The sequence below is a fragment of the Magallana gigas genome, chromosome 1, assembly GCF_963853765.1.
Source record: "Magallana gigas chromosome 1, xbMagGiga1.1, whole genome shotgun sequence".
Lineage (NCBI taxonomy): Eukaryota > Metazoa > Mollusca > Bivalvia > Ostreida > Ostreidae > Magallana > Magallana gigas.
In genome coordinates, this window is record NC_088853.1 from 62,679,874 (window position 1) to 62,751,962 (window position 72,089).

General features: G+C 36.0%; 3 protein-coding genes across 3 annotated transcripts; 2 read left to right on the forward strand and 1 right to left on the reverse strand.

Annotated features, from left to right (window-relative positions):
- The first annotated feature begins 26,946 nt into the window (after positions 1 to 26,946).
- Positions 26,947 to 29,795, forward strand: LOC117680343 (uncharacterized). Its single transcript, XM_066081402.1, has 7 exons — positions 26,947 to 27,125; positions 27,422 to 27,621; positions 27,756 to 27,858; positions 27,999 to 28,210; positions 28,304 to 28,521; positions 28,675 to 28,834; positions 29,459 to 29,795. Exons 2-7 carry the CDS (start codon positions 27,546 to 27,548, stop codon positions 29,611 to 29,613), a joined length of 924 nt encoding a protein of 307 aa, XP_065937474.1. The 5' UTR covers positions 26,947 to 27,125; positions 27,422 to 27,545; the 3' UTR covers positions 29,614 to 29,795.
- Positions 29,796 to 33,094: 3,299 nt separating this feature from the next.
- LOC136276160 (DNA ligase 1-like) lies at positions 33,095 to 34,937 on the reverse strand. Its single transcript, XM_066087271.1, has 2 exons — positions 34,333 to 34,937; positions 33,095 to 34,166 (listed from the first exon to the last, which is right to left on the reverse strand). Exons 1-2 carry the CDS (start codon positions 34,935 to 34,937, stop codon positions 33,095 to 33,097), a joined length of 1,677 nt encoding a protein of 558 aa, XP_065943343.1.
- Positions 34,938 to 37,146: 2,209 nt separating this feature from the next.
- On the forward strand, positions 37,147 to 38,358 carry LOC136276161 (uncharacterized). The gene has a single exon (XM_066087276.1). The coding sequence runs from the start codon at positions 37,147 to 37,149 to the stop codon at positions 38,356 to 38,358; it is 1,212 nt and encodes a 403-aa protein (XP_065943348.1).
- Positions 38,359 to 72,089: the final 33,731 nt, after the last annotated feature.

A 72,089-nucleotide genomic window follows, 5' to 3' on the forward strand; every position in this document is an offset into this window, starting at 1 on the left:
ATATCCCATTAATTGAAAAAAAGGTAGATGCAACTTGATAAATATAGAAAATATATATGTGTGTAAAATACGGTAATATATGAAAAGAAAACACAAAAATCTTCAGTTAAGATTTAGCGCCATCATTTTCAATCTTCAAAAGCTTGAAACAGTAATATTGATGATTTTGTGTTTTCTTTTCATATATTTTCAATATTGTTTTCCGATTACTGAGACATTATTGAACTATTGGATAGATAAATATACAGAGGTGAAACTTAGAGTCGTGAAGTCATTCTTCAACTTTGAGAATGTCAGCAGTTCAAATATATACATAGTTCTTTAATAAATAAAAAAAATTAAATTTTTCTAATGTGTGTGAAATGGTGTTTTTGTAAATTGATGGTTACACCTCCGATAAAAGAATAATAAGGAAACAAGAACTTAATAACTCTTAAGATCCATCAATACCTGGAACAATTGATGATTAAAAATACTACACACAGTAAGTTATGCAGAAAAAGTTTGTGTTCTTGCCAAATTTAAAACACATTTATGTTTAAACAGTATTAATAGATCTTGACACAATATAACACATGACATTAGATGATAAAAATTATGTAAAGTCACATTTAAATTCACATCTTTAAAAATTTAAATTCCTGGTGTTCATAAAACGCTTGATGTCATTCACGCGAGCCATAATGATCTCAATTTGCCGCTTGTCCGTTTTGATTTCTTCCAACCTTTTATCGATTCTCTCCATAAGCGTAGTTGTTAACAATAAAAGTTTCAACATTTCTTTCTTCACTTGGAATCTTGTTAAAAATAATAAAGAAAATGGTGATGGTAGGGTTGTTCCACTTCACACGTACAAGTTGCGAACGTTCTTGATTAATATATTTTTCTTGATTATACAAATAACTATATCTACATGTATATTTAAAGTTGATGCCTCTTTGTTTAAAAAAAATTCCCCATCGTTGTCATCATCCACGATAGTCACCTTTCGTTTTTAGGAGGAGTAATTCTGAGCTATAAAGAGTAAAATAATAATTCTGAGTTTAAAAAAAAATGGGGAACAATTGTAGAATTTTTTTAACCAATATAATCATCTAGAATTAAAATACATCGCTAGCTGAACAGAATATGTAAAAAGAACACAAGTATCTACCCTTTGTGACAAAAAACCCAAAACTAAACTCGCCATCGGGGGACTTGGTGGCTGCAAGTTTTTCAATACATCTCTCGCCGCCGATAGCTCTTCATTCATGTCTGCTATAGCCATCATAACTTCCTCCGGCAGGGAGGTTGAAGTTCCCCTCACATTGTCTGTCAAAGGAAAATGAACACATTAATACGGTGGAGAAAAAACACTAGACAAGTTTACCGCTCTACAATTTACAAGGGTTTAAAATATTTAAGCAAAAATTATTCGTTGTTAAACAATTCGGCTTAGATAATTTTTTTTCACTTGTGTATAGTTAAATGCTTTGACATTTAATAATTAGTTTTAAAAATTCTTAAAGTCTTTTGTAAATAATTTAAAATTTACGGACAAAAATATAAAATTAAATAAAGGCATAACCTACTTTGGATGTGAAAATAAACTTTCCGATTAAAAAACGACATTTTGATGGAATATTGAGCCTTCCTTATTTTGTAATCATCATTTCTTTCAACGACGAACATAGGCGTTTCAACGTCGTCCTCAAACGACTGAGTAAAGTGGGGTTGCGCAGATTTGTATGCCATAGTGCTGTTTGAGTTGAGTTGTATTCCCAATCAGTTATATATACCCCTCACAAAGTAATAAATTATAATCGAAACAAGTTGAACAGTTCAAATATAGCAAACTATTGTCTTGTAAAGAAGTAAACAACCATCGTCTTGATTTTGGACTCTTGATATTGATTACTCAGCATATGTAAGCAAGTGCCAAACAAATTTCTTGATGTTCGTTACGTTTTCTTCTTTTCTTTCATTAAATATTATGTAAACGTGAACCACTTTCTTTTTTGCAATGTCCTAACCAATGTATATAGTTCATAGGTTAGTGAATCTTTATGTTAATATCAGACTCCCAACTTTTTTATATTTATAAATTACAACTGATATAAATTTGATATCATAGATATTTTTACAAATTCACATTTTAATGTGTACAATAACTTCTTGGGCAATGACTCGTCCTTGTAAACGCAATACTGTTTAAAACTTGTTTTGACTGAATAATATTGATTTTGATGACTTAGCATATCGAGAAATTTCCTCATTGATTGTGACGTTTATTTGTATTTTTACATTAAATGATGTAATTCAAGCTAATCATAATAATTAAAGCTTATCGCAGTAATTAAAAGATCATGAATTTAGTTCTGTATGTGTGCAATAATAATAATATTCAAACAAAGCATATAAGGTCTAAATAGTGAAAATCAAAATAAATGTTTTTTTTTAATTTTGAAACAATAGAATCGGGCTCGAAATTCAACACATATCCGTTGATGAAAGAGCGCGATCTTAGCAATGGCTGGTCTGGTCTTTGTCACTCTCGGGTTATCATGGTTATTGTGTTGCTGTACACAAGCACAACCTCCACCCTTGGACGCTATCTGCGACTCCAACGGCCGATGTACATGGCATGGAAGTGGGTGGTATAGGGGCTGTGTGAGCGACATTCCTGTGCTCACATTCAATCAGTTCAACGATGGCGGTCTTTTGGACCTACGATGTAGTGAAGTACAGGTGCTATCAATCGAGAGCAGCACACTCACATGCGCAGATATGAAGGCACATGTCATCACACATACTGCTGTCACCATTTATCTTGGAGAATCGCAAACTGAATGTGTAAGATTAGTTATAAATATCGTTCTGCAATAATGTTGCGGGAGGGGGGGGGGATATAGCATTTCTTTTCTTTGTGGTAACTATAATAAAGATGATAGAGGTTGACTAATCCCGAATAACGATTTTACAGCACATCTCACCACCCTCACCTGAGACATCAAGGACCCCTCATCCGACTTCCGGCCTACTGACCACAGAGAGTAGTAAGAAGGTAATTAATATGAAAAGAACATTGTTGGGGTAACTAATAAATATAGAAACAGTTAGACAAATTTTTTAATAACATTTTTGCAGCATGTCTCTTTTTAAGTGTTTCCCACAATATAAGCATTATTGGATAAAATAGACAATGATCTTGTGAAAGATTTTGGGTGAATTTAAATTTCAAAGCTTTGACTTTCTGTCTAGTTTGCACTTTTCATTGCAGAATGCTGATGAAAAATTGACATCCTTCAAAATGACCTCTCCAAGTGCTAAAAGCGAAGAAGTAAGTACACTAATAAAGTAATTAACTGATTTTATTAACTCATTATTTAACTTATGATTTTCCCACATATGAGTGAAGATCTTAAGTAAAAGAAAATTCTCCAATAAGCACACTAGCAATTTTATAGGTGCATCCCACGTCTGTGTCAAGTAATCCCAGTGAAACAGACAATGTCGAGTTTGATGGAAACACGCTCACCATTCTCGTTAGTAAGTACATTAATATTATATCATTTGATTTCATTTCAAGGCTTTATTATCATTGTTTGAAATATCATGTTCACATTAATAAGTAAACCATATCAAATCATGCATTCTGTTTAACATATCATCTTTCTACTTTATTTCAGTATTTTCATTTATATTCTCATTCATCACTCTGTCAGTAGTAACTTTCTGCTGCACACGCGCATTTAATGCAAGAAGGAAAAGACTAAGAGTCTCAAGAAATTAAGCAATAAGATTAGCATGAAAGAACAATTTGCCGAAGCACAAAGAATTCTAGATAGAATCCATGCGATTCATGATGAGGTGGATGAATTATAGATTTTTTTTTTCACTTTCAGTCATCTCCCTCATTCTATCCTCCGGAAGTATTGTATGCTTAATTTTTTGCAGTGTATATGCCACCTGCTGGAGAAGGTGTAATCAGAGAAGACTGTCCACCGAACATGATTGTTAAAATTGTTTTTTATACCCCCGCTCCGAAGGAGAGGGGGTATACTGTTTTACCCTTGTGTGTCTGTCTGTCCGTCCGTAACAAAAATTTCTGTCGCATTTATCTCAGCAACTATTTATCGCAGATGCTTGAAATTTTAACACAGTGTTTGTTAAGGCATGCCATATCGTGGGATATATTTTTGTACCAATCGGACGTCAACTTCCTGTTAAATGACGACTTTGCTTATTTTTTAACCAAAATTTTCAAACAAATTTTCGTCAAAGATTTCTCTGCAACTATTTATTGCAGATGCTTGAAATTTTAGCACAGTGTTTGTTAAGGCATGCCATATCGTGGGATATATTTTTGTACCAATCAGACGTCAACTTCCTGTTAAATGACGACTTTGTTTATTTTTTAGCCAAAATTTTCAAACAAATTTTCGTCAAAGATTTCTCAGCAACTGTTTATTGCAGATGCTTAAAATTTTTACACAGTATTTGTATAGGCATGCCATATTGTGGGATATATTTTTGTACAAATCAGACGTCAACTTCCTGTTAAATGACGACTTTGTTTATTTTTAGCAAAACTTTTCAAACAAATTTCCGTCAAAGAATTCTCAGCAACTGTTTATTGCAGATGCTTGAAATTTTTACACAGTGTTTTTTAAGGCATGCCATATCGTGGGATGTATTTTTGTACCAATCAAACGTCAACTTCCTGTTAAATGACGACTTTGTTTATTTTTTGCCAAAATTTCAAACAAATTTCCGTCAAAGAATTCTCAGCAACTATTTATTGCAGATGCTTGAAATTTTAACACACTATTTCTTTAGGCTTGCCATATTGTGGGATATATTTTTGTACCAATCGGACGTCAACTTCCTGTTAAATGACGACTTTGCTTATTTTTTAACCAAATTTTCAAACAAATTTTCGTCAAAGATTTCTCAGCAACTATTTATCGCAGATGCTTGAAATTTTAACACAATATTTGTATAGGCATGCCATATCGTGGGATATATTTCTGTACCAATCGGGTGTCAACTTCCTGTTAAATGACGACTTTGCTTATTTTTAGCCAACATTTTCAGACAAATTTTCGTCAAAGATTTCTCAGCAGCTATTTATCGCAGATGCTTGAAATTTAAACACACTATTTGTTTTGGCATGCCATATTGTGGGATATATTTTTGTATCAATCGGACGTCAACTTTCTGTTAAATAATGACTTTGTTTATTTTTTGCCAAAATTTTCAAACAAATTTTCGTCAAAGATTTCTCAGCAGCTATTTATCAGAGATGCTTTTTTTACACAGTGTTTGTTTAGGCATGCTATATTGTGGGATATATTTCTGTACCAATCGGATGCCAGCTTTCTGTTAAATGTCGACTTTGCTTATTTTGCATATTCACATCAGAGCGGGGGTATCACTAGTGAGCATTGGCTCACAGATATCTTGTTTAATCTTTTACAGGTTTGGTCGGGATAATATCTGTTTTGTGTCAACTTGTAGATAAACTTATAAGAACTTTAGAGAATGCTGTTCATTTTTGTAAAGACATTTATCAACATATTAAGCATCTTTGGCTAACAAAAAACAAAATTCAGAAAAGAAAGGTACTTTCAAAGCCTCAAATTATTAAAAAACGAGAATTGCCACCTAGACAAAGGAGGCCCCCCAAAATGTATGGCTATGACGAATATGTATAATGTTCTACAATTTAATACAATTTTGAATTCTGAATTTGTTTTGATGTAAGGGTTAAGATTTTTTTAAGAGTGTTTGCTTTTCTTTGAATATTAGATATTATTTCAACTACATTCTGTAAAATTTAATCTTTGTACTACCTCATCATTTAAATCATAATGTAGTGATTTTTGCATTTTCATTATCATTCATTTATTCTAAATATTTTCATCTTGATGGCATGTTTACATGGGTGGATTTTTAATATAAACGTTCATATTTTTATCTTCTTGGTCATTCTTTCATTCCTAATGATAGTGCTAGCTGATTATACTTGTGATAATGTTAGCCGAGTGAGCAAAGTGATTTCAGGGCCTCTTGTTTACAAATGTATGTGTGTGATGAGTGGTTAAGCTAATATTTTCCTTAGGTATCTATCTTTAATAAATGTCATAAAAACATGTCAGTAAAGGTTTATTGAAACTTTTTTTTATGATGAAAACTTTATTTGATTCTATTGAGTACAATACAGTCTTATTTTTCCTTGTAGAACTAGTGCAATCTTTTTTGGTTAATTATGAAGGTTAATACATTTACAAAGAACTTCATGGATTATGATTATTTAATGTTTAAGAAAAAGTTACTGAGGCAAGAAGGATATCTCAATTTGAGAAATAATTCAAATATATTTAGATTTTGTGTGATGTAATAGGCAATCATTTGATGTACAATTGTAATTGTTGATGTTTTGTTTTTATATATGCATGAGATATGTGCCAAAAGGAATTGGGATTTTATATGCAATCATTTGATGTAAATTGATAATTATCTATTACTTTTGATTTTTTGATTTTTACATGAGATACATACATGTGCCAAAAAAAGTTTGAACGAACATGATAATAATCATTTGATGTAAATTGTAATTGTTATTGATTATTTATTGTTAATGTTTTGTTTTTTATAAATATACATGAAGTATGTGCCAAAAAGAATTTGGATTTTATATACTCTATCATTTGATGTAAATTACTTTTTAATTTTTTATTTTACATGTGTCAAAAATGTATGGCCAAGCATGATAACAATCATTTGATGTAAATTGTAATTGTTATTGATTATTATATTTTTTTCTTAATATACATAAGGTACGTATCAAAAAGATTCATACATGTTCTTGATTTTTAGGGTCTTCCGTTTCCAACGGAAGACCCTCTTGTTATTCTACGGTTTCTTTTTCTTTATTCTTATTAAGGTCTTCCGTCTTCAGCGGAAGACCTTACTGTTTTTCTACGCGTTCTCATTCTTCTATATTATTATTTTTTTTCTTGGTAGTCACCCTTAATTTCTCAGCCATTTCTCAATCGATTTTAATGATTTTTACAGGGATGATGTCTTAGGTGAATATCTCTTTGCATCTTACTTCCTGTCTGAAAATTCACTTCTGTTTCTGAATTATCTCCCTTTTTCATGTATTTTGGAACATCAAGATATTGTCCACGCATCTCCTCAAAAACTGTTATAGTTAGGGACTTGAAATTTATATGCAAGATAGAGTGGTTATGGTAGATTTGCTTGCTTGTTTTAGATTTGACCAGAAGTCATCATCCTTGAAGCTCGCCCGGAACTGAAAATGTTGATGTTAAATTTTTTTGACAATTTTTACGAAATTTGAGATTTGATCACGAATATCTTTTTTCTAATCAATATTTTGCTAACACATGTAGAGCATCAAAAATTAATCTATAAAAGATCTTTCAACTGACACCAAGCAAAAGGGGCTGACCCCTCATATTAGGGGCCAAAAGGGGTCTAAAGTCCTTTATCTATATTTCTTTAATGAAACATATTTTGTAATGTATTATAGAAGCAAAAATGTTTATCTTCCAGTTATCTACCTATATTTGTTAAAAGTTTTCTGATATGTTACATAATTTGGATTTTAAAGGGGCTAGAAGTCCAATATTTTGATCATTTATTTCTTAAAAAGGAGAAATATTTTGAAATGCATTATAGAAGAGAAGATACTCAGAATAATATTCGTAATAATATTTAACCACCAAAGTTTCGTTTAATGGTCCTTATAAGGAGATAAAGGGTCGGCCCCTAAACCATTAAAGTTTCGTTTAATGGTCCTTATAAGGAGATAAAGGGTCGGCCCCTAAAACAATCTTTCCCTAATATCTCAAAAACAGTAACAAATTTCTAAACACTTGTTGAACAAAATGTGTTTAATATTAAGGGACCCTTTATTGATATCAAGAAAAAGGGGCTAGCCCCTCAAATTACACGATAAGAGGGATCTAAATGTTTCAATCAAAGCTCTTATACATATATCAGAAACAAAACAAGGGCGAGAAGTCCAATACATTTATGATTAATTTGAAAAAGAAAAGGAGGATATAGATATTGAAGAAAATATTCTGTTTAAAATCAAAGGATTTTTCATTCTATTTCCAAATCATGTTTAGCTGGTAATTAGCAAAATAAAGGTCAAGCATGTATCTCAAACTCTAGTGATATTGGGAATTTAGTATTTTCCGTTTAATATAGAAGTCACCGACCACCGACCCCCCCCCCCCCCCCCCCACCCTTCATAAAATCATTTAGTTTTTCTGGCCCGATTTTACTTGATCTTTGATCTCGGACCTTTAATTTCAACTTAGTACCATTCTAGATTACCGTACTAATTACCAGACCAATTCGTTCATTATTAACAGAGTTATGAACTTTTTGGCATTTGAGTTTTAATTTTCGTGTTTGACATGTACTGTAGAAAAAAATTCTAACTCCCGAGCCCTTCACTCAATCCTCATGAAATTTTGTGTAAATGTACCTCGGACCTCATTCTGTTTTTCTGCCAAATTTGCAGCGGGTTGAACAATTAAGAAGAAATTTCCGATATCAAGCCGCGAGTATAGCCTGTATGGGGACTTAAAATTTACACAGTGCAAGGGATGTAAGCAGCCGCGTAATATTTCTGTTGCATGTATATTTCTTGTTTTCCGTTTAGTCTGTATCTACGATAGCGTGTGAACTACTTATGAATGTTAGAACTGTGGAAATTACTGTCATCAATTTTTTTATGAATAAATTTACGTGTTACTGATTTCGTTATTTCTACATTCATAAGAATTTTATCAATCCTGTTGATATAAAACAGTCAAACATAATAGTAAACGACACAAAAAAATCTCTACTCTGAAATACATGTGTAAAATGCATCAGTCATTGTTTTAGGACTTCCCCTAATTGTCGTTAACCGAATCCGAGATCCACACCTCAAAATTCTACTTTCGATTTATTTACGACGAAAATCAAGCTCGGTCCTTTTCATCCCCCTCCAGACACAAACACGCATTAATATTTCAAATAACCTCGCACTGTTACCAAACCTGAGTAGTGAGACATCTTACACGTTGTTTTTCATCTCATACAAAAATTCAGCTCCTGTCCCGGGCGGAAACGCCCCAAATTCAAAGAGAAAATCGGGAATTATTTCGCGTCAGCCATGTTTTGACGCGAACCTTTGATGAAATACTGTTATGACACCTACAAAGGCTGTGTGGAGCCAAGATTTGTTCTTTCTCTCTATTTCCTTCTCTCCATTTTTTTTTTGACTTTCTAACTAAGATATTCAAAATAAAGGGGTTGTTGGACTGAAGTACAAGTTGAAAAACACTCTTCCTTTAAGATTTAGACAAAAACAGTCCTTTATTATTAAGGTCTTCCGTCTTCAGCGGAAGACCTTACTGTTTTTCTACGCGTTCTCATTCTTCTATATTATTATTTTTTTTCTTGGTAGTCACCCTTAATTTCTCAGCCATTTCTCAATCGATTTTAATGATTTTTACAGGGATGATGTCTTAGGTGAATATCTCTTTGCATCTTACTTCCTGTCTGAAAATTCACTTCTGTTTCTGAATTATCTCCCTTTTTCATGTATTTTGGAACATGATATTGTCCACGCATCTCCTCAAAAACTGTTATAGTTAGGGACTTGAAATTTATATGCAAGATAGAGTGGTTATGGTAGATTTGCTTGCTTGTTTTAGATTTGACCAGAAGTCATCATCCTTGAAGCTCGCCCGGAACTGAAAATGTTGATGTTAAATTTTTTTGACAATTTTTACGAAATTTGAGATTTGATCACGAATATCTTTTTTCTAATCAATATTTTGCTAACACATGTAGAGCATCAAAAATTAATCTATAAAAGATCTTTCAACTGACACCAAGCAAAAGGGGCTGACCCCTCATATTAGGGGCCAAAAGGGGTCTAAAGTCCTTTATCTATATTTCTTTAATGAAACATATTTTGTAATGTATTATAGAAGCAAAAATGTTTATCTTCCAGTTATCTACCTATATTTGTTAAAAGTTTTCTGATATGTTACATAATTTGGATTTTAAAGGGGCTAGAAGTCCAATATTTTGATCATTTATTTCTTAAAAAGGAGAAATATTTTGAAATGCATTATAGAAGAGAAGATACTCAGAATAATATTCGTAATAATATTTAACCACCAAAGTTTCGTTTAATGGTCCTTATAAGGAGATAAAGGGTCGGCCCCTAAACCATTAAAGTTTCGTTTAATGGTCCTTATAAGGAGATAAAGGGTCGGCCCCTAAAACAATCTTTCCCTAATATCTCAAAAACAGTAACAAATTTCTAAACACTTGTTGAACAAAATGTGTTTAATATTAAGGGACCCTTTATTGATATCAAGAAAAAGGGGCTAGCCCCTCAAATTACACGATAAGAGGGATCTAAATGTTTCAATCAAAGCTCTTATACATATATCAGAAACAAAACAAGGGCGAGAAGTCCAATACATTTATGATTAATTTGAAAAAGAAAAGGAGGATATAGATATTGAAGAAAATATTCTGTTTAAAATCAAAGGATTTTTCATTCTATTTCCAAATCATGTTTAGCTGGTAATTAGCAAAATAAAGGTCAAGCATGTATCTCAAACTCTAGTGATATTGGGAATTTAGTATTTTCCGTTTAATATAGAAGTCACCGACCACCGACCCCCCCCCCCCCCACCCTTCATAAAATCATTTAGTTTTTCTGGCCCGATTTTACTTGATCTTTGATCTCGGACCTTTAATTTCAACTTAGTACCATTCTAGATTACCGTACTAATTACCAGACCAATTCGTTCATTATTAACAGAGTTATGAACTTTTTGGCATTTGAGTTTTAATTTTCGTGTTTGACATGTACTGTAGAAAAAAATTCTAACTCCCGAGCCCTTCACTCAATCCTCATGAAATTTTGTGTAAATGTACCTCGGACCTCATTCTGTTTTTCTGCCAAATTTGCAGCGGGTTGAACAATTAAGAAGAAATTTCCGATATCAAGCCGCGAGTATAGCCTGTATGGGGACTTAAAATTTACACAGTGCAAGGGATGTAAGCAGCCGCGTAATATTTCTGTTGCATGTATATTTCTTGTTTTCCGTTTAGTCTGTATCTACGATAGCGTGTGAACTACTTATGAATGTTAGAACTGTGGAAATTACTGTCATCAATTTTTTTATGAATAAATTTACGTGTTACTGATTTCGTTATTTCTACATTCATAAGAATTTTATCAATCCTGTTGATATAAAACAGTCAAACATAATAGTAAACGACACAAAAAAATCTCTACTCTGAAATACATGTGTAAAATGCATCAGTCATTGTTTTAGGACTTCCCCTAATTGTCGTTAACCGAATCCGAGATCCACACCTCAAAATTCTACTTTCGATTTATTTACGACGAAAATCAAGCTCGGTCCTTTTCATCCCCCTCCAGACACAAACACGCATTAATATTTCAAATAACCTCGCACTGTTACCAAACCTGAGTAGTGAGACATCTTACACGTTGTTTTTCATCTCATACAAAAATTCAGCTCCTGTCCCGGGCGGAAACGCCCCAAATTCAAAGAGAAAATCGGGAATTATTTCGCGTCAGCCATGTTTTGACGCGAACCTTTGATGAAATACTGTTATGACACCTACAAAGGCTGTGTGGAGCCAAGATTTGTTCTTTCTCTCTATTTCCTTCTCTCCATTTTTTTTTTGACTTTCTAACTAAGATATTCAAAATAAAGGGGTTGTTGGACTGAAGTACAAGTTGAAAAACACTCTTCCTTTAAGATTTAGACAAAAACAGTCCTTTATTATTAAGGTCTTCCGTCTTCAGCGGAAGACCTTACTGTTTTTCTACGCGTTCTCATTCTTCTATATTATTATTTTTTTTCTTGGTAGTCACCCTTAATTTCTCAGCCATTTCTCAATCGATTTTAATGATTTTTACAGGGATGATGTCTTAGGTGAATATCTCTTTGCATCTTACTTCCTGTCTGAAAATTCACTTCTGTTTCTGAATTATCTCCCTTTTTCATGTATTTTGGAACATGATATTGTCCACGCATCTCCTCAAAAACTGTTATAGTTAGGGACTTGAAATTTATATGCAAGATAGAGTGGTTATGGTAGATTTGCTTGCTTGTTTTAGATTTGACCAGAAGTCATCATCCTTGAAGCTCGCCCGGAACTGAAAATGTTGATGTTAAATTTTTTTGACAATTTTTACGAAATTTGAGATTTGATCACGAATATCTTTTTTCTAATCAATATTTTGCTAACACATGTAGAGCATCAAAAATTAATCTATAAAAGATCTTTCAACTGACACCAAGCAAAAGGGGCTGACCCCTCATATTAGGGGCCAAAAGGGGTCTAAAGTCCTTTATCTATATTTCTTTAATGAAACATATTTTGTAATGTATTATAGAAGCAAAAATGTTTATCTTCCAGTTATCTACCTATATTTGTTAAAAGTTTTCTGATATGTTACATAATTTGGATTTTAAAGGGGCTAGAAGTCCAATATTTTGATCATTTATTTCTTAAAAAGGAGAAATATTTTGAAATGCATTATAGAAGAGAAGATACTCAGAATAATATTCGTAATAATATTTAACCACCAAAGTTTCGTTTAATGGTCCTTATAAGGAGATAAAGGGTCGGCCCCTAAACCATTAAAGTTTCGTTTAATGGTCCTTATAAGGAGATAAAGGGTCGGCCCCTAAAACAATCTTTCCCTAATATCTCAAAAACAGTAACAAATTTCTAAACACTTGTTGAACAAAATGTGTTTAATATTAAGGGACCCTTTATTGATATCAAGAAAAAGGGGCTAGCCCCTCAAATTACACGATAAGAGGGATCTAAATGTTTCAATCAAAGCTCTTATACATATATCAGAAACAAAACAAGGGCGAGAAGTCCAATACATTTATGATTAATTTGAAAAAGAAAAGGAGGATATAGATATTGAAGAAAATATTCTGTTTAAAATCAAAGGATTTTTCATTCTATTTCCAAATCATGTTTAGCTGGTAATTAGCAAAATAAAGGTCAAGCATGTATCTCAAACTCTAGTGATATTGGGAATTTAGTATTTTCCGTTTAATATAGAAGTCACCGACCACCGACCCCCCCCCCCCCCCCCCACCCTTCATAAAATCATTTAGTTTTTCTGGCCCGATTTTACTTGATCTTTGATCTCGGACCTTTAATTTCAACTTAGTACCATTCTAGATTACCGTACTAATTACCAGACCAATTCGTTCATTATTAACAGAGTTATGAACTTTTTGGCATTTGAGTTTTAATTTTCGTGTTTGACATGTACTGTAGAAAAAAATTCTAACTCCCGAGCCCTTCACTCAATCCTCATGAAATTTTGTGTAAATGTACCTCGGACCTCATTCTGTTTTTCTGCCAAATTTGCAGCGGGTTGAACAATTAAGAAGAAATTTCCGATATCAAGCCGCGAGTATAGCCTGTATGGGGACTTAAAATTTACACAGTGCAAGGGATGTAAGCAGCCGCGTAATATTTCTGTTGCATGTATATTTCTTGTTTTCCGTTTAGTCTGTATCTACGATAGCGTGTGAACTACTTATGAATGTTAGAACTGTGGAAATTACTGTCATCAATTTTTTTATGAATAAATTTACGTGTTACTGATTTCGTTATTTCTACATTCATAAGAATTTTATCAATCCAGTTGATATAAAACAGTCAAACATAATAGTAAACGACACAAAAAAATCTCTACTCTGAAATACATGTGTAAAATGCATCAGTCATTGTTTTAGGACTTCCCCTAATTGTCGTTAACCGAATCCGAGATCCACACCTCAAAATTCTACTTTCGATTTATTTACGACGAAAATCAAGCTCGGTCCTTTTCATCCCCCTCCAGACACAAACACGCATTAATATTTCAAATAACCTCGCACTGTTACCAAACCTGAGTAGTGAGACATCTTACACGTTGTTTTTCATCTCATACAAAAATTCAGCTCCTGTCCCGGGCGGAAACGCCCCAAATTCAAAGAGAAAATCGGGAATTATTTCGCGTCAGCCATGTTTTGACGCGAACCTTTGATGAAATACTGTTATGACACCTGCAAAGGCTGTGTGGAGCCAAGATTTGTTCTTTCTCTCTATTTCCTTCTCTCCATTTTTTTTTTGACTTTCTAACTAAGATATTCAAAATAAAGGGGTTGTTGGACTGAAGTACAAGTTGAAAAACACTCTTCCTTTAAGATTTAGACAAAAACAGTCCTTTTTTATTAAGGTCTTCCGTCTTCAGCGGAAGACCTTACTGTTTTTCTACGCGTTCTCATTCTTCTATATTATTATTTTTTTTCTTGGTAGTCACCCTTAATTTCTCAGCCATTTCTCAATCGATTTTAATGATTTTTACAGGGATGATGTCTTAGGTGAATATCTCTTTGCATCTTACTTCCTGTCTGAAAATTCACTTCTGTTTCTGAATTATCTCCCTTTTTCATGTATTTTGGAACATGATATTGTCCACGCATCTCCTCAAAAACTGTTATAGTTAGGGACTTGAAATTTATATGCAAGATAGAGTGGTTATGGTAGATTTGCTTGCTTGTTTTAGATTTGACCAGAAGTCATCATCCTTGAAGCTCGCCCGGAACTGAAAATGTTGATGTTAAATTTTTTTGACAATTTTTACGAAATTTGAGATTTGATCACGAATATCTTTTTTCTAATCAATATTTTGCTAACACATGTAGAGCATCAAAAATTAATCTATAAAAGATCTTTCAACTGACACCAAGCAAAAGGGGCTGACCCCTCATATTAGGGGCCAAAAGGGGTCTAAAGTCCTTTATCTATATTTCTTTAATGAAAAATATTTTGTAATGTATTATAGAAGCAAAAATGTTTATCTTCCAGTTATCTACCTATATTTGTTAAAAGTTTTCTGATATGTTACATAATTTGGATTTTAAAGGGGCTAGAAGTCCAATATTTTGATCATTTATTTCTTAAAAAGGAGAAATATTTTGAAATGCATTATAGAAGAGAAGATACTCAGAATAATATTCGTAATAATATTTAACCACCAAAGTTTCGTTTAATGGTCCTTATAAGGAGATAAAGGGTCGGCCCCTAAACCATTAAAGTTTCGTTTAATGGTCCTTATAAGGAGATAAAGGGTCGGCCCCTAAAACAATCTTTCCCTAATATCTCAAAAACAGTAACAAATTTCTAAACACTTGTTGAACAAAATGTGTTTAATATTAAGGGACCCTTTATTGATATCAAGAAAAAGGGGCTAGCCCCTCAAATTACACGATAAGAGGGATCTAAATGTTTCAATCAAAGCTCTTTTACATATATCAGAAACAAAACAAGGGCGAGAAGTCCAATACATTTATGATTAATTTGAAAAAGAAAAGGAGGATATAGAAATTGAAGAAAATATTCTGTTTAAAATCAAAGGATTTTTCATTCTATTTCCAAATCATGTTTAGCTGGTAATTAGCAAAATAAAGGTCAAGCATGTATCTCAAACTCTAGTGATATTGGGAATTTAGTATTTTCCGTTTAATATAGAAGTCACCGACCACCGACCCCCCCCCCCCCCCACCCTTCATAAAATCATTTAGTTTTTCTGGCCCAATTTTACTTGATCTTTGATCTCGGACCTTTAATTTCAACTTAGTACCATTCTGGATTACCGTACTAATTACCAGACCAATTCGTTCATTATTAACAGAGTTATGAACTTTTTGGCATTTGAGTTTTAATTTTCGTGTTTGACATGTACTGTAGAAAAAAATTCTAACTCCCGAGCCCTTCACTCAATCCTCATGAAATTTTGTGTAAATGTACCTCGGACCTCATTCTGTTTTTCTGCCAAATTTGCAGCGGGTTGAACAATTAAGAAGAAATTTCCGATATCAAGCCGCGAGTATAGCCTGTATGGGGACTTAAAATTTACACAGTGCAAGGGATGTAAGCAGCCGCGTAATATTTCTGTTGCATGTATATTTCTTGTTTTCCGTTTAGTCTGTATCTACGATAGCGTGTGAACTACTTATGAATGTTAGAACTGTGGAAATTACTGTCATCAATTTTTTTATGAAAAAATTTACGTGTTACTGATTTCGTTATTTCTACATTCATAAGAATTTTATCAATCCTGTTGATATAAAACAGTCAAACATAATAGTAAACGACACAAAAAAATCTCTACTCTGAAATACATGTGTAAAATGCATCAGTCATTGTTTTAGGACTTCCCCTAATTGTCGTTAACCGAATCCGAGATCCACACCTCAAAATTCTACTTTCGATTTATTTACGACGAAAATCAAGCTCGGTCCTTTTCATCCCCCTCCAGACACAAACACGCATTAATATTTCAAATAACCTCGCACTGTTACCAAACCTGAGTAGTGAGACATCTTACACGTTGTTTTTCATCTCATACAAAAATTCAGCTCCTGTCCCGGGCGGAAACGCCCCAAATTCAAAGAGAAAATCGGGAATTATTTCGCGTCAGCCATGTTTTGACGCGAACCTTTGATGAAATACTGTTATGACACCTGCAAAGGCTGTGTGGAGCCAAGATTTGTTCTTTCTCTCTATTTCCTTCTCTCCATTTTTTTTTTGACTTTCTAACTAAGATATTCAAAATAAAGGGGTTGTTGGACTGAAGTACAAGTTGAAAAACACTCTTCCTTTAAGATTTAGACAAAAACAGTCCTTTTTTATTAAGGTCTTCCGTCTTCAGCGGAAGACCTTACTGTTTTTCTACGCGTTCTCATTCTTCTATATTATTATTTTTTTTCTTGGTAGTCACCCTTAATTTCTCAGCCATTTCTCAATCGATTTTAATGATTTTTACAGGGATGATGTCTTAGGTGAATATCTCTTTGCATCTTACTTCCTGTCTGAAAATTCACTTCTGTTTCTGAATTATCTCCCTTTTTCATGTATTTTGGAACATGATATTGTCCACGCATCTCCTCAAAAACTGTTATAGTTAGGGACTTGAAATTTATATGCAAGATAGAGTGGTTATGGTAGATTTGCTTGCTTGTTTTAGATTTGACCAGAAGTCATCATCCTTGAAGCTCGCCCGGAACTGAAAATGTTGATGTTAAATTTTTTTGACAATTTTTACGAAATTTGAGATTTGATCACGAATATCTTTTTTCTAATCAATATTTTGCTAACACATGTAGAGCATCAAAAATTAATCTATAAAAGATCTTTCAACTGACACCAAGCAAAAGGGGCTGACCCCTCATATTAGGGGCCAAAAGGGGTCTAAAGTCCTTTATCTATATTTCTTTAATGAAAAATATTTTGTAATGTATTATAGAAGCAAAAATGTTTATCTTCCAGTTATCTACCTATATTTGTTAAAAGTTTTCTGATATGTTACATAATTTGGATTTTAAACGGGCTAGAAGTCCAATATTTTGATCATTTATTTCTTAAAAAGGAGAAATATTTTGAAATGCATTATAGAAGAGAAGATACTCAGAATAATATTCGTAATAATATTTAACCACCAAAGTTTCGTTTAATGGTCCTTATAAGGAGATAAAGGGTCGGCCCCTAAACCATTAAAGTTTCGTTTAATGGTCCTTATAAGGAGATAAAGGGTCGGCCCCTAAAACAATCTTTCCCTAATATCTCAAAAACAGTAACAAATTTCTAAACACTTGTTGAACAAAATGTGTTTAATATTAAGGGACCCTTTATTGATATCAAGAAAAAGGGGCTAGCCCCTCAAATTACACGATAAGAGGGATCTAAATGTTTCAATCAAAGCTCTTATACATATATCAGAAACAAAACAAGGGCGAGAAGTCCAATACATTTATGATTAATTTGAAAAAGAAAAGGAGGATATAGAAATTGAAGAAAATATTCTGTTTAAAATCAAAGGATTTTTCATTCTATTTCCAAATCATGTTTAGCTGGTAATTAGCAAAATAAAGGTCAAGCATGTATCTCAAACTCTAGTGATATTGGGAATTTAGTATTTTCCGTTTAATATAGAAGTCACCGACCACCGACCCCCCCCCCCCCACCCTTCATAAAATCATTTAGTTTTTCTGGCCCGATTTTACTTGATCTTTGATCTCGGACCTTTAATTTCAACTTAGTACCATTCTGGATTACCGTACTAATTACCAGACCAATTCGTTCATTATTAACAGAGTCAAGAACTTTTTGGCATTTGAGTTTTAATTTTCGTGTTTGACATGTACTGTAGAAAAAAATTCTAACTCCCGAGCCCTTCACTCAATCCTCATGAAATTTTGTGTAAATGTACCTCGGACCTCATTCTGTTTTTCTGCCAAATTTGCAGCGGGTTGAACAATTAAGAAGAAATTTCCGATATCAAGCCGCGAGTATAGCCTGTATGGGGACTTAAAATTTACACAGTGCAAGGGATGTAAGCAGCCGCGTAATATTTCTGTTGCATGTATATTTCTTGTTTTCCGTTTAGTCTGTATCTACGATAGCGTGTGAACTACTTATGAATGTTAGAACTGTGGAAATTACTGTCATCAATTTTTTTATGAATAAATTTACGTGTTACTGATTTCGTTATTTCTACATTCATAAGAATTTTATCAATCCTGTTGATATAAAACAGTCAAACATAATAGTAAACGACACAAAAAAATCTCTACTCTGAAATACATGTGTAAAATGCATCAGTCATTGTTTTAGGACTTCCCCCCCTAATTGTCGTTAACCGAATCCGAGATCCACACCTCAAAATTCTACTTTCGATTTATTTACGACGAAAATCAAGCTCGGTCCTTTTCATCCCCCTCCAGACACAAACACGCATTAATATTTCAAATAACCTCGCACTGTTACCAAACCTGAGTAGTGAGACATCTTACACGTTGTTTTTCATCTCATACAAAAATTCAGCTCCTGTCCCGGGCGGAAACGCCCCAAATTCAAAGAGAAAATCGGGAATTATTTCGCGTCAGCCATGTTTTGACGCGAACCTTTGATGAAATACTGTTATGACACCTGCAAAGGCTGTGTGGAGCCAAGATTTGTTCTTTCTCTCTATTTCCTTCTCTCCATTTTTTTTTTGACTTTCTAACTAAGATATTCAAAATAAAGGGGTTGTTGGACTGAAGTACAAGTTGAAAAACACTCTTCCTTTAAGATTTAGACAAAAACAGTCCTTTATTATTAAGGTCTTCCGTCTTCAGCGGAAGACCTTACTGTTTTTCTACGCGTTCTCATTCTTCTATATTATTATTTTTTTTCTTGGTAGTCACCCTTAATTTCTCAGCCATTTCTCAATCGATTTTAATGATTTTTACAGGGATGATGTCTTAGGTGAATATCTCTTTGCATCTTACTTCCTGTCTGAAAATTCACTTCTGTTTCTGAATTATCTCCCTTTTTCATGTATCTTGGAACATGATATTGTCCACGCATCTCCTCAAAAACTGTTATAGTTAGGGACTTGAAATTTATATGCAAGATAGAGTGGTTATGGTAGATTTGCTTGCTTGTTTTAGATTTGACCAGAAGTCATCATCCTTGAAGCTCGCCCGGAACTGAAAATGTTGATGTTAAATTTTTTTGACAATTTTTACGAAATTTGAGATTTGATCACGAATATCTTTTAGGTGGATGGGACATTATAAACTAAACACCGGTAAGTTTCTGACATGTGATGGTACAACATGCACGTCAGCCCTCTGCAGGGAATTGGCTGGGGGGGTGGGGGTCTAAAAAGCTGAAAAATTAGCAAAATATGGAAGGGTCAATATCTCATAAAAACCAGTATGTAGAAAATTTTACAGGTTTTGACTAGTAATTTTCTTCAGAAATTGGTGATTGGCCTTATAAAGAGTGAATTAAAGGTATTTGTGCTGAATGGGAACTGAGGAAATTCTAGTTACAGGGTTCCGAAGACACACGTCCCAAGGCTACAATGAAATGTATAAAAAAAACCTGTCCTGTGCTATCTAATGTCATGAATCGGGATATGTCATACTAATTACACTGCATGTTCAGTGTATTTTTTTTTCAGAAATACTATGCATATGTTAATGTAAACACAGCTATTATTAGTACCTGTACATGTATTAACACAGCCTATTGATTTTTTTAATTTCAGCTATTGGTGGCCACATGGTTTTTACCTGTTGATTCTTTTCAGCTCTTGAGGTTAACCTGTCACCTCTACCCACATGCATATTCCTTAATGTGTTCTACAGACTATTTACCAGTAATTCAAATTAAATCGGAGAATTCATGAACAGTTACTGTAATGGAACTTTTAAGAAAGCATCATGCCTTGTTGTAGTTTGTGTTTGATAAGAAATTATAACAAACAAAATTATGGCTGTTTAAAGTAATTTACAATTGTTAGCTGTGAAAATTTGTTTTTCAATAAAAGTATGCAATTATGTTTCCTTTATTTTATTTTTAGCTCACCTGAGCTCAAGTGAGCTTTTCTGATCACAATTTGTAGTTGTCGTTGTTGTAAACTTTTCATATTTTCATCTTCTTCTCAAGAAGCACTGGACAGATTTCAACCACATTTGGCACTAAGCACCACTAGGTGAAGGGGATTAAAGTTTGTTCAAATGAAGGGCCCCGCCCTCTTTAAAGGGGAGATAATTGAGAATTGTTGAAAATTTGTTGGTATTTTTCAAAAACCTTCTTCTCAAAAACTATTCGGCCTGAAATGCTTAAACTTGTGAGGAGGCATCCTCAGGTTGTGTAGATTCAAGTTTGTTCAAATCATGGTCCCCGGGGCTAGGGAGGGGCCACAAGAGGGGGATCAAGTTTTACATAGGAATATATAGAGAAAATCTTTTAAAATCTTCTCAAAAACTATTTGGCCAGAAAAGCTCAAATTAAAGTGGAAGCATCCTCAGGTAGTGTACATTCAAGTTTGTTCAAATCATAGTCCCAGGTGGTATGGCTGGGCCACAATGGGGGAATAGATTTTTACGTAGGAATATACATGTATAGAGAAAATCTTTAAAAATCTTTTTCTCAGAAACTAATCAGCCAGGAAAGCTGAAACTTATGTGGAAGGATCCTCAGGTAGTGTAGATACAAAGTTGTGAAAATCATGGTCCCCGGGGGTAGGTTTGGGCCACAATGGGTGGGGGGGGGGTCAAAGTTTAACATAGGAATATATAGAGTAAATATTTAAAAATCTTCTTCTCTGAAACTAATCAGCCAGATGATTCTTTATAATTGTTAAGACTTTGGCCCCAGGACAGTTCTTTGGCCTCTCAAGAAGGTTCAGAGTTTGATGTAGGTTTATATCCCATATATAAACTATTGTTAAGGATCTTTTTGAGACCTGCAATACTCAACATGCGATATGACTATAAAATCAATATAAAATCATCCTTTTAAAAAAGGAACTAATGATCATAAACATAAGAATATTTAGGGGGGAAATGGATTTTATTTATACAGGATCTACATGTATTATGTCCAGATAGTTTGCATTGTGACTCCATTAAGCTGATTTTATCATACTTATTGTTCCTCAGGTGAGCGATGTGGCCCATTTGCCTCTTGTTTTAGTTTTTCATTGTTTTTCAATATTAAAAATTAAACATATGTAACTTACGGTAATTTTCATGATGAGTACAAAACTAAAAGCCGTTTTTAAATCAGACGATGCATAACAGATATCGGGGTTAAAAAATTGATTTTTCGGAAATTTTGATTCTGCGTTTTTGGTTTCAAAAATAGTGTAAAGTTCAAACTCGTACCAAAAATAATTCGATTTTTGTTAAGTACTTTGACACCTTCGGAATTATTTTTTTGTTAAGTCGTTCTTAGAATCGTTAAGGTTTTTGTTAATTCGTACATAGTATCATTCGTATTTTTTTTTATCTCTTAGTTTTAGTTGCTCTTGTTTTTTATTTAAACACTCTGCTTCTTGCAGGAACATCAAGCTTTACTCTTTACGTTAACGGAAGACCCACTCGTTGCTTTGCAACGAGCTTTGCTCTAGTTCCCTATTATTATTATTTTTTTTTTCTTACAAAATTTGTGCAGGCGATTTCTCGGAAATGGCTGAACCGATTTTCGTGAAACTTTCAGATCTAATTGATATTAGTCCGAACTTAATATACATTTTTTTATTTTGATGACGTCATTTCCGTTCTTGAGAAAATGACGTTTTAGTGATTTTCAGAGGGTCGGCCTGTCCAGGGATCTCCTCCTAAACGGTAAAAGATATTGAGTTCAAACTTTCAGGGATTGTAGACAAGAGATTGTAGATGTGCAATTTGGCATTCAAATTTGTCATGCTCAAAAGGCGTTTAAGCTCGCCTGGTACCGAAAATTGAGACTAAAAAACGTCGTAATTTTTCATGGTTTTCTTGGTTTATCTCTTTTCAGAAAAATATTTTGTTAACACATGTAATACAAAAAAAGTTTATATTTACAAGACCTTTCTTTTGATATCAAGGAAAAGATGCTGGCCCCTAAAATTAGGGGTCCAAAGGGCTCTAAAGTCTTTCATCTGTAGCCCTTTACTGAGGGATATTTTGTGAACAGTTATAGAAGCAAATATGTTTATTTTACAGTTATGTATCCAAGCAATGTAATGATTCTATTATGTGTTACGTAATTAGGGGTTTTTAGGGGCCAAAAGTCCAGATTTTGATTACATATATCTCAGAAGGGAAAAATATTTTGAAATGCAGTATAGAAGAAAAGATGCTCAAAATGATGTATTAAATCATATGCAATTTTCAAAATTTCGTTAAACGGCCCCTATAAGGAGTTTAAGCTCGGCCCCTAAAATGTTCTTTCCCATATATCTCAAAAACGGTAACGAATTTCTAAATAGTTGTTGAACAAAATGTGTTCAGATTTAAATGACCTTTTATTTGATATCAAGAAAAAGGGGCTGGCCCCTAAAATTAGGGGTCCAAAGGGCTCTAAAATCTTTCATCTGTAGCCCTTTACTGAGGGATATTTTGTGAACAGTTATAGAAGCAAATATGTTTATTTTACAGTTACGTATCCAAGCAATGTAATGATTTTATTATGTATTACGTAATTAGGGGTTTTTAGGGGCCAAAAGTCCAGATTTTGATTACATATATCTCAGAAGGGAAAAATATTTTGAAATGCAGTATAGAAGAAAAGATGCTCAAAATGATGTATTAAATCATATGCAATTTTCAAAATTTCGTTAAACGGCCCCTATAAGGAGTTTAGGGATCGGCCCCTAAAATGTTCTTTCCCATATATCTCAAAAACGGTAACGAATTTCTAAACAGTTGTTGAACAAAATGTGTTCAGATTTAAATGACCTTTTATTTGATATCAAGAAAAAGGGGCTGGCCCCTAAAATTAGGGGTCCAAAGGGCTCTAAAGTCTCTTATTTGTAGCTCTTTACTGAGGGATATTTTGTGAACGGTTATAGAAACAAATATGTTTATCTCACAGTTATGTATCCAAGCAATGTAATGATTCTATCATGTGTTACGTAATTAGGGGTTTTTAGGGGCCAAAAGACCAGAATTTTGATCACATATATCTCAGAAAGGAAAAATATTTTGAAATGCAGTATAGAAGAAAAGATGCTCAAAATGATGTATTAAATCATATGCAATTTTCAAAATTTCGTTAAACGGTCCCTCTAAGAAGTTAAGGGATCAGCCCCTAAAATGTTCTTTCCCATTTATTTTAAAAAAATTAAAGGTAACGAATTTCTAAACAGTTGTTGAACAAAATGTGTTCAGATTTAAATGACCTTTTATTTGATATCAAAAAGGGGGCTGTCCCCTCAAATTAGGGAATTTAAGGGTTCTAAAGTATTTTATCTGTAGCTCTTTAATGAGGGAAATTCAATGAAAGGCTATAAAAGCAAATATGTTTATTTTACAGTTCTGTATCCAAGCAATGTAATGATTTATTCATATGTTATGTAATAATGATATTTTAGGGTCAAGAGTCTAAACTATAACCAGCTATATCTCAAAAAGTAAAATTTTTTAAAAGCAGTATATAGAGGAAAAGATGCTCAAAATGATGTGCTTTACAAAATGCACCCTTCAAAATTTGGTTCAGCGGATCCAATGAGGAGATAAGGGATTGCCCCCTAAAACTTTTTTTTGTCAGATATCTGTTGAACGGTGACGAATTTCAAAACATTTGTTGAACAAAGCTCTTATCCCTGAAACAAAATAGTATCTGGCCCTTAGAATGTAGACCCTTTTCTAAAATCGGACGGAAGACCTCCTCGTTGCTCGCAACGAGATCGTGTCTAGTTATTCTTTTTTTTCTTTTTCTGACTTTTTTGGAGCGTTATTTCTCAAAAACTACCCAACCGATTTGCACGAAATTTTTAGGAGTGATAGAACATCATCGTCGCTACATATTATTAAATTTTTGCATGATGACGTCACTTCCGGTTTCAGATATAGACGATTTTGTAAATTTTTAAGGGTCATTTTGTCCACGCATCTCCTCAGAAACTAATCGAGATAGAAGCTTAACATTTTCAGGGGTTGTAGATGAATGTCTATAGATGTACCCCCATGCTTCCAATTATGAAAATTGCTCAAGGCCTCGAAGCTCGCCTGAGCCTGAAAACTAGCACCAAATTTTTCCACGAAATTTTTGCACATTTTCTGTATTACCTTTCGATGTGCACATAATTTGTTAAAACATGTAATGCAAAAGTTGTTTCAATTTTCACGAGCTTTCCTTTGATATCAAGAAAAAGGGGCTGGCCCCTCAAATTAGGGGCCAAGGGGGCTCTAAAGTCTTCTTACAATAACTGTTTACTGAACAATAATTTGTTATTAATTATATAAACAAAAATGTTCATTGTACAGCTGTTTATCTATACAGTATCATACTTAAGTCATATGTTACGTAATTAGGGGTTTCAAGGGGCCAGAAGTTCAAAACTTTTATCATTAATATCTGAAAAAGGAGACATATTTTTAAAGACAATGTAGAACAAAAGTTGCTTAAAATTGTGTTCTTGTCAATATGCTACCTTAAATGTTTTTGTTTATGACCCCATTTAGGAGTTAAAGGGTCGGCCCCTAAAACACATTTGTACAGATATCTCAAGAACGGTTAACATTTCATGAACACTTGTTGAACAAAATATATTCAAATTTGCAAGATCTTAAATTTGATATCAAGAAAAAGGGGCTAGCCTCTCAAATTAGGGGCCAAAAGGGCTCTAATGTCTTTTTACAATATCTCTTTCCTGAACAATATTTTGTTATTAATTATAGTAGCAAAAATGTTCATTGTACAGCTGTTCAACTATACAGTGCTATACCTAAGTCATATGTTACGTAATTAGGGGTTTCAAGGGGCCAGAACTCAAAGCTATGATCATTAATATCTGAAAAAGGAGAAATATTTTAAAAAGCAATGTAGAACAAAAGTTGTTCAAAATAATGTTCTGAACAATACTAAACCAAAAATTATATTTAACATATCAAACATGGGCAAGCATTGCTTTACAGGAATTGAATCAGCGTCGGTGTACTCGGCAAACTAATGCATGTAGAACTTAAATTAATAGATGATTTTATGTACTCATATTTATATAGAGCCTATTATTTGTGGTTGGGACAATGTTGGCCCGATGCATCTTAATCTCGCATACAATTAAATATAATCATGTTTTGTGTAGTTGCTTTAACGGTGGGGAAGTGCATATAGTTTTCGAAAACAGAAAATGATTATTTATCCGTCAATCTATACGTTTATCTTTTGCTGGTGTCCGTGGAATTTTAAAAAAAAGAAAACCTTACTGCGAGCGAATTTTATAATATGTAACTGACAGAAACTGATTTCGTTAGTTGACACAGCTTTCACCCAGTCATACAAACTTATATATCAACAGCTAGTTCAAAATGATCGTTAACGGGTTAAATTATAGATGTAAATATCATGTTTATATAGTTAACGTTGGGCCACGACTGGGTCAATGTAATTCATTTCCATACATATACGTAATGATTTATATTGTACATTATATTATATCTACATTAAAATATGTAGCCAATTTGCAAGCTTTAGGTTGCTACTAGTATATTGCTGGAATTACTCGATCTTAAACATCGGTCAAAAGATTAATTAATATGCGTCTGGTGTAATGCCAGCTAATGGTCGGAGAACTCCCTGCATGCGGCTCTGTAAAGGGATGCCAAGTTGACTCCAAGGAGGGCAATAAATTAAGTTTTGAAAGAAAGGTCAGCTTTCTTCGCGCGCAAGACACACTCAAAGACAAGGAGGAATATTGTGTCGAGGATCGTACCAGAGAGAGCAACATGTGAGTATTTTTCAAATCTTATTAATTGAACTATATATTTTAGTAATATGAGTATCGGAATTTATAATGAAATAGATTTACATCATAGCAAGATTTGTACATGTATGAATAATATGTTTCTCACCATTACCTACTATATATTTGATTCAGACCTCAGAATATAAAGGCAAACACGTGTGCGCGTTTTCTTTAACATTAAATTTGGCAACATATCTATATTTTCGCATGCCGGCAATTAACTGATCTTAACTTTCGATCATTTTGCGCGCCGGCGAGCTGCGCTCGCTATTATTAATATTCATATGTAAACTTATTAGTTTAACGGAACAGTTCCACAAAAGAAGACCAGAGTTCAATGTTCAATTACATACTTTTTAAAATATTTGATCGTCGACGAACGCGCCAAAAAAATCTGAAAATCCCATCCCATATGGCCGTATCTCGAATCATTCCGATACATTCCGGAATACCTTAATATTCTATGCTTTTCAAAACTGAATTCATTTAAATTCTAATGTTCTACATTGTATAAATTTTGCAAAATCAATCTCATTGTAAACAGTAAACTTAAAATAATTTACGAAATGGTTATGGGTCGAGTTGTCTAGTCTCTCAACATGGCTGCCTGGAATGTAAACAAAAACTTAAAAAGCCTTTCCATTTTAGCCTTTCGTCTTTGAAAGTGGGATGGGGCAGACTTATCCAAAAAATATTGATAAGGAAAAACGAGTTTGCAAATCATCGAAATCCTAATTCGTATATGGTGAGGTTCTATTATAGTATTAGTTGTACTATACCTATACCCTCTATCCAATGCTATCTGTCTGTGTCACTGTTAATTTGACTGACACGGAATCAGCTTATTTACACTTTTTTATATGCATCCAAAAAAGTCGAAGGGGACCCACTCAATGTATGTTCAATTTTTTGAGTAAAAACAGTTTGTTGTGAGAAAAAGTGGGAAGAGGGTATGCGTACATGTACATTATTGGATGTGGTCCATTTTTTTTTTGCATGTATTTTTTAAAAACCCATTCAATGAAATTCTTTAATTTTCAGGGGAGAATATACCGTAGTTGAGTTCACCGACACCAATTTGGTGGAGCTTGTCCCTGTATCATGGATCACCAGTGATAAAAAGGAGTGCTTCTGGCCTAATTTTAGGTCAACTTCAAAACAAAAAATGGCAGTCCGGCAGGGTATGCTGTCGAACTCTACTGAGTTCAAGAAATTTGTGGTGAAGATCATGTACCAAACCAGTAAGTTAAACTTTAACTACATCGGCATGAAATAATAAAAAAAAATAATGTGCTATACAATTTCAATTTATTACTCAAATGCAATTTGTCTTTATCACTAATAAAATAATCAATTGTTTGATGGTGCATTTTAGAAGATTATGAGAAAGCCCGGAAAAAACTAAAAGAGGCAGAGTGCAAGTCAGATTTACAGACGGAGGCCGAGGAAGAGGAGGTCATTAAAAAAAGAACAAAAAGGTTTTAAACTATTTTCAAAATTAAAAACCTGAAATTTTAAAATAGTATTAATAATTAAGTTTGCCTAATTATTTTAAGCTTTTGTATGTTATATATGTTTGCTATCAAATTTATTTCGTCATTTATTTTTTTCTTCAAAGGCCGAATCCAAAGTATGACGATTCAGACACAGAGTCGAGTGACAGTGATTCGGAAATTCGCCCGCGATCACCAAAGAAAAAAAAGAAAACTTTGCCAACACTGCCAGCACTGCCCCCACTGCCCATCCCACCATCACCAGCCAAGGCCAGTGGACAAAACTCAAAGTCTCAAGATTTGATATCTTCAGGAAATTTCAAGGCCAGGACATCTGGTCAGTCTATGAAACTCATAAGTCTCATGATTCTTATAAAGTCTTATGAATCAGATAATTTTCAGAAAATTATTTTTGAATTTTTATTTCTAGAGTTTGAATTAAAAGTACTAAAGGGAATAGAGCAAATGCGACTGCAAATGCAGCATAATACAACTATGCTGCAACTGCTTTTGAAAAAGGTAGACTTGCCAGCATTCCGGGATGAGGATGAAGACCAGAGCTGCCTACCAAGCATGCCAATTACATCGTTGGAACAGTTCGACGAAGTAAACGAAGCAATAAAAAATGATGATATCAGAAACCGCATGGTGAGTTTTGAAAATGTTTGATAAAAATTTTATAAAACCAAAAAATGATTATCTTGTTATTATACCAGAAAACTGTTTATGAACAATGAATTGAGGATTAATAGTGTGTTAATATTAAGCATAAAATTAAACTTACTGTTTACATGTATTTAGATAAGAAAACTTGGAACGATTGGCGGGGATAACATTAAACAAAGCGTAAGACGAGTGATGGCTTCGATTTTAAACAATGACGTTGCCAAAAAAATGAATTGGCTAGGGAGAGGAGGAAAAAAGGCCTTTTCCATCTCACTTTTGAAAGATGTTCTGCTCCGTAAGTAATAATTTTATATTAATTACTATATTTTTTTTCAGAAGATAAACGTTGTAAGACATATATTGTGAACTTTTTCGCCATCATCCAGGCACATAGCATAGTTTTTGAAACGGGGGGGGGGAAGACTCATCCAAAAATCTTGACACAATAAATCACACAAAATTTTTTTTTTCCAAAATCTTCAAAATCCTAATCGGGGGGGGGGGGGGGGGGGGGGGGGGGGGGGGTTATCTAGGCCTTTTCGATTTCACTCTTAAATTCCTAATTTTCAATTTCAAAATTTTACACACTTCCAAAAAAGTGGGGGGGGGGGGGGGCAACTCCATGATAATTCAATTTTTTTTAATGTAAATTTAAGAAAAATAGTTCCTCCGAGAAACACAGTATATTAACTAAATTAAATGTCATAAGGTTGAAATATTGAAACATCAATAATACATGTATACATATGTTTTATATTTCCTTTTATATTGAGACTTAAAAAAAAAATTTTCTTCTAAAATACTACATGTATATGGTAATTTGCAGAAGTCATATGCTTATTCTGATGTATTGAAAGAAAGTTAAATGTGTTTCATTCAAGAACTAACAGGTGTTGTCATTATTTTTCTATTTTGACAGTTACCGTGAGGAAAAATCGGTGTTGTAGGGATGCAACAAATAAAGATATCGAGGATGCCGCCAAAGACTGGCTGCGATACTCCTGTGACAGGGACGGAGGTAGAAAAGACAGGAAACAGAAAAAGGCTGCTGAAGAAGAACAGGAGTCCAGCTAAATTTTTGTTTAACTGAACAGTAAACGTACATGAAGTTCTCTTATTTTGACTTTAAGTAATCCTTAAAAATCAATTAGATAAATCTTTTATTCATTTGTAATAATAAACATACCATCAAAATATAAAAATCTTGTTTTTTCTCTCACTTAATTGATGTTAGATAATTTTTATTTGATAAGATTTATGAATGAACAGGTATGTGTGTGTGTGGGGGGGGGGGGGGGGAGTGATCTGATTTTTAAATGTATCATAGTAATGTATTTTTATTTTAAGCCTCAATTAGCAAAAATTATAGTCTGGTGAAAGAAAACATGTACAGTGTATATAGTAAATTGGCTATCGATATTATAACGAATTCGTTATACGTATATAACGAATTATGGATATAACGAAGTAATTCCATAAGTCCCAAGGACTTTGTTATAACCGAGTTTTACTGTACTGATTAAACACAATAATGACTTGTTCAAGTCAAATTTATTATTAACTTTAACTTGGTTTAATTTTATTAGTGAATAAAGTCATCTATTAGTTATTTTTCACAAGATTTTTTTGCTTATTTTTTTTTTTATTTACCATATGTAGAAAGCAATGTATGACTTACGCTTAAGTTACAATATTTTCATACACACGTGTTCATAATATTCATATTTTCGTAAATGTTGGAAACATTTTTTTCATCAAATGCCACAATACTGTTTGCCAGAGGTTAGGCTGAAGGCAAACAGTTTGACTTAATTATACTAAAAATTGGAAAAACTTTTATTTGATAATTCTATTTGATTCTCAATCTGTTTTTAATTACAGATCTTCAAGATAAATTCCGTTTGAGATTAATCGACATTGGCAACAAAGAAACAATTGAATATACTGGCATGCCATTTATCATAGTGTCCAAATATGAGCACCATTGCTTGTTTGGTAAAGACAAGAAAAAGAAAGAAAGATATCCGAATTCAAGAAGCCAACTTTATCAGTAAGTAAATAAGAGTACCAAGATATTTCCAAATATTTTTTCTAAGATGTCAATCTATAGAATAAACACCATGAATTAAAGTTTGAGTCCATAAAATAGTAAAAAAAAAATACCAAACGCGATACTAGCATTGCATTTTCTGTATTCTATTTTGATACATTAGGTCCATAAAGCGTACTTACTTACAAAAATTTGCGCAAAATTATTGATGAGATATAGCTTAAATATTTATACTCTATTTTGTATGTTGAGTTCTAATTTTCCCAAATTTGGTAATTATTTTTATGAAAAACGGACGTCTGGCAAATTTCATAAGATTTCGCAAGGGGGCACACCCGTCTGAGAGGTGATAACGAACAAACTAGCATGTAGACATACATTTTTTTGTATATGTATTGCTAGAATGTATATTTATCATTTAAAGCTAAGCTTTTAATGATTGAGCCCATTAAGTGCCTAGTATAGGACTACCTTAATACATTTTTACTACATGGTCATATTGGCCCCACCCTTGAGCCAGAACCCCTGACCCAGGGGCCATAAATTTTTCAAAATTTTTGTAGAAATCTATATGGATATCATAACCATGCAACCAGTTTTTTCCTCACATGCGTGGGAGTAGAGAAGACGATTTTTGAAAATTTGACTTTTTTTGGGCATATTTGGCCCCACCCGTGGCACCCCAGGAGTGATGGAGCCATGAAATTCACAATTTAGATTTTTCTTACCATAGAAATGCTTCAAACCAAAAATGGTAACGATTCGCCTGGTAGTTTTCAAGAAGAAGTTAAAAATGTAAAATTGTTAACGCACAGCGCACGACGACGGACGAGGACTAATTGCAATAGGTCACCTGAGTGACTCAGGTGATCTAAAAACTGTCGATGGACCCTAGTGTCGTGCCCCTGAAAAGTGGCCAAGATATCCTGCGATGTTTAAGTCAGGTTGCGCAAGAGTTGCAAGTTGTTTCCTTAGTCTGGTAAAGGTAATTGCAGTAAAATTTGGCACATCTGCCTTTTTTTCAAACCTACTTGGACAGTCTCCAGAAACCGCCGTATTTTGTCTCTGCTTCAAAGGATTTTCATTTTCTTTACCATCTCATCCATAAGCAAGATAGCAATTTGTCCCTCCTTTTCCCCTCAATTTCAAATCTAGTATAAGTATTTCACAGCTTCTCACATTCTTTTAGTGTGCTTAAAACTACTTCCTCAGGTTTTCAATTTCCTCTTCAGCATCAGAAAATTCTTGCAGTTTGATACGTCCAGCTTCCCCACTTCTACGTCGGTTAAATAAAATCAGTTGCTCTAAGCACAGCTGTGCTATATTTGCTTATAATGACAAGCCAAACTAGGATCTTTTTACGAAGTCTCCATCTATGGGTCAGGTAATTATTAAGTCTGGCAACATCTTTAACAACTAAAAGGATAAGTTTTCTGTATTTTTTTTCACTTGAGGAAGTTAATGCATGTCCCGATATGGCATTGACCGTATCGTATTGAGCATGAAAGCACCCTTGAAGACTATGACGTCCAATCTTCCGATCATTATCACGAAACTAGAAGAAAATAAATGATAAAGTTTTAAAAGAGTTCAAACAAATGATGGTTAACAGGTAGGCCATGGTGATTCTGGTAAGCATTGAAGGCATCTAAAGTTGTCTCTTCCAATGGAAACCATTTACTTTTACCTTGTTTTAAATTTTATTTGTAAGTAAGGGCACCAAGATCTACAACAGTGACAGCAGAAATCATTGCTTTTAACATATACGACGCATTTAAGATGTCTGTTTTAAACAACTTTGAGGAGCTGTACCCAGCATACAAAGTCAAATGTAGTGTCATGGAAAAATATTTGTAGTGTAACGCTAGAGGATGATATTCTTACCACCTAATTGGCCTTTCGAAGCAACCTTGAGCCTTGAAAAAGGACAAATTGTCAACTAGGAGTAATTTTGCACACAATTTCATATGATCTCAGTATCTGAGTTGGTTAAGTATTCTGAAGAACTATTTCATAACTGAACTAAACTTTTATAATTTAAAAATGCTAAGGATCATGTCTTTGGAAAAGACCAGATTTGACCCAAGTATTTTGGTTTAAGTTTGACATAATCGTAAACCGTATTAGTAGTATAAGGCGTCTAGATAGGGGGGTCAAATGAGTGTAGTTTACATCCGTCTATATAGGGGGGTCAAAGGTCAAATCGAAAAATGACGTCATAAAGGTTAAAAATAGTTTTATTGAGGATAAACAACAACAAACAACAAACAACAGCAATGGGAATCTTACTTGAAATTCAAAATGACAAACAACAAGAACTATTGAACATCCCTGATTGTTTGAGCCTAATGAGGAAAATCATGGAGAAGAAAAGAAGAACAATGTGAAATTGGTGAAGAGAAGATGAACAATGATAAATAACAAGAATGGTAAAGCACAAATGATATGAATGAATACTAGGAGTCCTATGACAAGAAAATACATGAATTTGATGATAATAACTAGTCATTTGATATGAAATTCAGATATCACTTCCTCTTCATTTTCTTCCATGTGAATTTCAGCTTCATCTTCTTCCATTTTTACCTCAGTTTCCATTTTGTCTTCCATTTTTTCCTCTGTTTGGGGTTTTTCTTCCTCTGTTTGGGGTTTTTCTTCCTCTTTTTTGGGTTTATCAGATGACATTTCTCCAGCTGTGGCTTTTGATCTTTGCTTCAGTCTACACACCACAGGTTTAGGTTTATTACCAATGTTGAATTTTGAAATGGTTCCTTTTGTTTCATCTGTGAAAGAGATGTTGAAGTAGTCTTTCTGGTCGAATTTTGCAGCCATAGACCAATTTTCAGTGCCTAGTTCTTTAGGGCCCCCGTTGATATAGATGTTGGGTCCAAGTAGGTCTGTTAGTCCCTTGATGTTCATTGGTTTTTTTAATTGGAATTCTCCGTTGATGTTATGAGTTACTCCGTTTTCCACTAAGCAGAATTTGTGACAGTATTCTGATAGCAGAAGTCTCATGGCCTTGAATTTGTCATTTTTGGCTTGTTCTGGTTTGATGTAGAAGCTCCATGTTGCTCTACTGGCATCTGATTTCATCCAATCCATTCTGTTTCCCGGTGGTTTTTCAAATAATGGAACGATGTATTCTGCTGGATCTAGTTTGATATTTGACAGAAATTCTTTCATTTTTGATTTCAGGTTTTCTTTTTCTTCTTTTTTTTCTTCTTCTTCTTTGGCTTTCTGAATTTCTTTTTTGATGTCCTCTAGTTCTTTACTGATGTCTTCTAGTTCTTTTTTGTATCTTTCAAGTATCATTTTACCTTGTTCTTTAAATTCAGACAATTCAGTCAGTTTCTTTTTGCTGTCCTCCAGTTCTTTTTTGGTGTCTTCCAGTTCTTTTCTCGTATCGTCTAGTTCATTGGATACTAAGAGTGTCTCGCATTTCAGACTGTTGAATTTGGCCTCTGGATAATGTGGATCCTCAAGCAGGTCTTTTACTTTTTCATCTATGGATTTGATGTGTTTCCCACTTCCAAAGTTGTCGGTTGAGAAATTGATATGAGGGTTGTCTCTTACTCTTCTACGAAATTGGATATTCAGTTGTTTATTGAAATCTTCGTCTTCCTTTTTTTCCTTTTTTAGACGTTCCACTCTTTCTTTTCCTGTTTCCCATTCTCCCCATGGAGTGGGAATGGAGTATTTCGGACGTTTAGGTAATTCTCCGATTTTGAAGGGAAAGAATCCACTGTCGTTTTGAGGCATTAGTGTAGTGAATCCTAATGGCTTGGAGAATCCTAATGGCTTGGGGGTTTGAACATGGGCGAGTTGGAAATCTAGCAGCTTTGATTTCTTCTGCTTTTCTAGCTATTTCCATTTCTTCTGCTTTTAGAGCTTCTTCTATTTCCTCTGCTTTTTGAGCTGCCTCCATTTCTTCTTCTTTTTTGTCTGCTTCTCTTTCTTCTGGACTCAATTCAATTCTCTGCCATCTATTTTTGTCATGTTTGCAGGTGTGTACCAATTTGTATCCGAGTTTTCTCATGTCTTTTTTGTAGTCCTCAAATGGTATTGGGGGTCCCACACTTCTGACATTGTATCCCTTTTTTCTGTATTCATCCTTTAGTTTTTCCTGCAATTCTTCGTGCGTTTGTTTTGCTTTTTCTACGTATTTTTCTTGGTACACTTTCCATGCTGCTTCTACGTACTGATCCCATAGGTCGTTTTGTTTTAATCGGTAGTTCTCCCAGCAGGTATTTTCAAAATTTTTTAAATCGTTGCTAACCTCTTTTGGCGGAATGCTCTCTGCTTTTTCTTCTGTGACGTCCATTTTTCTGTCTTCATCGCCTGAAGCCATTTCGATTGTGAATGCCTGACCGTTGGTAGATGCTCTTTTTTATGACCTTATTTCTGGAAATTCCAATGACGTCATGGGGATTTCCACTGGGGAGTAAGAGCTTTGGGTTTTTCCAATGACGTCAAATGGGGAATAGAGTTTTGGTTTTTCCAATGACGTCATTGGTTTTTCCTTTTTTTTACCAATTAATCTGTTATAGAAGATATATACCATAGGCTTTCTAAGAATTGATCATTTCTGTTTATCAGGAGAAAAGGAGATGAGTGGGATGAATGTAAAAGAAAGTATTTTAAAAAATCAGTTGCTTCTTTTAAGGCACAAAAGAAGAAGAATTCAACAACAATTAAAAGAACTAAAAGAGAAAAGAAGTAGAAAAGAATTAAAACCTAATAAAAAAGAAGTTGTTAAAAATGGCAAAAGAAAAGTTGTATCTGATTTTTATAAGATCAGGTTAGATAGGGGACGCAAGTCTAGAAAATTTAAAGTAAAACAAAATGTTTACACTGTTAATTTTCGTGCTTTGCCTTCAGACAGTAATTTTGTTCGGAGATTATTAAGTCAAATGTTGAAAGAAGTAAAAGAAAGGATGCAGTGTAATCCTAACGATTATTTGCGGTTGAATATTCGACACCCCTCTCTCGATTCTGATGTTTGGTACGAATTTACCCAGTCCAAGAATTTAAATGAAAGTACAATTTTAACTAAGATTGAAGGTGTTCAACAGTCTAAGAAAGAATTTACCATTACGGATGGGTCTGCTGAATTTGAATTGTTTCATGTGAAATATCCTCAAGGGAGTGGTGGGCAATCTGCAAAACATTTACATTCCAACAAAGTCATGTTCAAAAGAAGGAAGAGATCTTTATTAAAAATTGAAAATGGAAATGATTCTCTTTGTCTCCCAAGAGCTATTGTCGTAGCTCGGTTACACAGCCAAAAACCTCAGGATAATATGAAGTTGGGAGAATGGAAAAAAAAGTGGGATCGCATTAAAAGAATTGATGTACTTTCTCCTCAGCAGAAAAAGGAAGCTTTGGAATTGATGAAATTAGCCAACTGTGATCCTGATTTTGGACCCGCAGAATGGGACAAGTTACAAAATATACTAGCTCCTGAATATCGCCTTAAAATATTTCAATTTAAAGCATGTTCTGGATTGAAGTTGGAGGTCATGTACAGAGGAAAGGGAGATGGAGTTTGTTTGAACATTTTGCTGGATAAAGATCATTACGACACCATCTTGTCCATGCCCGGCTTGACTGAAAACCCTTATTATTGCAACTATTGCGATGTTGGATATGCTCACATCGAAGATCATAGAGTGAAATGTCCCCACCTTTGTTCTTTTTGTTTGGCCGATTGTCCTTGTCCTGCTGATGGTAGTAGCATACATTGTTCTCAATGTAATGGATATTTTAAAAGTAGGAATTGTTATCAGAGACATTTGCAACCCTACAGTAATAAAACAGATGCGAATGTATGTAGCTTAATGGATCGATGCCCTGATTGTCAGACTTGGATGAGTAAAAAATTGTTAGCACATCATAAATGTGGGCAAAATAAATGGTGCAGGATTTGTAGGAAAATGGTAGACAGAGAACATCAATGTTTTGTTCAAGTGAAATCTGTTCCTAAAGAAAGAAAGCAACTTCAGCTGTATATTTATTTCGATTTCGAGTGTACTCAAGAAAATGGAATCCATGTTCCTAATCTCTGTGTGGCTCATCGAGTCTGTCAACATTGCGATCACCTACCTGTGGACCAAACTTGTTCTCATTGTGATTTCTTAGGGGGTCGAAGACATCTGTTTAGGGGTTCTGACACCTTAACTCAGTTTATGGAATGGCTTTTTCAGTCTCAAACTCACCCCACTCAAAAAAACCAATGTCTGCTTTTGCATAAGGATGCTATCGTGATTGCTCACAATTTTAAGGGATACGACGGACAGTTCATTTTGAATTACTTGGTACACACTTCTTGTGTCACTCCCACGGTGATCATGAATGGAACTAAGATTTTATCCATGCAAGTTCTGGGATTAAAGTTTATAGATTCTTACAACTATTTACCTTTTGCCTTATCTAAAATGCCCTCTGCCTTTGGATTTGAAGAACTTAAAAAAGGATATTTTCCTCATTTTTTCAATACTGAACGGAATGAAAATTATGTGGGTCCCTACCCTTCTGCTTCCTTCTATAATCCTGACGACATGAGCTCTTCTGGGCGTAAAGCATTTTATCAATGGTACCAGCAAAAGGAAGGGAAACTGTTTGATTTTCAAAAGGAATTTTTGGCCTATTGTATATCCGATGTTGATATTTTACAGCGATGTTGTGCTCATTTTAGAAAGACTATAGAAAATTTGGTACAGGTGAACCCCTTTCAGGAAGCCATTACATTTGCTAGCACTGCAAATTTGGCCTACCGTAGAGGCTTTATGCCCCAAGACAGTATTGCCATTATTCCTAACATGGGGTACGATCCGGCTCGACAATTTTCCATGAAAGCCTGTCGATGGGTAGCCTGGATGAGTCGAGAGGGTAAATTTATTCAGCATGCAAAGAATGGGGGAGAGATTCAAGTGGGTTCCTATACCGTAGACGGTTACGATGATAATACTAACACCGTGTACGAATTTTACGGGTGCTATTGGCATGGGTGCCCCATATGCCATCCTGAACTTGAAGCTAATTATCATCCCCATCGGGTGGATTGCACCTACGGCGGGCTGTACGAAGAGACCCTAAGGCGAGAACATTTTCTAAAGGAAAAAGGATATCACGTAGTGAGCATATGGGAGCATGATTTCGATAAGGAAATGAAAAACAACATTGACATGCAGCGCTTTATGGAAAATTTGGACTTTCAAGACCCCTTGAATCCTCGTCAAGCTTTGTACGGAGGGCGAACAAATGCTACGCGATTGTATTGTACTGAGGGCCATATGAGATACGTGGATGTCTGTTCTTTATATCCCTTTGTTTTAAAGTATAGACCCTTTCCCATGGGGCATCCAGAAATCATCACGAAGGATTTTCAGGACGTTCATAGTTATTTCGGACTGATTCAATGCCAGGTATTACCCCCTCGAGGATTGTATCATCCTGTGTTGCCTTATCGTACTGGTGGAAAGCTGCTCTTTCCATTATGTCGTACCTGTGCTCAAGAGGGTTTTCAAGATCCTTCTTATCGCTGCCAGCATTCTGCTTGTGAACGCTCATTGATTGGAACCTGGGTGACTACGGAACTTCAAAAAGCCTTGGAAAATGGATATGAGATTCAAAAAATCTACGAAGTGTGGCATTTTCCTCAAAAAAGTCAGGATTTATTTAGAACTTATATCGACACCTTTTTAAAAATCAAGCAGGAGGCCTCGGGGTATCCCCCTGAATGCGAGACCGAAGAACAACAACGGATCTAATGGAATGAAATTTATCAGCGGGAGAAATTAGTCTTGAACCCCATAGAAATTGAAAAAAATCCAGTAAGACGAACTATTGCAAAGTTATTTCTAAATTGTTTGTGGGGAAAATTTGCTCAGCGTTTGCAGTTGCCTAAGATTGAATATTTGACTCAACAAGAACAACTTACTAAAATGTTGCAGGACACTACTTTGGAAGTCAAAGGAATTGAATTGTTGAATAACTTGAAAAAACCTGATTCTGATATGATATTAATTAATTACGTGGAAAAAAAAGATTTCATCGAAGACTGTCCTTTTGGGAATGTGGTCTTGGCTGCTTTTACTACCGCTCATGCTCGACTACATTTGTATGACACTTTAGAAAAATTAGGAGAGCGTGTTCTTTATTTCGATACAGACAGTATCATTTATCAACACGTCGATGGACTCTACAACCCCACCATTGTCAATAGCTTAGGAGGGTGGACCGATGAATTGGAAGGAGGACACATTACCAAATTCATGTCCGGAGGACCCAAAAACTATGCCTTCGAAACCGATACTGGAAAGACCGTACAAAAAGTGAAAGGACTGACTTTAAATCATCGAGCTTCTCAAATTGTAACAATGGATGCTCTTGAGAAAATGATTTTTAATCAATTACCTGATGTTACCGTGAACTATCCTCATAAGATTCAGAGGACCAAGAGACATGAATTATTGACAAAGCCATTCACTAAGAAATATCAAATTGTTTATGATAAACGCCAGATCATTGAACATTTTAACACACTTCCATTTGGTTATTGATTGAAATAAAAATGTATTTTAAAAAAAATTTAAGAGTTGTTATTTTTTAGGACCAGGGTCCTTTTTTGAAAAAAAAGAATAACTTCCATAATTGAACAGTAACATTTTTTATTCAAACAATGAATGATAAGAACAAATAACAATCAAAGATATAATGAACATGTTTTTTTAGATTGAACAGTGTCTCTTTTTCACTAATTGACCTCCAAGGAAATGAAAACTTCTTCCAACCATTTCAGATCTTTCAACTGATACTTTTAATTCCCAGTAATATTCGTCGTCGTCCTTAGCACCATCTTTTTTCTTTTTACAAAAAACGATATTTACAATGAATATTTACAATGAATAACATCAATGAATATTCTTTTACAAAAAAGACAGTTCATAGTTTCTTAAGTTTTTCAATCACCTGACAGATTTGAAGCATCTTCAAAAGTTCCAGGTCATTTCCCTCGATTTTCGTCAATTTTCTGTAACTTTCATTCAGCAGTTTAAATTTTAGTTCTCTAAGGGCTTTTCTTTTTTCTTGGTCTAGTTCCCATTTCTCAGCCCTTTTTCTCTTTTTTTCCTGTTCTCTGTAGACTCTGCACTCGTTGTACACTAAACTTAGTTTGTCAACTGGGGGCTCCATTGCTGTTGCTCCCATCTCCTGGACTGTTGCTCCCATCTCCTGCAATTCCTCCATTTCTTCTTTCTTTTCCTCCTCCTCCTCCTCTTCCTCCTCCTCTTTTATCCGAGCTCATTTCATCATCAGCACCACCGTCATCGACCTCCTCCGGGGGCTCATACAAGGGTGGCGGGAATTTCCGAACGTCAGGAATGATGTCTTTGCCTCCTTCTTTAGCATTCATCATCGATTCATACTCATCCTCTTCAGTCATTTCATAGGTGTTCATTTTCTTTACTGGTTTGGAAAATATGTTTCCCATCAGCGGTCAAAAAAAAAGTGATGATGAATTGTCAAGGAGACCTCTGTTATAAAGCCTCTGTGGGTATTTCCAATGACGTCATGGGTTTTTCCACTAGAGCTCTGGGTTTTTCCAATCACGTCATCAATTTTGAACCCTTGCCAAGTTTTTTACCCTAACTCAATTCTGGGTTTTTTCCCCAGCAAATACAATTTTCTATGAAGGTCTTACAGCACTGTCCCTTACAGGTTTTAGGTTTACGATAGGTTTGTTAAACCAATTAAAGACAATACGATCTGTTTGTTTGGGTTTCCAATTTTCAGGAAATAAACGGTCTAACGCCACACTCCCTCGCCTATGTCTCTCATGTAGAAAATAAACACAGTATTGTCCGCACACATCGGTATTGAAATCCTGATATTGTCTTTGATTATAATGTATGTCTTTACTGTTCTTGTCAATAAAGACTTTGATGTTTTTAGAAAAGGGGGGTAACCCATAAGAATCGAAATATTCTACCCTATTGCCACTTAAATACAGACAAACCCAATGAGATCCCGGTTTATAGTGAGGATCTAAGTTGATCACAATGGCTTTTTGGTTAGAAATTAAATGATCTGGTATTAGATCAACAGGGTAGACACCCCCAAAAGAGGAGCCTAAATCTCTGGATAAAACGTTTTTCAATTGATCTGTGTCCATTGTTTTTTTTAATAGTCAACACTGACTTCTCTCTGTTTGTTGATTTCCAACAAGTTATCAAATTCAGCATACACCAAACAATTGAGGGTTGTTGCCGTGTTTTGTGAAAATTGAACTTCGATTTTCAAATTTCCCGTTTCAATGAGATGAAATTTGTCCAGCTGCGCCTCCTGATCTTTGGTGAAGTCTACGCACCACAGGGTGTAACCGTCTTTATATTCTTCGAAACTGATGTCAGGAGCCCAATCTTCTCCAAATTTACCTAAAGCTTGATATAAACTCAGATAGGATCGGAGATACAAATCGTTAGCGAAATCTGGTTCGAAGGGTCTGGTAGTTATGGTTTCCCCGTTAATGCTCACGTCTAACTTTTTGACATTGGCATTCTTGAAATTGAAGGGATTTTTAGTGAGATCGCCATTGAAAGCAGCATTTTCTACAAATCCCAAAACGATTCTTTTCGGCATCTGACCCTGAAACAGATGATCGGTGATTTTGGATTGAGTTCCTTGTGGAATGGTAAAGGTTTTGACCTCCACTCGTCTCAAGGGAAATTTAGCCGTTTCGGAATTTAATCTTTCGTTGATGGCATTGAGTACCGTAGCCGTAGGTTTGACTTTTCTCACCCACAGTAACATGCTCAGAATGCTGATTTTCCCTGTGCTTCCTGCATGAGCCATCAGGTGAAAGGCAGGTTTGGCTCGATTGAATCTCAATCGAATGTCCTCCATTGGGAATAAATCTGTCCTGTTGAAAGAGATCTACGTAAAGTCGGTCAATTAAAGTAATCTTTTTACTGTTTTCTATCGCATCGCGGCGTTTTCTCAGACCTTCATTCTCGCCACCGGCGGGTAGGGGAAACCCCAGCTGAGCGGCATTTACTGTTACTTTGTCATCTACCACATTAAATTGAGTTTTGGTCTGGGTGGGTGCAGTGGTTAAGGCATCATCCATATGACCTGCTGTGTCTTTTTCCCACAAACTACATGCTTTCATTTGAGTTTCTAAAGTTTTGGGTCGATAGGAGAGTAATTTCTCCAGGTAAGCTTTGTAAGGATAAGTATCCGTTCCTGGAGTGATGATTTTACCATTCAGAGTGACATCGATTTCCGAGAATAAGGAGTGTATAATGTTATTGACCGGAGTGACACTAGTGTTAGCTCCTGTCAAGGCAGTGCCATCATCTTTAGTGAATTTGCAGACAATCTGAACATAAGTCTGAGAGAGATCAATGTATTCATCTCCTTGTCCTTGAATGTCGAATTCAATGGGTGCTGTTTCCGATTGGAGAGTACTGGAGATGGGATAGTATTCCATGCATTTGGATTCTTCTAGGGCTATATTGGTGGGGGGAACTTGAAACAATTCCAAATTCTCCATCCCACACATGCATGACTCTCGGTGCATCGTTTTTGATGTTGTTTTTGATGTGTAGCTTTTGAATTAATAAATCAAACTGAGAAGAATGAGAGAACTGACTGCCTTTTTATAGGGATCAGTCAAAGATGTCAATGGTCCTTGCTTTTTTACCTGTCCCCAACTTAATAGTTCTTTTTATTTTTCTTTTATTACTACCACTACTACTAGTACTACTACTAATACCCCCTGTTCTGGGTCCTCCTCTAGCCAAAATTTGGGGGGTCCTTTTGCTGGTCCTTTTAGCTACCGTTGGGGTTCCTAAAAGTTTCTCTTCCATGGACATTCCTGTTTTCTGCAATCCTTCCTGACCTCTCTTCACTACGGATTCTTTTAGGGATTTTCCCTTTAGTGCATCTATACCCACTTTGGTGGCACTGTGAATGGCCTGCCTTGTTCCTTCTTTGACTAATTCTTCAGCTCCTCTTTTAAGTCCTTGTTTAATTCCTTTTCTAAGTAAAACTCGCCCCCCCTTCTCAATAATGGACCAACAACTTGTTTAGCCCCCAATTTAATTAAGTCAGTGGCCACCCCTCTTCCTCTTTGTTTTTTCCTTCTTTTCCTTCCTCTTCCTCTTTGTGCTCCCAAAATTTTATTCAAGTTAGTTTCAATAAGTCCACCTACTTTTCCTTTAATTACAGGCATCAGTCTTTTAGTGATTAAAGGATTAATAATGGGAGCATTCAAAATAGGCAACCGTCCTCTCAATTGTTGTTCCAACACATGACCTCCTACATTTCCTAGGGTCCTGGTACCGTGTCTTCTCAAGCCTCGCACAAAACTTCCTTTATTGTCGAGAGCATCTATAGCGGCATTACCGGTGATGTAAATACCATGTTTAGCTCCAGTTCTCAAAGCTCTATTGAGCGTAGCAGATTTTAAAGCATCTCTTACGAATCCCCTTCCTCTTTGTTTTTTGATTAATCCTCCCACTAAATCTCCAATAACGGGAGCCAAAACACTGCTAACTAGGGGAGCTCCTATTTTCAGGAGGGCTCCGACGGGTATCCCAAATCCTTTTTGGCGTAATACTCCCTGATGGTAACCACCCCCGAATCCCCTTTGTCGTAATAATCCCTGATGATAAGCCATGACTAACTGACAAAAAGTTTTAGTGAATCTTGTTTTTATATGTTTTAAGGTCTGCTTCTATATCTCCTAGTTCTTCTTTCTCTAATTCTCCTTCCTCTTCCAAATTGTCTAGTTCCATATTTAGTAGTTCCAAAATTAGGAAACAAACGAGGAAAAGGAAAAAAACCTCCTCTCTGACTCTTAGGGCGTCGTCGTCGTCGTCCGATGTAAGGGTAGGCCATGATTGTTTGATAATGTTAAAAAACTACTATTTATATGTTTTTAAGGTCTGTTTCTATATCTTCTAGTCCTTCTTCCTCTAATTCTCATTCCTCTTCCAAATTGACGTCTTCCTGCTATTAAGGGACCAAGCAAATGAATTAAAGGAAAAAAATTCCTCCTCTCTGACTCTTAGGGCGTAGACGTCGTCGTCCGTTGGAAGGGTAGACCATGATTGTTTGATAATGATAAAAAACTACTATTTATATGTTTTTTAAGGTCTGCTTCTATATCTCCTAGTCCTTCTTGCTCTAATTTTCTTTCCCAACCTAGAGGCTATCCCACCTACAATGGGTCCGAGAGCTGCTGCTGCTAAGGGAAGCAAAGGAATTGCTCCTCCTTTCTGTCCCCTGCGTCGTCGTCGCCGTCGTCTAATGTGAGCGTAGGGCATGATTGTCAATAATGATAAAAAGAATGTAACTTTTAGGGTATTTATAGCTTTTTAAAATTTTCTTGAAACATTCCATACACCAAGAGAAAATCAGAACGGCTCCTAGTACACTCAGACAAATAATGACCCAGATTTCCATTTCAGTAGGCTTTTCGGAAATGAAGTTTTGCCACTGTTTTTCCCCTTAAAAATGGATACAACTCTCCTAAATTATTTCTGATATGGATCCCAATCGTGTCAAAATGCTTTTTGCTCATTTTCAAATATTCGGCTCTCACGGGTTCCCATTTGGCTTGCTTGTCCTCATTATATTCTGAGTCGTTGGTCGATACTGGTATCACTCTCAGCAACTGCAAGGCATTAGAACCAACTATTTGAGGTTCTACGATGTCACAATACACGTACATCCGTTTCAGGTTCTCGAACAAATCAATGTTATTGGGAGCGAGGTAGTTGATATTGAGCCATCGACTATGACCTAATCCTAAAAGTTCATCTCTTTGTTGCTTCGCTTTACCGTAAAGTAGATCCGCTGTCAGAAATTTTGCCACCTCTGTATTTTCTTTAACGAAAAGAGCTTTCTCATTAAACCCCATTTTGTACGCTAAGGAAAGGGGAAAACGAACACACATAAGATTAACTTGACGGAAGTTCTTTCCATTTACTTGATAAAGAATTCGATCATATATCTTATCATAAGCCAATTGAATGCCAAAATCCTCATCAGGTAATGTTTTATCAGCTGGTTCAGTTCCTTTCCATACTGCTTCTTCAAAAGTTTTTTGCCATATTTTTGAAAAAGCGCCCTTGAGTCCAAGGTTGACCTCTTTGACCAGAGCCTTACCGCTGGGATAGGCTCCTGGTCTAAATTTAATTCTGACAATTTTTATGGTTGCTTTATTATCAGGCATAAGTTTATCGTCTAGTGCCTCTTTTTTATAATTGTCCTGATAGTATGAATCTCTCCACCCCACCAAAGGTAAGATCTGATCCATCGTAACGTTGTATAATTTTTCTAGAGTGAAACGTCCACTGTTAAAAGGGTCAGGATTACCTAGAAAGAGAACTTGTGTTCCTGGAAATAATACATCAAAATAGGCTTCCTCTGGAGAAAGATTTCGAACTGAATGATCATACATCATTTCAGTCAAAGCCACCTCCCATTCTCCATCGTCTAAGTGCATCTGATTGGGTAATAGGGTTTTATAATCGGACAACTTATTGTCAGGAAAAAACTGGATTGAGCCATCACTAGGTAAAGTCATGTAAAAACCTTCACTCCGCGCCATCGTGACTTTAAATGAATCTTTCGAAAAAAGACATGAGCTTTTATAAAGTGAACAATTTTTATTTTTGAAACAAAAAATGAACAATAAAAACAGGTGCAATATACATCAAGTTCAATGAAAAAAAGTCAAATGTTTTTTTACGATTCAACAAAGGTAATCAATTCAACAGTGGCATTTTTTCCTCATCTTCAATTTCCTTTTGGAATGAGCTTGGATTGTTTGCTTTCAGGATTGCTTCGATTTCCTTGTGTCTCTCTTCAAGATATTCATCGTCTACCTCGGTGCGTATAATTGGTTTCTTAGAGTTGCTGGGCCTTTCCATCTCCTCTTCAATTTCCCATGTGTCATGATCTCGGTTCAATCCTTCAAGGAAATCATTAAGCTCAAAGGGGGGTAATTTTTTCATGTCGATGCGCTTCCTCATGTAGAGATATTCGATGGGGCAACAGCAGTCCACATAGTCGTACCCTTTCCTTTCAAAATCTCTAAAATTCGTCAAGGTCTTCCTCAGACTTTTCCCCCATTTCGATTCATGCATGGTCCACAAATGTTCATCCCGGTAGAAACAGGCTTTGACTTTATATTTATATTCGTCATAACCGCATTTTCCCAAAATCAGAAACCGTTTTGGTACCTCGATTCTCTTGTAGAGGTAAGGTGTTGGTGGGTTATCTCCCTTTTCATATTTGAAGTCTTTTTCATATTTGTACATGAAGTGTTTAAGACATGCTTTTCTAGAAGTCATCCAATCCCCTTTGGTGAAGGAGGGCCTGGATTTTTATCGCAGTTTGGATCTACGAGCTTCCAACGATATTCACAGCTTTCTACCATTGTCAGAATTGAATGTCCATCCCCTGATGATCTCCTTTTTTATAAAGAATATGACGTCACTGGTAATTTCCAGAAAAAAATCCCCCCAAAAATCCCCCCTTTTTGGAAAATCCCTATGACGTCATGGGTTTTCCCAGTGTACTTGGAAATTTTTTTTATCCACCCTCTGATTTGGATTTTGGAATACTGGGACTAGGCATGATATAACCCACAATTGAGCTGAGAATGACCATCCAAAAATCACGATTATTATCGTGAATAGACAACATGACAATAGAAGCAATAATTAAAGTAATTGAAACGAGTAATTGAGCAAAAAAAATAATTTCTGCTCTAGGTAATCGTTCCCCACATAGATTCCAATGTTCTATTTTGCGGGAGGAATGATGAGATCCGAGCGGGGAATCCATGAATCGAAAGTAGAAGGGTAACCTTTCCAGGAAACTTTCACCTCCTGAATGATCTTTTTCCCCACACGTCTTTTTTTATATCCCAAAATTTCTTCCACTTCATAGACGTCATCTCTTTTAATCACTTTTTGTAATTCAGACTCGTAAAAAGTTCCTTCTAATTCTTCTCCGTTATAATCCTCGACCTTATATCGGTAAGGTGAAGAGCCTTTTACTAAGTGGGATATGGTAAATAACTCCCTTGTCCAGTTAGGTAAATAGCCTTTTTCAAAAGTACGTTTTGCTTTACTAATCCTCACTCTATCCCCTTCCTTAAATTTAGGACTGATGAGATTCGTCTTTTTTTTATAAAGAGTCTTCCACACTTCTAAAACATTAGAAGGATTCACTTCTGCAGGGGTTCGTTTGATACTGCGACGATAGCTGTGATTGTAGGCGTAGACTAAATCGGGTAAAATGTCCACGTAACGTCTGGTTTTATTTTTAGTGAAATATCTCCACATTCTTGCTTTCAAAGTACGTTGAAATCGTTCCACAATACTAGCTTTGGTTTCTGCATTTCGAGTAGTAAAGAAATGAATGTGCTTGAACGCCCCTAAAAATTCTTTATTTGTAAATTCCTTTCCCTGGTCGGACTGAATCCGAACGGGTTGCCGACCATCCAGTTTGATAATCTCTTTCAGACCTCTAATCATTTCCTTCCCTGTTTTCTGTTTTAAGGGCACCACCCAGGCATATTTAGAAAGAACATCGATAGCACACAATAAAAAGGTATTTCCATCATTCTCTTTTTTCAATGGGGACACATCTGCCAAATCTAATTGCCATTGCTCGTCTATATCGGTCACTCTGGTTCCTTCTCGTTTAAATTTCCTTTGAATGGGTTTATGCAGAGTATAAGTGTCTTGTTCCTTCAGCCAATTTCTAATTTGAGATAGTGAAACGGAATGTCCCTTTGCACGTAATTGACGATATAAAGACTGGACTCCTCCATATCCAGTTTTAGGATTGTAATAAATTTCTGCTAAAATCTCTGGTAACACCTTTTTCTTCATCTCTTTAATATAGACCAATCTAGAATAGCGTTTTTAGCCCTTTTGGTTGTCTTTGGAGTTAAAGCAAAAGAAGAACCTTGAGGTGTGTTAAAACTTGAGGCATCCTGAAACCCGGTATCGTCGTCATCAACATATTCAGTCAACATCGGTCTGGGAGTACTGATTTTTCCTGGCTTTTCCATAGCTTTTATAATGTTTGGATTCTGCACACAATCTTTGGGAACATTCGTTTCTTTTAAGGCTTGGGCAAATTCGTTTGTTCCAGCAGGTGTGGGGAAGCCTTTACAAGATTTAGTTTTTAAAGTATTAGAGACTAGATCCACAATGTTAGACTCAGGAATGGGTTTTCCACGGTAACTGATTTCTCCATCCTTATTCCATTTTATGACTTTAGATTTCTTAAGATGGTCTAGGATAAGACCTGCTTTCTTTTGCATTCGGTTACTCACACTTTTTACGACATTTTCTTCTACTTCAGAGGTTTCACTTGCATCTGGTACTGTTTCTGATTCGGCAGTTTGTTCAATAGAGGAAGGAGGCGCAGAAATTGTTTTACCTTCATTACGAGCTTGGCCCAGAAATTTTCTGTAGCGGAATAATTGATGAGCATAAAAAGCAGCTTTTTCCTCTGGACTTAAATCTTCTCGAGTCTGAATTTTATCTAAGTCATATCCTAATCCCAGGGTCGATTGAAATTCAGGAGACTTAGGTAGTTTACCTTTCAATTCTATTAACATTGTCTCGGGAACTAACACCATTTTACGACTCATTTTCCTAAGAGCTGATTCAATACTATTTTAAGAACAGATCCTCCCTTCTGTTTCACTAATGCAGCTCTTCTTTTCTTAGTAGACTGAGGCTTCACTAGCTTTCTCAAGATGTGTTTCTTAGGAGCTAGTTGTTGCTTCTGAGAGGGGGATAGAGGAATGTTTCCTTTTAATAGATTGTACACAATTTCACAAATGGTGTGAATACAATTGTTACTGCAGTGTTTCAATACTTGATTTTTCAATACGGGAGTAGTTTCAGGAGAGAGTAACAGCTTTAATACGGGCATGTGGGGCTTCAGTCTACATTCACAAGAATTATTCTTTTTTCTCTCCTTTTTCACCCCCTTCTTTCCTTTCATCTCCTTTCTATTCTTTATATCAGAAGCCATCCTCAAAAACTGATAAAAAATCCATCGATGATTGTCTTTTATAGGACCATCAAAAAACCTCACTCTATCACTTATTTTGGACCCACGGTACAGCTACTGGGTGATATCTTCGTGTATGTTTTTCGAATTCACTTTTAAGTCTAAAAGCCATGTGACAGTCGGGGCAATAATAGTTTAACTTAGGTTTCTTGAAACCTAAAGTAAAGTTGGAAATGTCAGGTACAGGAACTATTTTTCTTTTAGTGAGACTTTTGGATTGACTTTCAATCCAAGCTGGGTTATGAGCCGTAGCCATGTGACGGTCGTAATTCTCTTTTAGTCTAAAGCCAACTCCATCATGAGGACAGAAATATTTCAGATTTGGTGAATCCATGGGAGACTTTTTAGACTTTTTCTTTAACTTCAAGGGTAGTCTGGGGGTAGAGGGTGACTGAATAGGGGAATCATCAATCTCAATAACATCATCAAACAAAGGGGGAGGATGAGTGGCTTTGATGGGAGTAGAAGTCATGACATTATCTGAAGTTCGGGCGGCTCCTATGGGGCCCTGCATGGCTCTATCCATCTTCTGGATAGCCTTAGCGCTGAGTATGGGAAAGGTTGGGGCATCTTCCTCAGCATAGGGAAGAGTGGCATCTAAATCTCCTTGATTTTTCTGATTTCGATCTTGACGATACAAGTCTACTTGCTCCTGAACCCAATCAGGCAAATCTTTTCTAAGGGAAGGGGTCTTCACGAAATCTTTCTTGCTTAACTTCTTTGTGATGGCTTTCTTGGATTTACTCTTTCTAGGCTTTGCGATTTTTTCTTTCTTCATATTCCATTTCAATAAATTACGAATGATGACCCCTCCTAAAAAACCAGCTCCACCTCTTTTCAATACGGCCTTCAATCTGTTATCTTCGTTGACTTTTTTGTCAGCAATCACTTTCAAATCCTCCCGGTGTTTTTCAATAAACCGTTGAGTCTGCTTGTCGACAGGAATGGATCCTTTCAGTAAATTGTTAGCCCCGATCAGAAACCATTTCATTAAGGTTTTACGACTTAATTCGATGATTTCCTGCCTTTTCTCTGGATTTTTCTCTCCATATAACAGTTTCAACAGTCTCAAAATTTTGTTTTGTCCTGCCATGATGATTTTAACTCAAATGAAGGTAACTCTTAGTGTATTCATTATTTATATTCTCGAGGCATATAGACACTCAGGGTATCAAACATTTGACTCCTTAACCTCAGTTCATCTGGAGTTTGTGGACTGAGATCTACCAGTAGATAACCATGAGGAATGCTAGTAGCATCTGAATAAGCAGACACTAAATGAGGCATCCCTAATTGCCGACTCAACACTACAATTTGAGATTTATCTCTAGGATTTTTAAACAAAACTAAATAATGAGCATTTAAACTAATAGTGCGATGTTGATTAGCTCTATCAAAAACATTCTGAGTGATGTAAATCACACTCGTATTCCGATGGTGAGCTTTGCGAGTAAACCAATCTACAATAGACTCAATTGCTTTCCCTCCCATCATATCGTCAAATACTAACAGGTGACGGCTGGTAGTATCAGCAACTAATTTTTCATCGTCTTCAGGAATATTCTGAATAAACTTAACCCGATCTTGCAAAGATTCGTAGGCAGGTTGCCATTCACGGTAACACCATACTATTTTTTCAGGGGGAGGACTTATCCATTGGGTATTTTCTATTAACTTTTTAACAAATTCTGTTTTCCCCGATTTAGAAGGTCCAGCTACCACCATGGTAAATTCATGTTTCAATTGAAAAGGGGACAGTGACTCGTAGGAATACATGACGAATTATGACATGAAAATAAAAAATGATTCATTTTTATGTAAATGCTGGTGTTAGTCATTTTTTAATTTTTCTACTGCATGTAATTGAAAGCATCTTTTCGTAAAATATGGGTGGCCCTTAAAAGGGCCGTTGGGTCTATTTCTTCCCCACCTCCTCTCTAACGCTCCCCTCGATGACGGCACATTGGACAGGGGTTGATGTGTCTGTACACCCCAATCACACACTTGCAACAAACACACTGATTGTTGCACCTGATGCATTTTATTTGCAAGTGAGTATTTTCTTCCAGGCAAATGTTGCAGGGTCCCCTCTTGTCCTCCGCTTTCACGGCCCAGGAAGGTACAATGGTGTAGTGCTCCCTGGGGTTGTCTGGCCTTCTGGTGTGAGAATACTCGAAGGGGTGTTGGTTCTGGAGGGGTTGATGGTTCTGGTGGTTTCTGGTCACCACTCTTCTTATGCTCCTCTCCAGTCTGTCCAGCAGCCGAACGGTCTCACTATGATTGGCCGCTACGCTCGGATTCAGGAACACTCTGCTGCTGGTGCTGCTCCTGCTGCTGCCGCTGGCACCTCCATTTCTGATAATAGTAGTGTGATTTTCGGGAACGGAAACTGTGGAGGGATCCCTCACCCTTGTCCAACGCACCTCCGTATCATCCGCATTCCTTTCGGCCCTAAAAGTCCTCTGATTCTCTCCGTTGATCAGGGTTATCGTCATGGGCGAGGAGGGGGGTGGCACCTGGGGCGATCTTGGTCTGATGGGAGGAGGAGGGGCTGGGCGATCGGGTGCGGGCCTCACAGGTGGGGGTCTCTCTGGAGGGGGTGGAGCGGTCCGGTCCGGAGCGGGTCTAGTGGGCACCGGAGGGGCGGGGCGGTCCGGAGCGGGTCTGGCACCAAGTCGTCTCCGGATGTTGCCAAGTGGCGGCGATGGTGGTGGCGATGGTGGTGGCGTATCTGGGATCACGATGGGAGTGGGGGAGTTCCTCGGACTGGCCGGCGGGGAGGGATCCGGGCTGTCGGGGGCATCTGGCAATGGCGGCCTGGAGGGGCGGGATGGTGACACCCACCTGGCTCGGCTGCGGGGGGACTCCTCTGTCTCGTCGTCCTCTCCACCGTCCCTGGTCCTCTTCTGGCTCCGGTTGACCCTCTGTCCACTTAAACTCTCAGGAGCAGACACAGTACCATCTGTGTGGTACACCTGACCCAGGCTGGTATTGGGTCTCACGATCACTGGCGATGTGACCGCGGGAGCTGGTGGTCTAGCGGGAGCGCTGCTAGGGCTAGTCACTCCAATGGGTCGTCTGGGGAAGAGCACGGTGGGCCTCAACCGGAAATTGGTCCCTGCAAAACTCACGGTTGGAGTGGTCGAAGTCTGGTGCTGAGGCACCCCCTCAATTTCCGTCACCGTCTGGGTAGCGGCGGACTGCTGCTGTGGCCCCTCTGTTGGGTGAGGATCCCTCCGCTGGGCTCTAACAAACCTCTGCTGGTCTTCATTCCATTGGTAGATCCAATTCTCTAAATTACTTCTTTGACTCTCCATTACTAATAAACTTGTCTCCTTGCGATCATAAGAGATCTATCCGACAAGTGAAGAGTCAACTGAGAACGCGCTACTATTTATGCTAATAGAGCGGACGTAAAAGAAAGCACCCTAAATACCCGGATGTCGCCTCGATAGAAATATCATGGCGGAGCGTAAAATGGCTAAATTTGTGCTTTTACCAGTTGATATTTCTTTCTTTATTTAAAAAAACGATTAATTATATTTAAAAAAGATTAATTGAGATTGATTTGTCCACTTTCAATCTATCATTTACTACTTATTTTATGGCGATGGTACATCAGATTATTTATTTATAAGGAAAACAAAGGTCGAAACGAACCCGATTCTGAGTTTCACACCACTGTCAAAAAATTATTTCTAATCATTCCAAAAGGAATATTTTTACAAATAAGATATTTTTAAAAAGTAGAGATTGTATTCTATCGAATGATACTATTCCCGCACATCTACAATTGATATTTACCAAAATATAATAAATTTAATATTGACCGCAAGACAGTAAGACACTGTAGGAGGAGTTATCCGTACAATGAGGGTACCCTATATGCAATATTTTGCCAAAAAATGACTAAGTTCAAAAGCTGGTATTTTTTCGATAAATTACCGGAAATCAAAATCCTAGCAATATGCACACCTCTGATATATGTACAATTGATCTGCAAAAGAACAACTTCCTATCTTGAGAACTGTAGGAGGAGTTATCCGTACAATGAGGGTACCCTATATGCAACATTTTGCCAAAAAATGACTAAGTTCAAAAGCTAGTATTTTTTTCATAAATTATCGGAAATCAAAATCCTAGCAATATGCACACCTCTGATATATGTACAATTGATCTGCAAAAGAACAACTTCCTATCTTGAGAACTGTAGGAGGAGTTATCCGTACAATGAGGGTACCCTATATGCAACATTTTGCCAAAAAATGACTAAGTTCAAAAGCTAGTATTTTTTTCATAAATTATCGGAAATCAAAATCCTAGCAATATGCACACCTCTGATATATGTACAATTGATCTGCAAAAGAACAACTTCCTATCTTGAGAACTGTAGGAGAAGTTATCCGTACAATGAGGGTACCCTATATGCAATATTTTGCCAAAAAATGATTAAGTTCAAAAGCTGGTATTTTTTCGATAAATTATCGGAAATCAAAATCCTAGCAATATGCACACCTCTGATATATGTACAATTGATCTGCAAAAGAACAACTTCCTATCTTGAGAACTGTAGGAGGAGTTATCCGTACAATGAGGGTACCCTATATGCAATATTTTGCCAAAAAATGACTAAGTTCAAAAGCTGGTATTTTTTCGATGAATTATCGGAAATCAAAATCCTAGCAATATGCACACCTCTGATATATGTACAATTGATCTGCAAAAGAACAACTTCCTATCTTGAGAACTGTAGGAGGAGTTATCCGTACAATGAGGGTACCCTTTTGGCAGCCGCCCGCCCGCCCGCCCGCCCGCCATTTTAATAACCGGATTTTTCCATTGGAAAACCCGGTTAAAAATGATTGAGGCAGTCTTCTTAAAATAGAATCATCAGTCACTCTCTAGTTTGACAGTTCTAATTTGTTTCTTATTCTTCAATCGCCACTACTTGATTATTAATCTCACAGGACAATTGTAATTTTTTTTATTCTGGGTGGGTTACTGTAATTCATTTAATTTTACACTGTCGAGTTTGTTAATTAAGAACAATTGTTGTTTTATTTTCATATTATGTAAAGTTATATAGGGTGCAGGAAATTAGCTAATCGATCAAGGTATAAATATTAATAATACTAATAGTATATACTTTCTAAAGATTTACATTGACACGACATTTTCAGAAAGCACTGTTGATAATATTGTGTCTGAAGTCTTTGATGACAATAAATTCTATAGAAGAATAACTCTTACAGACTGGACTGTACCTTGAAGAGGAGACTAAGTTAGGTTTGTTTTATGTGGACTGGGTAGGCTGAGTAGTATCAACATGGAAGCACATAAACAATCATTTTTTAACTTACATTTTAAGTCAATTATGAATGATGTTATAAAGTCCACAGATCATTACTGCAGTTATAAAATCAGAAGGACTCCTCAAAATTCTACTGAATTATCCAGATACCTTAATATTTACACTAGAGCTAAAAAACTGGTCTACTACATGTTTGACCTTGACCTTTGGATCCCATGAATTTGTTTCTGTAAGGATAGTTGCTGTTCGTTCCTCGGTTTTCGTTCATGTGGTCTCTGCGATTGGAAGATAGGTTTGTTCCCCTCTGCAGCAATTACTTGTCTTTATGGTGTTATTAATTGGCCTGTTCTTTTTCATCTGGGATCGTCGGAATCAGTCCACCACTTTATCACCGTGTTTTGGGTGATATTTTAAACTTTGATAAGTGACGCAATAAGTTGAAACTGAAAATAGGACAGGAGACGTTGAATATAAGTTGAGATGTCTATTTCATGCCGTCTGAGGAAAAAGTGAGGTAGAAGACAATCATTAATAATTGCAAAAAATAATGCTAGCAATGCCACTTTAAATATTACAAACATGGGGTGGCTTGCAGTAACATCTACACGGATCACCATTAAGACAATTCTTACATATTTGATTAAATAAAAATAATATTGCCTGAGATGCATTATACAGTCACTGTAATAAAAGAATATGAGGTGACACTATAATTTCAACTGTATGGGCACCTTATTAAAACAAAACATACTCAACATCGCAGGACTGAAGTGAAAAAAAATGAAAGTCTGTCACAATATTAAAAAGAGGAAAATAAAACTTAAATGGAAATTGAAATAATAATTTCAAGTGTATGGACACCTTATAAAAATAAAACTTACCCAACATCACAGGACTGAAATGAAAATAAATAAAAGTCTATCACAATATTAAAATGGGGAAATTAAAACTCAAATGGAAATTAAACGGCGATTATAGCCATTAAAGGCCGAGAGTGACCTAGAAAAATATACACCCCTACAGCAATTAAGCCGATATGGCAGTGGGGGCAGGGCTTAGCAGTGTTATCAGTGCAGCAGCAGAATTGTTGTCTGCTGTAACACGTGCTCTGTAGCAGACGATATTTGTAAGGCAGAGAGGCCCATGAGTTATCACCAGGTATAAAGCTGAATGAAAACCATAACAGAATTTGTACAATGTGTGTATTCACTATTTGATATAATAAGAAATTAAATATACAGTCAAAACATATTAGACAAATATTTTCATTCTTTTACACTAAAATTCAATTTAATTTGTATTGCTAAATTTTACATATTATAGACTGTAGTACTAAACAAACAATATCTCTTTTATATTATACAAACAAACAAATCCTGAACAATATAGAAGATCATGTCTCTGGAAAGACCCCAATGTGTAATCATTATATATCAATATATTATTAGTAATTTACTTATCTCCCATACATTTATTCACAGGTTAAAATAGAGCCGATATCTGTCTCCTCCAGATGTTATCTCTATAAGTATATGTTGGAACTTTGTACACTTTTTTCCCCTTGGAACTCCTAGGGGCATCTGGTCTTCTTGGATTCCATACGGAGGTGTATTCTCTATCAACGTTCTCGTTCCAATGGCAAACGGCTAAATGGGATCTGGCTCTGTATGTGTGGTCTCCAAACGCTATCCTTTTGTCCTGAAAAATGTTCATTGTGTTGTTGAAGCTTTCAACATAGTAAGTGTCCTTTGCTAACACATAACCTTCCGGATACTTGTACAAATTTGAGCTCACGATAACATTGCGTAATAGTTTCTCAGAAACTTTGTCAACCAACACAACTGTGGAAGGTTCATAGTTTTTGTCTAGTTTACATCTAGAAGAGGAATGACAGTCACTGTGGTTTCGTTTGTAATGTTCCACTGTGTTCAACAAAAGTTTCTTTAACTTCTCAGGAGCTTGATCACAATTCCTCAAAGCCCAATGGCAGTGTGTTGCCACTGGTTCGACTTTGTCCTGAAGATTTTCTGACCAGGTATTGCCTTTAGAATATGCTGGTCCGCTTGACACCTTTTTCATTTTCTTTTTGATTGGTTTAACACCATGCCAGGAATCATTTTGATTAATAATGTTTCCTTTGCTCTTTACCAATTTGTTGATGGACAAGTTTCGATCATGAATGTGAACATTAACATCTACTCCTTGCTCATCAAGAAATTCGTAGATCCTTTCAGTTTCTATTTTTTCATGTCTTTGCGAGACATGATCATCTTGTTTGGTAACATGTTCACTTTTAATAACCCGATGTGTCTTTTCACCAATGGCAACGATGCTGGAGTCTTTTGCATTTTTTCTCCATCCGTGTCGAGCATCCGTCATAATTGTTATGCCGTCATCTTCTTCACATCCTACTTCACCCCAAAGGGCCAATTCGATGCTCTCTTTATATTCCTCTTCAACGTGCGGGTAGATTTTTTGTAAACACTGCTCTCTGTTTTTTTGGTTTATTACTCCAATGTTGGGTCCCTTGGCAAACCGCATGTAGTGCACTGGTAACATGCCACTGCAGGCAAATCCATGCACAACTCTTCTGTTGACGAGGTACTCATTGTTAGGCAAATATGGTGATGATGACCACAACAGGCTATGATTTTTTTCCACGCTACAGTTAAATCTGATTGCAGCTACATGTCCTTTTTCGGTTATTTTTTTGGATACCAATCTTCCTTTACAAAGATTTGCATGATTCTCAGCAACTGTAACCAAACGTCTGAGTGATTCTTCAGCTGTCAGAAATATCCGTTGGTTTGAATCCTTTTCCTGTACTTGGACATAGGTGTTAAAATCTATATTTTCATTGTTTGTCTCAACATGTTTGTCTCTATGCTTTTCCAAGAATGCAGTGAGCGCATTTTCAATTTTATCTCCATTGTTCACTGGATGATTAAACTGTCTCACTAATATTTCCCTGACATTACTTAGTAATGATAATATCGAATCCTTCTTTGGTCATCCCCCGGAAAAGATAATTTGAATGAGGGTGGGCGTTTTTTAGAATCAGAATCCATGTTAGTTTAGAAGAAAGAGAATACAAAGTAGTTATGAGTATCAAAACTAATTTGAGACTTCATGGGCATAGTCCATTTTTAATGGAGGATATGTGGGACATTATTTGTTATAATAGAACTGTATTTTGTCAAAGTATTTATTTCATTTTAAATCTACTACATGTATATAAAAAAAGTTTTAGAGTTTACTTATATTTACAACGAAATCAAATATATTTAACAGTGATTAAAATATTCAATTCAATAGCTAAGCACCCCCCTTTAGATCAATAATGAAGCAGTCCTGTGATTTGAAACTTTGAGAAAAATTATGCTTACCCATTCTGTCCCCCTTTCTGGGGGAAAACAAGGTGATGTCAGGAAAAACAAAAAAACCTATAACTTTTCAAACAATCTTTAAATGTTTAATATCTACACATATAATTCCTCCATTTTCCCATCCCAATGAAGAAAAAAGTAAAAAATGCATTAAACATTAAACAGTCAAAAATATTTGCATGAATTGGTGTTTACTAATTTAACTACACTAGTAGGTGTTAGTAAAGGTTTTCCTCTATGTCCCCCTCCCCTATCATTGTTTGGCATCTGCACTGGCTAAAGTTGCTAATGGGTATTAAATCAGAGTAATTTGACATTTACCCGCGAAAACTTTGACAGTATCTCAAATCTGAAAATGGCAACGAAACAGCAGGTTTTAATGCAATTGAGTGATGACCAGATAGAAAATATAAGAGGTATTTTCCATCATTTTGATTGGGATTTTGATTCAGCAGTTATTTCTGATAGTAGCTTATTACTGGATGCCGAAACTCGGACTGACTCACAAGATCATGCAGAAGAAATAAATGACAACAATGAGGAAGTAAATCAACATTTTAGAATTCAACAGGATCATAATAGTACAGAGTGCATATATTGTTACTGTAGACCATGCATCACCGATGAAGTAAATAGGCAGCTGTGGTGGGAAACTGACACTCATCCAAAACACAGAAGAAATAGAAATTTACGTAAAGAAATATACAAAAGATTTTGGACAATGATGTATCATAGAGATGTTTGGAATCATCCTTGCTATGTTCATAAAAAAACGGAGAGCATTAGAACAAGACCCAATGTTCAGAAATTTAGTGTGGCATTGTAGAGACATAATGCCAGATTGTGTCATAAAATGTGTTATAGGCTGGTTTCCTAATCCTGACAACATTCCATACATGGGCCACCTGTCGGAGTAGTATGATGAAGTTCACTGTGATAACTCATGGATGCTTTTCCCGCACTTTTCTACCAATGTGCCATGCCATTGGGTCACTGAAAGGGTTTTTAAATCATTTTAACTGTACAGAACTAAAAAAAAAAAATTTATAAAACTAACTATTATATTCTGCAAGTTTTTAATTTATAGTTGATTTTATCTATAAATTGAGTAGTCATGTATTTGGTTTACTAGCGCAAATATTTATTAAGGTTATCCTTTCTGTACCTATCCAATGCTAAACAGGTCAGGGTAAAACATTTAGAACAATGAAACTGACGAGGAACATGTGTAGCAAACGACTGAAGACAGTGTGCATGTAGTATCAAGTGTTTAATTTTTTAAACTAATTCAATGAATTTTTTTGTGTGAAGACATTTGTTTTGGATTTGATGGATTGATAAGCTGCAAAACTATAGTAAGGAATGGCTATACCTGTGTTTTCTCTCTCACCCAGGAATAGTTGAACAGTTTTATGATGTGTGCAGGATTAATATTCTTTACTAACAATTCAAAATTTGAAAGGAATGTGTTGAAAAAAGTATGGATTTACTAATAAATGTGAGTAAAACTAAATATCTCAATACTTTTACAAGAAAATACATGTGTACCAATACACTGTATTGGTTCATTTTGGCGCAATCACAGATATGCATGTGAGTGAGCCAACATCCGGTGTAAACAATAACAAATGAAGATCACGCCCACAATCTGCCAATCTCTGATCAGGAATTCAAAATTTAGCCCTGCTTCAAATTTTTGAAGCCAAAATTAAGATTAAATAAGCATTTATACAGTACAGGCAACGCGGATCCCGTATTGGCCCGCGTTACCGTCACGGTATTTTTATCGTTCCCGCGATACACCATCGCGGTTTTTGATCGCGGTATGGATTGCGACCGTGATGACACCGCGACGGTGTGATTTACCGTTATTCCTGCTGCTGCTTGTTGTTGTTACTTTACCTGTACTGTACGTTACAGGCAATGCAGGTCGCGTAAATCCACGTCAAATATGCTACTTCAGATTTAAGCATAACAGCTGCATTGTAAATAAATTGTGGTCCATATTATTATAAAGTTAAAAAATTATATTTATGAAATAGAATTTCATGAAATCGGAAACTACTTTCGAATTACAACATAACATGATTATTATCTATTTTGTGATGTGTAAATAAGAACACATATCTTTGTATTTGACGTGCTTATTTCGGTTATTATTTCTATAAGTTGATAATCCTGTTTTTATAACAATCTTAAAATAAAATATTTTCATTAGATGAACTCGTATCAATGCAGAGCAATTTCATCTTCTCATGACACGCATAGCGCCGTAAACTGTCAATACATGTCTATGTTTTAAATTGAGAAATGAACAAATGTTGGGAATCAACTAACAAATCTATTTTTCCATTCAATAATAAAATTATCATTCATATAATTAAGTTGGTGCTGCGTTAAAGCACATGGAATCTAACGTGTTATCAGTATGCGTTTCCTGTGTATACATATAAAGTTTAAGTCACGATCATTTTCTGTGTATACATGTAGTGATTAACAAACTCAGGGTAGAAAACGACATGCCCTTGAGGGTTTTCACACCTATTCAAGACAAAAGAAAAATTCTATATCGCGTACGGCTTCGTCTAATCGCACAACACCTTACAGGAGATAGAGAGAGAGAGAGGGGGGGGGGGGGGGGGCGTTTAGGCGTAATTTAACGTACACTGATGTGAAATATACTAAATATATCCAATACTAAATATTCATAAAATTAGTATTCTAAAAAGAATATGGTACACTGCTCCATGATAAAGTTTCGTTCTATTAGTTTTATTTTTAATCAAGAAAATTAGAAGTACGTTTAACAGTTAAGTTTATTTTACAATGTTCGTGGTGCATGATATGCTGTGTTTGGAAAGTTTCGTTTCATGATAATTTTTAATTTAACGACCTTTTTAAAATATGATAATGGATTCGAAAATATTTTATTTGCAATTGCTCCACAAGAATTAAATTAAATACTTTTATAGTTTATTTAATAGCTATGAAATAAAAAAAAATAGTTAAAAAAGACTCCAAGTATTTCGATTATAATCTCTGTCAAAATCTGGTTAAATATCGTCATTAAATATAAGGAATCATGCAATTTATTTGTCATTCGGGGAGAAAACTCCCGCTTGTATACGATACTTTTCCATCGATAAATTTACCGTGGCGGGGACAGGTAGATGATGAGTTTACCGTGATGGGAACGCGGTATACCTGTCTCACCTGGCCGATCACCTCGATGTGTTTATACCGTGACGGGGCGCGGGAAGCACGGGATCCGCGTTGCCTGTACTGTAAATAAAATGAATCCAACTTATAAATGCCCAGTGATGAGAGGAACTGGCACAACGATTTTCAAATGATAATAAAAAAGCTGATATTTTATTTTTGCAAAATAAGTGCTGCAATCTGAATGTGACCAGAAAATTCATATTCTCCACCATTTCCACCGATTGGTTGCTTTTATACCCAATTGCTGGTCTTTAAAGCCGAAAAAGACAGATAATAACTTTCCGTTTAACAAATTTTAACAGGTTAAAAATTTGGATATAAAGATAAAACAGGAAAATAAATTTCAAAAGTATTAATCTTAAAGGGATTTGAAAACCGCAATCAATGAAATAATAAAAAGACTTAGCAACAAATTCCAAAATAAACATTCCCGAAATAAAATGATAATATGAAGTCACAAACAACGATTCATACAAATAATAAAGACCATGGTATAAACAATAAATTCGCACAAAATATATATATGTAAAAATTGTCATTTCCTGGAAATAGGACAGGAGACGTTGAATATAAGTTTAGATGTTTATTTTTCGCCGTCCGAGGAAAAGTGATCGGACAAAGCAAGATAGCGTCCCCTGTCCGGCCCTGAGTTAATCTTGTCAACAATTGTAAAAACAGAGTGTGAAGAGCAATTGGCTTGAAAGCTGACATCAAAAAGGACAATTTACCCTTCGGCTTTTTCGCTTCTAAACCGAAAAAAAGAAAAAATGACACACGTGCGAATTAAGTTTGTTAAACTCTAAATAAATTGGCTTCATTTGATTAGAGTGACACCAATTGATTTCACAAGTGTTCAAAGAAAAAGTTATCAATTATAGTGAAAAAAATATACTCTTCCCAGTTATCAATTATAGTGAAAAAATGTATACTCTTCTGAGTAAGTAAGCAAATATTTCTGACAATAGGTCAAGAAAACTAGAGCAGAGCTCGTGGCAAATCTACGAGTAGGTCTTCCGTTGTTGCTGCGAGTTTAAAATGTATGTGATATGGAGTCAATAAATTATAATGACTAAACATTCAGTTCTGCTTTTGTTATAAAAATGTGTTGTGATTGAAAGCCTGTATATAAAACATGTTTTGAAAACGAAAGAAAGAAAATGTTTTAGGAAAACTATCTGTCGAACACAGTTTATGCAATCGTTTCAAACATTCTTTAAAAAATGAGATGTTTAATGGCGAGTTAAATTTTCAGAGGGTAGCAAGCATTGATACATGTACTCATGATTCATGTCAGGAATTGTGTTTTTTGGGAGTTGATTTTAATCACTCCCCTATGCAGTTACTCTAGCAAACCGAAACTGAAACTGTGTTTGCACCTAAGCACAAATCATCGCCGCTGACAAGACTTAGTTCTTAAAAAAAATCGATAAATTCGATGTTATGTACGCTGAAGCATATTTTAAAGGAAACTTATTTATAAATACCTTGTAAATAGTCAGATTTTAAATGGTACAAACAATTAGAAGTTTTTTGTTGTCGTGTGTATTCCTACGTCAGAGTTCAATATATAGTCTCGTTTAACCATCGGCTGTCTCCTTAGGTCTCCGGCAAGTAGAGAGTCAGTCTATATTTAGAGGTAGCATCATCAAGCTATCATGTGACCTGGTAACTCTTAACTTGTCAGAGATTAACGGAGACAGTCGAGCATCTGATTGAACGAGACTAGAGTTCATTATTGGTTGGATCCTTACAATTGTTGAAGTATTTGAAATACCAAAACATAGTTTGATGAAATCAATTCTATGTTAAAATAATCCTAAAAATTACAAAAACTGTTCTTTGATTTGATTTGTTGATGGATGCAGGATAGGATGGATAGGATAGAAAGCGTGTCTATTCTATCATGTATTCTCTATCCTGTATCCAGCATCCTATCCTATCCTATCCAGTGTAAACTTTATGGATAGCGGCATTGTAGCTATTCCAATCAGTCACCTTTCCAGACCATTCAGTTCACTGAATGGCAGAGCTTCATCCTGTGATTACAAAGGCAACAGTAAGGAGACTCTTTTTACACATGATAAAAAATCCACTAGCGACCAAAATCAGCTGGGTTGAAAAAGTGGGAAAATTGCTTTCACTTCTTTGCAATTACAGGAAGTATTGAAAGGTATGTAAATTGAGAGAGGAAAAAAAAGAGAGAGAGACTTGATAAATCAAGCTTGGAGAAAATATATATTTTTATTATTGCTCTTTTTTTAGAAATAGTGAGGTAAAAATGGTCTATGCCCCAATGCTACTGATGCAGAAATATATACTATTGCCAAAAACTGGTTCAGATTTGCCCGTGATCTGGAGGGAGGGGAAAAGAGGAGGGCAGAGAAAAAGAGACTATCAGCAGCACAAAATGAAACCGATCGGGAACAGGAGGGGAGTGAGCCAGAGGATTCCACTCAAGATTAAATTCTTCATTACATGAACTTTTTAATGTCATGGCAACTTTGAAAAGTTCAATAATAGAAAATAATTTGATCATATTTGTCTAATTGAAATTTGTTTAATTTTTGTTAGATATATAAGGGTTCAGTTTACATTTTGTTTTTGAAAATCATACAATTGAACAAAATGGATTAAAAATCGAATTTTCCTCTTAAATATGCATTATTTAGTGTCTCATACCAAGTTAATTTGATTGTTGTTATGGTTATAATAGCATTGATAAATATATTTTAAATGGTGAATTGTTTTTAACCAGAGTTGCATCGTATTAATGGCCAGGTTATAAAAGGTCACATAAGGCCACAGGATCAACGTAGGCTCACCATAATGGGTCAGCTAAGTTTATCAAAATATTACAGTGGCCCAACACACGCCTTTGTGTTAGACCAACGTAGGTCAAACACTGTTTGCTATTGTGGACCATTGAGGTTTCGTATGTTGGACCAATCTTATTACAACACGTTGGGCCATTGTTGGACCAACATGGTGGGCCATAGTTTAAAGCTGCTTGGTCCGATTTTTTATCAAATTTTATGCACGCTTTTAAACGATGGTTATGCTTATTATATGTATAATAATAGACATTGCAGTTGTTTTCCCAGTCAATTAAGCCAAATTTCAAAGAAGAAAAATACGTACACATTATTGCTAACAAAACAAACGACATAAAAGGGTACCGCGTTATTTCGCCTCATGTTAAATTTCACCCCTGACGACGAGGCGGGTATAGTTGTATTACGACTTTGTCATCGCTTTGAATCGCTTTGAATAAAGGTCGAAATGATCAGACAAATTACAAATAAACATGTGTATGTTTTGTTCGCTAATATTTCTGAAGTTTGTTTTCTTTACAATCGATGCAGAGCATGCGTGTTGAATGACCCCAATCATTCGGGGGACGAAACCAAATGGTTTCTTTTTCTAAACATTCCCGGGATGCATTTTGGTTTGTTTTTTCGTTTGCCCAAAGAGAAATTATTTTTATTTACTTTGAATATTTCTAACTTTGAAAGGAGATTGATTCTGCTGGTGTAAATAGGAGAAAGTCCATAACTTTCTACGATAAATGGTTTGTATGAAAAAAAAATTGATACTGTAATAACAAATAAATCGGACCAAGCAGCTTTAAATCAATGCGTTGGACCAACGTAGGCCCTACACGTTGGCCCGACGTAGAGCCGATGAGCAATATAACATTGGGCCAACAAAGTTTGCCAACATTGGCCCGACGTAAACAACATTGTTGGGCTTAAGTTGGCCCAACGCAGTCATGCTATCTGGGTTTCGAATCCTTCAAACTTCCACATGCAGATGCCTTTTATAAACAAATAAAATGTTGCAGTCCATCCATTTCTGTTCAATGTTATTGCTATCAGCATCAAAATTGCAAATCACAAGTGTACATTTAGCATAAATTTCTTTTACATTCAAGGTAAGCGCTTTTCAGTACTTTAATTTCTGCTTATTGTCCTGCATTGTCTCTATGTTGTATTCAATTGTTGGTTGAAACATTTACGTGGAAAATCATGCGTTTCCTTGGTTTAGGCTTTGGTGGTAGAGGTGACTCATTTTGGTTACTGGTTTTATATGGCATGAGTAGATTTCTGTGTAAAGTTCTTGTTCGACCTGTATTGTCCTCATTTCTAATTACAAACACAGTTATATCTGGATTAGGTCTTGAGATCACATCGTAAACATCTTGCTCCCATTTGTCCGCAACCTTGTGTCTACCATCATGTGCCACAATTTCCACTAAGACTTTATTGTCTGGTTGAATAAAAGTGCTCCTAACTTTAAGATCATAATTCCTCTTCTGAGCATCTTGGGATTTACCAGTATTTTTCTGTGCAAGTTCAAAATAATTCTTAAGTTTCTGCTTCAATTCTTCAATTCACTTGTGTAATGGTTACTTATTCATCACTGGTTGTGTAGCGTGCAACCCTATTGAATATGAAATATGGAAGCGGATAGGTACCCTCAGTTATCTTTCTGAGGACTAGTAGTTAAATATTCAATATATACATATACTGATTATAAAAACAAATCGACTGCCTGTCGTAGAATCAAGTATGTACAGGTATATATGCGCTGGCTCTAATATACAGGTTAGGCTCTTATGGCTCCGGATCTTATAGCACGGCTCTTATGGGTCCGGCTCTTTCAGCGCGGCTCCTGCTCTTCGTGGCTCCTGCTCTTCGTAGCTCCGGCTCTTACAGCACGGTAATTATTGTTTATAAATTAAATAGAAAAAAAGTATATACACAAAGTCAGGAAAGACTTGTTCAGTCACGTCTAGACTTCGTATATAAAAAAAAACCAAACAAAACACAATTTTATTCTAAAGACAGTTACCTAATTATTTTCCAACCTTCCTGTAGCGCAGCTTTAGCATCGACTGACTTAACGCGCGAAACACTTCCTTATATAACCTTTTCAAACAACGCCACCTGGCGGACAAAAACTAACTAGAAAAATTATTAGAGGCAGAACGACAATTTCCGGATTGTCACATTACCCACGCCTCAAAACCATGCGACCCCGCATGTAAATAATAATAAAAAAATACCCAAACATTTCTCTAATATCTTTAATAGTTTCAATAACGATAACTTTAACTATTGATTCAGGAGAGCTTCCTGCTTCCTGTACAACAATGTTTTAACAATTGTTTGTTCACTCTGGGCAGAAGTTTTCTCTTTGAATTACTCTTCTTCGATCATGACAATGTGCTCGATCTCCTTGTCTCCTTCCTTCCACTTGGTGATTGTCCACTCAACTCTTCGTACTTTCTTCTCTGTCTGCGTTGCCGAAGTACTGAATAAACTTGAAGGTCTGCAAATCTTCGGGCGTGCGGGAACCCCAGAAGAAGATACAAATGGTTCTTTACGCTTTGGAGCGAAAATTGGTAATGGCACAGTAGGTTTTCTATAGATCCTTCCAATATGTACTTCTTCCTGATCTTTCTCTTTGTGCTGAACTTCTTTCTCACTTTCTGTCTCGGAGACATCACCAATAATGTTGTGAAGATTGCCAGGGTCTGCTTCTTTCCATTCACTGTCCGAATCTTCTTCATCCACATCTGTTTCTTTTCTTTTCTCTTCATCTACAACCACGACGCTTTTCATCGTCTGATCCTGCTTATCTGTAGTGGTAGTGGATATTGCTTTCGGGGAAACTTGCTGGTCCAGCTCAGCATGCCTTTTCTTATGTCTCGTAAGGATCCCCATCTTGTTCGTGGCAAATTCACAATCTTGTCGATCACAACTATATCTCTTATTGAGCTGCTTTAACCCACATTCTGTAATGTGCTTTGTGATTTCATCCATATCAAAACTCTTAAACTTGCACATTGGACATTTCCGCTCCTTTCTGGGAGTTGTCTTCATTTGTGGCATTGTCTTTCTAGAAAGACATAAAAAAAAAATCGTCAAATATCAGTTTTCCCAAAGATGTATTTAAACGTGCAAAATAAAATCATACTAACTAAACATATCATTTTGGAAGTTAGACATTTTTTTTCTACAATTCAACTACATAATCAGACAGATACTTGGGTCTTCGACGCTCCCTAAACCTATCTGACAATCTCTCACAGTCTTCACTCTTGAGCTCATCGAGCTCTGCAGTATCATTTTGATCATCAGCTGCTATAGGATTGGAAGAGCTCGTCTCCTCATCCTGAAAGGACTGGGCTCTTTTTGGCCTCATTCGGTCAACGTGAATGACTTGCGGTTTTCCGTATGGACCACAGTTTACCCTATAGCTTACATCTGATAACTTATCTTTCACGCGATATGGCCCTTTCCAAAATTGAGTCAATTTTGGAGATTTTCCGACTGCATATCTAGGGAAGTATACATACACTTCATCTCCTGGTGAAAACGTATTCCAACTTAACTTTGTATCATGGAAACTTTTCTGTCTCAACATGGAGCCAAATGAATTTTCTCTCACAAAGGTATGTGCCATTTCCATCTTCTCTTTGAGATCCCAAACCCATTGTTGTAATGGAATATCTTTGATCTGGGACGGCATTTCAAATGCAATATCCAGAGGTGTCCGAACCTCTCTTCCAAACATTAGATAATTGGGGCTAAATCCAGTGGATTCCTGTTCCACCGATCTATATGCCATTAAGACATATGGTAGTAACTCATCCCAGTCTGACTGATGTTCATCCACCAATGACCTCAGCATGGTTATCAAGGTTTTGTTAAACCTTTCAACAAGTCCGTCACATTGAGGGTGATATGGACTTGTTCTTGTCTTCTTGATATTCAACACTTTGCACATTTCTGTGAATATGTTTCCCTCAAATTGTTTTCCCTGATCAGAATGCAAAGAGCTCGGAATTCCAAATCTTGTCAGAACTTCTCGAACTAACAGTCTAGCAATGGTAACAGTCTCCATATTTGGCATAGCAAAGGCTTCTACCCACTTTGTAAAATAGTCACAAATTACCAGTATGTACCGGTTACCATTCTCGGTTCTTGGTAATTCTCCCACTATGTCCAAAGCAATTCTCTCCATTGGAATACCTGCACCTAAAGTTTTCATAGGAGCTCTTTTGGTTTTTGTTGAACTTTTTGATTTAGTGCATATCTCACAACCTCTTATGTAGTGTCTTACATCTTTCTGTAATCCGGGCCAGTAGTATTGCTGTCTTATCTTACTTAAGGTTTTCCTGACTCCCAAATGACCTGCTGTTTTATGGTCATGAGAGTATTCCAGAATCTGACGTCGCGCTTTAAATGGAACGACTGCTTGGAAACTTGTTCCCTTCTCATCTTTCCATTTTCTATACAGTAATTCATCTTGAACCTGTAGAATATCTCTTTGTGCCCAAAGAGCTTTTGACATTACCCCTCCATAACTTAGCTCTGTTTGACTGGGTTTTATATTTTCAAGGAGCCATTTCTTTACAAGACATATCTCCTTGTCTTCCTTTTGAAGATCTGCAAGGGAAATGTCATCAACTCCTGTTTCGTTGTGGACGTTATCTGTTTCCTTACTTCTAGTCTCAATACCACATACATGATGTGTTGTTACTGAGAATGATTCTTTTAACTTCTCCATCTCCCAGTTTGGATTGTACTTGCATTTATTACATGGACGGCGACTGAGTGCATCCGCATTTCGATGCTGAGAGCCAGAACGATGTTCTATAGTCATATCATACATGCTTAGAATTTCCAGCCAACGTGCCAACTGACCTTCTGGTTGCTTAAAGTTTAGGAGCCATCTAAGCGAACCATGATCTGTACGAATGAGAAACTTTCTTCCATACAGATAATGTCTAAAATATTTGACAAAGGAAATAACTGCTAATAATTCCTTCTTTGTCACACAGTACTTCCGCTCCGATTTGGATAATGTTCGGCTCGCATATGCAATAACTTTCTCAGCTCCTCCTTGATTTTGCGAAAGCACAGCTCCTATGGCTGAATCACTCGCATCTGTATCCAGAATAAAAGGTTCATTAAAATCTGGAAATGTAAGTATTGGAGCACTTGTCAATGCCAATTTTAACTTGTCAAATGCCACTTGGCATTCATCCGACCATTTGAACTTGACATCTTTGTTTGTCAATTTATGTAGAGGTTTTGCTATTAAACCAAAATCCTTTACAAATCTCCGGTAATAACTACATAACCCTAGGAAAGCTCTAACCTCTTTGACGGTAGTTGGCTCAATCCATTCCTTAATTGTGTCTATTTTCTTAGGATCAGTTGCAACTCCTGACTGTGAAATGACATGACCTAAATAATCCACTTTATGTCCATACAAAGTACATTTCGTTGGCTTTAACTTAAGACCAGCTGAAAACAACCGATTAAAAACTTTCTGCAGATTTTCGGTCATTTCATCGAAAGTTTTACTGAACACAATTATATCATCTAGATATATCAGGCATGTTTCCCATTGAAGACCACACAAAACTGTCTCCATCAAACGTTCGAAGGTCGCAGGAGCGTTACAAAGCCCGAATGGCATGACTTTGAACTGATAGAGTCCTTTCTTTGTGATAAATGCCGTTTTAGGTCTATCTTTGGGATCAACTTCAACCTGCCAGTATCCAGAGGAAAGATCTAATGTTGAGAACCAACAAGCACCTGAAAGATGATCCAAGGTCTCGTCGATTCTTGGTAATGGATATGCATCCTTGATCGTGGCATCGTTGAGTCTCCTGTAATCAACGCAGAAACGAAAGCTTCCGTCTTTCTTACGAACAAGAATCACACCGGAGGCCCAAGGGCTTGATGACTTTTCTATCACATCTTCCTTTAGCATATCGTCTATTTGTTGATCTATGTGATCTTTCCAGTGCACTGGGGTTCTTCTTAATGACTGGCGTATAGGTATCCGAGAACCTGTGTTAATAGAATGTTTCACAATATTTGTCCTACCAAAATCCTTGTCGTCTTTTGAGAATAACCCAGAATTGCGCAACAGTAGAGATTTTAACGCTTCTTTTTGTTTCGCATTTAGTGTACTGCTAGACCTATTAAACAAATCTTGCAGAGCTGGATTAAGTTGTTTTGCTTTCTCCTTACTGATGTCTGTATGTCCTTCTATCACGTCATCTACCGGAGAAAGATTTGCAACAACAGTGCCACTGTGTATAACTTGTACCTGCGAACTTAAATTCATGAGCCTCACAGGTACAACGTCATTATTAGAAACAAGAATTTTCCCTACTAGTCCCTTTTCTGACTTAAAGAACTCATCATCACCTTCAATTATGCTTGCACCTTCTGGCAATCTTTCTTTGTCTGGTATGCAAACATTGCAGTTTGTGACAATTTCTGACCTTGGTGGTATGTGAATGGTGTCTGCCATGCTAACTCGAAAACATCCTATGTGGCCCTTCCGTATCATAGAAATAGAGTTATCCCTAATCTCCAGGATATGTTTCGTCACATCTACAACACCATTAAACTTGAGCAAAAAGTCCAAACCCAAGATAGCATCCACAGATATGTCTGCAACAGCAACAGTTGAATCGTATATCAGCTTATCAATGGTTATTGGCAAATCCAGCTTTCCATAGACCTTAAGCGGCTCGCTGTTGGCTGATAGCACAGGGTGTCCTACTTTTTCCAAGGAATTCAAAGTAGCAGTTTTACTAGATATTTTATCAAATATTTCTTTTCTCAGCACCGATAGAGTGGCTCCCGTATCAACTAGCATACATATACCCAGACCACAGATAGATGCCTCGATAAACATCCCAGCATCTCCTACAACTCCTACTTTGTTGGAAGAGTTTGATGGATTAACCTTCTGTGTTCGGTCTTGCTTTTCGTTAGAAAACGCTCTTCGAGACGAGTTTTCATTTTTCTTCGAGCGGCACTCTTTCTTAATGTGACCTTTATTTCCACAGTTATGGCATATGGCAGATTTTTTCCAATCCACATTTGAAAATCTCTTCTCCGATTTTCCCTTTAGCTCCTTCAACTCCTTCATAATAATCTCCATTGATTTCTGAAGATCTAATATTGATGCATTTACATCATTCAGCTCTGATGTAACTTTTACGTCTGGAGAATTGTCTTGTCCCATTGCTTTTATTGAAGGAGTTACTGCTCCTAGTCTCTGCTCAGCCTTAAGGAATGCTTCTAGCTCAATGGCATGTCTAACTGTTTCGTTAAGGTTTTTCGGTCTTGCCTGCTTAATCCTTAAACGCATGTCTGATAGGGCAAGAGCATCTATGAAGTGATCTTTAGCCAATGTTTCTTTGACATCTCCCGGTACTGTGGGGTAGGCCAAGTTAACGAGTCGCCGTATATGTTGTCCTAGCTCTGGCAATGACTCTGATGCTTTCTGCCTTCGTTCTCTTAGCTGAGTACGATACAAATCCATCTGATCTGGCGGAGCAAATCTGTCACTTAGAGCAGATACCAGCTCTTTATAATTCATTTCTCTCCCGTCAGACAGATTTCCGAGAACTCCTTGAGCACTGCCTCTCAAAGATACAGAAAGGTACAAACCTTTTTCTGTTTCATCCCATTTACCCAATTTTGCACATGCTTCGAAATGTGACTTGTAATCAAGCCATGATGTTGTTCCGTCGTATGTCGCAGGTTTGATATTTGGAGCATTTTTCCGGCTCGCCGATGGATCAACACAGCTCGTGCCCTGTATATCAGGAAGACGTGGCTCTCTTCTGGTCGGAGAACGTGTTTTTCTTCTAAATGTTATATTTTCCACTGGTGCCCGGGGTGTAACTATTGGAATCTGCCTATCATCTCTGTGTAGATAGGGGCTCAGATCATAGTCATCCCTTGCAAAAGCGTTGACTGTTTTAGACCCCAATCTGACTGATTTCTTTTTATTTCCACCATTTATACCAGCTCCATCATCTTCTAAGAATTGGGCAGTAGCAATACCTGAATCAGGAGTAATTTGGCTGTGAGGTCTCCTAGTACCAGCAGGGGTAGAATGAGCGCGCTCTTCAATTTCATACGCAGCGATTTGCTGTTCCAGCTCTCTGATTGTTGCGTTTATGTCCTCCAAATCCATGCTCAATCAATCAACACAATTTAAACTACTAGTGATGATCCCACCGCTGCCACCAAAACTTTGTAGCGTGCAACCCTATTGAATATGAAATATGGAAGCGGATAGGTACCCTCAGTTATCTTTCTGAGGACTAGTAGTTAAATATTCAATATATACATATACTGATTATAAAAACAAATCGACTGCCTGTCGTAGAATCAAGTATGTACAGGTATATATGCGCTGGCTCTAATATACAGGTTAGGCTCTTATGGCTCCGGATCTTATAGCACGGCTCTTATGGGTCCGGCTCTTTCAGCGCGGCTCCTGCTCTTCGTGGCTCCTGCTCTTCGTAGCTCCGGCTCTTACAGCACGGTAATTATTGTTTATAAATTAAATAGAAAAAAAGTATATACACAAAGTCAGGAAAGACTTGTTCAGTCACGTCTAGACTTCGTATATAAAAAAA

Coding starts and splice junctions, on each gene's coding strand:
- LOC117680343 (XM_066081402.1), top strand. CDS start 27,546: ATGGCAGTCCGGCAGGGTATGCTGTCGAACTCTACTGAGTTCAAGAAA. Junction 28,211..28,303: donor TTTCAAGGCCAGGACATCTG/GTCAGTCTATGA, acceptor TTTTATTTCTAG/AGTTTGAATTAAAAGTACTA. Junction 28,522..28,674: donor ATGATATCAGAAACCGCATG/GTGAGTTTTGAA, acceptor ACATGTATTTAG/ATAAGAAAACTTGGAACGAT.
- LOC136276160 (XM_066087271.1), bottom strand. CDS start 34,937: ATGGCTTCAGGCGATGAAGACAGAAAAATGGACGTCACAGAAGAAAAA. Junction 34,167..34,332: donor ACTAATGCCTCAAAACGACA/GTGGATTCTTTC, acceptor CCAATTTCGTAG/AAGAGTAAGAGACAACCCTC.
- LOC136276161 (XM_066087276.1), top strand. CDS start 37,147: ATGAGCTCTTCTGGGCGTAAAGCATTTTATCAATGGTACCAGCAAAAG.